At 39.9% G+C, this 72089-nt stretch overlaps 1 protein-coding gene across 1 annotated transcript; it reads right to left on the bottom strand.

Annotated features, from left to right (window-relative positions):
* Positions 1 to 27540: 27540 nt before the first annotated feature.
* Positions 27541 to 65408, bottom strand: slco4a1 (solute carrier organic anion transporter family, member 4A1). Its single transcript, XM_073823730.1, is given in 13 exon segments — positions 27541 to 28508; positions 34404 to 34617; positions 35395 to 35570; positions 37152 to 37314; positions 39550 to 39802; positions 40795 to 40920; positions 40923 to 40948; positions 41820 to 41931; positions 42032 to 42153; positions 43536 to 43626; positions 44049 to 44421; positions 45485 to 46056; positions 65261 to 65408. Coding segments are annotated over 12 exon segments (2232 nt in total). The 5' UTR covers positions 45893 to 46056; positions 65261 to 65408; the 3' UTR covers positions 27541 to 28340.
* Positions 65409 to 72089: the final 6681 nt, after the last annotated feature.

Genomic DNA, 72089 nt, shown 5'->3' with positions numbered 1-72089 from the left:
TCATGCTCATAGTCACATATTCGAATTTGCATTTGCGTTTTTAAAATAATTTAACATCAAATATTATTTGTACTTCAGGACTGAACTGTCACCTTGCAGAGCCCTTAACCAGTTTCCCTCTCTCTTTCTCTGCTTTCTTTCTGATAGCTTTTGCTCTCTTTCATCTGGATTCCATTTGATTGATTTAAACATGGTGTGACTGAGCAAGAGTCCATTCTCTAAGAGTCAAAAGACTATTATTGGATTTTCCACATGGCTTGCCTTTAGATCCAGTGATCTCCTAAGAAGCTGTCCTCTTATGGCACAGAGTCAGTGATAATGAAGGATTTCATTTACAGAGACATTTACCGCAATCAAACTGTCAAGCAAGAACACATCTCGAAGATTCCCATAGGAATCTATTGGAGCGACAACTTGAGGCTTGTACCTATTAAAATGCTTTTGTTTGTGTGTGCTTCTGTTAGCAGACCTGACACAGAAGTAATTGATCCGACCACTTGATCTGATTACGTGACTCTCTGCTCTTTAGCCACAGCAAAACACTGTGACACAGGGGGTCCAGAAACAGTAATCTGTGATGCTCAGAGCGGTCAGTGAAAACATGACGTACCTCCAGCCGCATGACTCATGATGCTTTTCTGTCTCTTGACAGGTTATTCATCCATGGCCCAAAGGGTTGCAAAGGCCAGAATCTGATATGTTGTTTTCTTTGGCTTGATTATTGGTCTGGGGCCATAAATCATGCTTTGCATGAGAAAGATCTTCATTTCATATCCTGAGATACAAACTCATGTTGCAGGGTCTTTTGCGGATGCTGTTGTAAACACAGGACTTAAGGGATAGTCCACCCAAAAAAAAAAACTTCTGCCATTAATTACTCACCCTCATGTTGTTCCAAACCCGTAAGACCTTCGTTCATCTTCAGAACACAAATTCAGATATTTTTGATGAAATCCGAGAGCTTTCTGACCCGTCTGACCTTTCTGAAGGTCATTTTAGCTCTCATCCCTCTGTAAGCTTTCAAACTGTTAAACTCTTCTGCAGTTTTTCAGAGTGAGAGGATCCATTAGAGGAATGCAGTCTCCATTTGAGTCCGTGCCATCCTGGTGTTGGTCAGATACTCCAACTCATTTGGCAGAAGCTACATGAAATCCTCATCTGTGACTCACAGGTACAAACCCCAAATGAGTCTGGCAATAGAGTTTGGCAAGAAAAGAAAATTGAACACTATTGTCCTGCATTGCAATTGTGAGGAAATAAATGGAGCTCATCAATCAAACAACTTTGGTCGTCCAAGTGGCAATACCCACATGAATGAGAGAAGAAAGGTGCGAGGAAGACAGAAATACAAATCACCAACAATAGCAATAAACAAAAATGTATGTGTAATAATTATTTATGAGTTTTTGTTTGTTTATGCTAAATGTAAATCAGTTTGGGGGTTTTTTCCAGTGACATCTGCTAGCAATGAGATAATGAAATGGATTGTGGTGCATGAAATCGGAGGAACTTAGTGGGCCGTGGCTTACTGTACCGTGACGAGCGCTCAGATGTCAGCTACAGAGAGAGGAGATGAAGCAAAGGTGATTATAAACTGCTTTAGAGGGTATATTAATTGTCTGACATTTTCTCCTCATCACTTTCTTGCACACAAGTGATGTTTTTTCTTGCCTCCTGTCACAGTAGACTATATTTATGAAGCCTTTTTGTGCAATACTCAGAATTTAAATGAGAATTAAGTTTCAGTTCAATTCCTGAATTGAATTTGAATTGAGGAAGCAAAGCAAATAATAACAAAATAATAAGTGTAATTTTAAGAAAGATTAATAGAAATCAATTTATTATAATACTCTGTGTATACATAACAGTACATGTTTCATTATATATTATTAATTAAATGATATTTAATGCATTCACTTTGCAACTAACTTCATATCATATTCAAATCATATAAATATAAAATATAATAATATAAAATAATTTAATTTACTAAATATATCAATAAATTCAGTGTAAATATTTAGGTAATAAAGCTATCTAAAAACAATGTGAACATTTTGTGGTGCTGTATAGCAAAATTAAAATATATTTTGATGCCTTGTATGTAGTTCCCTCTCGAGGGAACTCAAACCGCATCCTCTAGGGGTCGCTATGGGGAACGCTGTCAGCGTGACTTGTGTCTGAAGAATACATATTTTTAGCTCCCGCGGGAGCTGAGTACATGCTGCGCGTTGCAGTTATGGAGTTAATTATCTGCCAAAAGGGGACATCCTTAATATGGGATAAGCCTCGTGGATTATGGCATGCTCCCCTTTCTGTGGAAGGGTCCCCTTAGAGTGCCACCCCCTGGCAGGTCAGGTTTCCTCTCTGTCTCTCAGGTTAGGAGCCTGTCTGTTCTGATGTCCAGGTTGATTCCCACTTCTCAGGATAATGTCATGCTCCCTTTCTGCGGAAAGGTCACTTATAGAGCGCCACCTCTTGGCGGGTCAGGTGTTCCTCCCTGTCTCTCAGGGTTAAGGGCCTGTCCTCCTATATCCACTATTGGAAAGATGGTCAAGTCTAGCTCCATGGCAATACAGTCAGTCGATTAGCAGTCTGCAAACTGCCTATCCTTATTGGGTGCAGCATTGCTCTCCTCACAGTGAGGGTTGACCCCTAGTATTGCCCGTCATGTGACAAACATCTGGAGCCCTGTCGAGTGTGACCTCTCTGGCACACCTTTCTCAAATCCATGTTATGGTAAGTGCACACGCTAGTCTCTGGGCACTTTCTAAAATCCACAAGAGTGGTAAGTACGCACCAAGTCTTTGTGCACTTTTCTAAAATCCTGTATGGTATGGGTTACGCGCTAGACTTCGTTCCCATTTTTGAGTTGGTTTAAAACCCTGGTCTCCTTGGGCCCAACTCCACTTAGGTATCATTGCAGATACCTCTTGACCATCTGCTACCTAGGGCGTGTCACTCCTAGGTTATCCTCATTAGAACGGAAAAGAAGTCCACAGGAACTACTTCCCTTGTTCTGTGAGTCGGTTCCTGAGGCAACAGACCCATTCAGAGCTAGTGGTAGCTACGTGACAGGCAGGTCTAGGTTATCCTAGGTACTTAGCCATATCCCCCTGAAGGAGTTTCCTTGATTCCAAGCCTTGAGCTCTACCCTGGGTCCAGCCTTCTGACCCCATGCAGGTAAGTGGATAACAGCTCTGGCCTTTGACTGAGGGGGATAACATCACTGACAGCCATCACTAACATCCCAGGGGCAATTTCCTTAACTTAAGGAAGTTGGTACTTAGTGCTCACTCTAATAACATGCACTCCCCTTAGCATGGCAGCGTTGGTATATCCATTCCCCATAGCAACCCCCTAGAGGACGCGGTTCGAGTTCCCTCGAGAGGGAACGTCTCAGGTTACGTACGTAACCATGGTTCCCCGAGAAAGGGAACGAGACACCGCGTCCTCTAGTCTCTTAGCCATGCTTCGGACGTAAGCTTCAGACGAAGAAGTGAATGTTGTGTTCTATCGGCGCCCCTTTGTACTGTGGTCGCGCCGGTAGTGATGTCATAAGCTGTCATCAGCCAATTTCATTGTCGTTTTTATATGTATTCTTCAGACACAAGTCACGTTGACGGCGTTCCCAATAGCAACCCCTAGAAGACGCGGCGTCTCGTTCCCTATCTCAGGGAACCATGGTTAACCTGAGACGTTTTGACAGTATTAGGGCCCCATGATTTCCTTGATGCAGAAAGCGTGGAAAATTTTGGATGAACAAATCAAAAATAAGCAGTACACCTAAATCAAAACAAATGTGAATATTAAGCTAAAAAATACAATCTAAATATGAATCTTTATGGAAGGCCAATTGGTTTAAAAACATGTGAATTGTAACACGTTTAGCGCATATTATATGCATATTTCACGTGTTAAATACATGTTGTTTACGAGTTAAAATTCAGCTCGTTAACTATGCGCAAATAACACGCATTTAATGCTTGAAATACGCATATTTTACGTGTTGTTGATGTGTTAAAATTCACATGTTTTTAAACCATTTGGCCTTCCAAATTCTGTCTCATTTTATAGGGCCTTAAAAATGTAGTTTTGTGTAAGTTTTCATGTGTACGTTTGTGTAGATGTCATGATTTCAAATAATTAGACATGCTTTTTTTATTACAATTAAAAAAAATTTATAAACATAATTTTTTAATTTAACAAAAAAAAAAACAAAAAAAAAAACGGAATTATAAAACGGATTTTTAAACTATACTGTAATGTATTAATAATTGTTAGTTTTATCCAATTCTTGTGTGGCTACACTCTTTAACCCATACATCTCACACAGACATGAGATTCTGTGATTCTGCAATGCCAGCGATGTGGTGTTTTTCACTATATAATATGTTCCACAAAATTTGATGTCTCTAAAATAGCCCAAAATACCCACTACAGCCCTGTCGTTCGCATGATGATTTCATGAGGTAAAATTTAGAAGGAAATGTGACCTGTTGAATCTTGAAATGGACATAAATTTCTGTCCATTTTACCATTTAAAATAATCTTTTAGATCTCACGTTGAGTAGGCTTGTGGTCAGTCTCTGGAATTTGAGCAGTCTTACCGGTGATTCATTGTTCACTATTCCTAGTTCTGGCCTGAATTAAATTTCATTACCAGCAATTCATTACCTGAGATCTTTAAAACATCCCACATATAAACGCATTGAAAACTCATTAGCACCCAAACAAACACTCATTTCATCACATTCCCTTCTCTCTCTGTCTTTCTAAGTCTTCCAGGAAACTAGTTATAATTGTTTTGGACCCTGTTGACCTTCATCTGCACGCCTGTCACAGTTTGCATCTCTGTTGTGATTGGAAGTGAAAAATATCTATAGGCTAATGCTTTGCTCAAGTTAATTAACTCGTGAAACAGACCGAGCTGCTTTTGTCTGTTTGGAGTTCAGCTCACAGTGCAAATAAAGAGCTCTTCAAAGGAAACTTATTGACAGTTTTTCCTCTCCCTCTCTTGGTGTCTGGTTTACTTTAAAGAGTTCTAATAAAATGTAATCTCTTTTGGAAGCATTTGTAGCTTAATGTGAATACAACAGAAATAAATTAGAAGCAGAATAGCCTATTTAAGGCTGAGCAATGGCAGGTGTCATAGTGATAACTTACCCCAGTGTGACAAGCTACTGTAGCATCTTGTCACAAAAGGTCAATGTGGTTTCAATTAACTAAATCTTTTAGAATAACAGTGGACATTTTTTATGTGCAATATAATGTCATGACCTCAAAACTCATTTGCCATAGTGTAAGATTTGGGGATCAAATAGCATGAATGTTTTAGAAAATGTATTTTTCTCTCTTTTTTTTTATTCTTTGTTTGCTTTTGTTAACACTTTTGATTAGGCGTTTAGGTGGTATGTTACTTTCAAACATGATAGAGTATTTAACATTTAGCACGACTTACCAGAGTCATCATTTCCTAACTGTCATTGTATGTTCAACAACCAGATATAATATAACATTGCTAAATTCACATTCTTCTGTTTTGGATAAAACTGAAAACACTTAGCATCACTCACTGGACATTTCAATTTGCAGAAATGTCACTACAGGCATGTTTTTATTTTAAGCCTAGGTTGGTTTATACAGAAATTGACATTTAAAAATAAACCATAAGAAATATTACACCAGAGTTAACATTGACAACTGGCTCATATACATTGTTTTAAAAGCATAGCCACAAGACTTAAACATTATCCATATTAACATGAGATTAGTATGATAGAAAAGCCCGCTTACTTTGTATGTGTAACTCCTGTCATGACAGTAAAAGGTAAACCCAGTCTTTCACAGGATACAGAAGAAGGATTGTTTAAGAAAAAATCCAAACACATTAACTAAGTGATAATTAACTAAAACTTTACATGCCTAGTCACATCACAAAAAAGACAATTTAGCCAACTTTACAAGCCAGCTAAGTCATTTAGAGACAGACTTTTTGAATTTGAGATATACTTGTGAAGAATAGCAGTATCCTATATATGGGCCATTCTACAGAAATGGTCCAAACTGCTGTCCCACAACCATAAAAAACACATTTAAAAAACATTTAAGTTTTCAAATCTTAGAAGTTTACTAAGATCCTTCTATTATCTACTGAATCCCACAATCATATTTAGAATATTAGTAAACTTAATATAATTATATAAATATTAATATAAGATCATCTTTTATTTGGAACTTTCAATTGGCAGGTGGCTGTCCTGAACCCTAACCCTTAAATTTCAACTTGTGAAAATTATATTAAATTTTTTTTTTCCATTGTTGTTTTTAAAAGAATCTTTTTTAAAAGTATCTTGAGGTGAGCCCCTCAGCTCACCCTCAGCCCACCATCTGTGGTGGGATCGCCACGGGTCTGCCAGTCTCCATCGCGTTGTGGCGGGGCTCTTCAACCCAGTGGCTCCACCTCGGCTTCTAGCTCCCTTGTCTCCACTGTCCCCTGTTGGCTCACCAGCTCCACTGGGCTCCCTCATCCATCCGACTCTGCCTTGGTCGTTTAGCGACCCGTCACCGCCTCAGGACTCCGCTCATCTGGCTGTGCCTCGTCACTCTATCCCACCGGCTCTGTTGGGCTCCTCCATCCCCCTAGCTCCACTTTGGTCCTCAGTCATTACGGATCTTCCGTCTTGGTCACCTGAGCCTTTGGCTCTACCCTGGCGCTCCGGATCCTCGGCGTCACCCTGGCTCGTCGCCTCTCCGTTGCCACCTCGGCCTCCACCACCTGCTCCGCCGCCGTCGTCGGTCAGCCCCCTGGAGTCGTCAGCTCTTCCTCCAGCATGGCTTCTTCCTCTGTCGGCTCCACTGTGGGTCGCCATCATGGCTGTGGCCTGGGTCCTGCCTGGCTCCTCCTGCTCCAAGTCCCTTCTGTCGTCTTCCTGGCTTCTTCCTCTGTCTAGTCTGCCTTGGTTCCTCCTGTTGTCTCCTTCTGTTTCCCTCCTTGGCTCCTCCCTCCGCCATCTCCACCTTGGACTCTGTTCGTCGTCCTCCGGTCAAACCTCAACCCGTACGTTTTTTTTTTCTGCCAGCCCTTCGCCATCCCTATTACCATCCCACATCCATTCCTGTCCTCCTCCTAAGTCCCCCTCCGTACCTCCCTTTGTCTCTTTAGCGCGAGGTTGCGCCTTCAGGGAGGGGGTGAACTGTCACACCCCAGGACTGTTGGCTGTGGTTGCTCCCTCTTGTTCCCATATTTGGTTATGTTCATGTTCCTGTTCTCAGTATGTCATTATTAGTTGATCCTCCTCACCTGTCTGACCCTCATTAGCAACCCTACTTTAGTTTGGGTCTGTTTAGTTTCCCTTTGTCCGGTATTGAGTGTACATCCCTGTGTGTCTCCTGCCTGTTTGTAAAAATTACCCTTGCTCTTGTGGGATTATTGAAGATTAGTGAACCTCCTTCGTCTTCGCGTTGTTCAGACCACAAGTATTACAGTATGTTTTAGTCCATTGGCTGAGACTGATTTTAACTACACCCCTACATTTTTAATCAGGGATTATTTATGTGTCACTCTCTCTTATATCTACATGGTGAGTAGATACACTGTAAAAATTTTCACCAGATTCAACTTAAAAATCTAAGTTCAGCAGCTGCCTTAAGTTTTTAAGTTAAATCAGCTTAAAACTACAAGTCATTTTAAGTTATTACAATAAAAATTTGTTGATTTAACTTGTGAGTTTAAATGACTTAAGTTGATTTAACTTAGGATTTTAAGGCAGCTGATAAACTTAAGTTTTTAAGTTGAAACTGGTGAAAACTTTTTACAGTGTAGGCCCCATCATTTTGAGGTAAATGTGTTTAATAGTCTTTCACGAGTTCCCACTTACATATAATTAGCTGGAGTATGTAAGCATGTTTGGCGTGCTGTCCGGGGAAGGGCTCCGAGCTCGGGAATGGCCCGAACCTAGAGTACCCCCCCCCCTATGTATATGTGTAGAAGGAACTCGGAGTGAGGAGATGGGGTGGTGGAGGGATGCTGATAATCCGTCAAATGGGTAGAGGTGAGTCGGCTGTATTTATGCATGATGTAGATTGGCTTGAGTGAGTTCCAGCTGTGTTAATTAGGCTAAGTATCTGACGTGCTCCTCCCGAACTTTGCTTTAAGAAGCATCATTTCACGAGTTCCCACTTACATATAATTAGCTGGAGTATGTAAGCATGTTTGGCGTGCTGTCCGGGGAAGGGCTCCGAGCTCGGGAATGGCCCGAACCTAGAGTACCCCCCAATAAGCAATGTAGGACAGCCGCCAGCAGAGGACCCCCCAAAGCGCTGAGATCTGGCGGGGGCCGTTGTTTGGGAGAAGATGTTTGGTTAGCTGGCCGGGGGAGCCTTTCGTACTCTGATGGGAGAGGTTTTTGTATCAGGTCGAAAGGCTCTACCGGCTGCTTGTATGGATTACGGGATTTAGGGCGTCCGGTCGGGAGAGCTCAACCGATACTCAACGGGATGTGCACAGCGTTGGAACGGGTGAGCCCTACCGGCCGAAGGAGGAGCAGCGTGGTTGGGGCCCGATCAGGAGAACCCGGGTTGCCTTGGCCGGAGCAGCTTACGATGTTGGCATTAGGGCTCTACTGGTCGATCGGCCCCTATTGGTGCTGACCGAGAGGACCCATGAAGCCTCCGACGGGAGATCAAGACTCAGAACGTCAGACAAGTGGGTCTTCTTGGTTTGGCAGGTAAAAAGGTTTTGGGACGCCTGGTGCGGGCGACTCTCGCGACATACGATGGGAGACCAATGCAAACGGCATCGCATGGATAAGTCTCGCTTGCAGGCGCCAAGTAAGTAACCCGACCGGGAGAACTCTGCCGACGTCCGACGGGAGACCAAGGCTCGCGACATCGGACGGGTATGCCTCGCCGGCCGGGAGGGCAGAAAGGAAAACCCGACTGGGAGGGCTCTCGCCAAGCATACGAGGGGAGATCAGGACTCAGAACCTCGAATGGGTAAGCCTCGCCAGGTGGGGGGAAAAGATGTGAAGTTGGCCTGAAGGGGCTCAGATAGTGTCCGGCGGGAGGCGGAGACTTGTGGAGTCGGACGGATGAGTCTCGCCGACCGTCGGACGGAACGGAAAAATTGCAAGGTCGGTTTGGCTCTCGCAGCGTCCGATAGGAGACCAATGCTCACGGCATCGGACGGGTAGGCCCCGCCGACTGTAGGGAAGAAAAGTGCAGTTGACCGGGCGGGGGCCCCTTGCAGCGTCCGACGGGAGACCAATGCTCACGGCATCGGACGGGTAGGCCCCGCCGACTGTGGTGTCGAAAAGGTTAGGTGTCCGACCTGGGGGCCCCTGCGCATCCGACGGGAGACCAATGCTCACGGCATCGGACGGGTGGGCCCCGCAGGACGTGGGACGGAAAGGTAAGTTGTGGTCGGGGGCTCCTTGGGTGTCTGACGGGAGGCCAATGCTCACGGCATCAGACGGGAATACCTCGGCGACCGTAGTGAGGAAAAGGTCAGGGATGGAAAGTTTTTTTTTTTTTTTTTTTTTTTTTTTTTTTTTTTTGGTAGTTGAAGGAAAACATTTACGAGCGGAAAGGCTCTCGCAGGGTCTGACGCGAGTTTAATACTCGCGGCTTCAGACAGGTACGTTTCGCCGGTAGTTGAGAGTCGAAAGAGAAACATTTGCACCACCGGGACGCTCTAGCAGCATCTGACAGGGAGTTCGATACTCAATTTGAGTTGTCTAAAAAGGGGTAGATGCTTTGAGGATGACTTTACGTAAAATGTTTGCCAAATCCAAAAGCCGCTTCTGATAACGTCAGAAAATCTTGGTGCTGCTTGCATCTGAAAGTTAGGTATATGACATAGGCTTCTTGTGTTAACGTACCCTAAATAAGTGCCATGGTTCTGGATGGATGGCATAGCTTTAAAAGCTGAGGTGATGTCGACTTTTGCCAGTGTGAAGACCCATGATTTAACGAATTTTTTTTTTTTTTTTTTTTTTGGCGACAATCCTTGGAAACAGGGAGTTATGCGGAGCTGACAGATAGACTAGAGGGCATTTCGTACCCAAGAACTAGTAGCCACTTCGATTGGCTAATGTGAAACCCTCATTTAATTCATGCCACCTACGGGGGAAATGCTGGTTATTTGTGAAATGACTGAATGTAATGATAAATTCGGAAGAGTGCCAGCTTTGATGTCCGCATCCAAGGATTTGCAATTCCAACATGTCTGTTGTAAAGAAATGGCCAAATATTAAAGATTAAGTGGTAATTTCAATTGAATGTGATTTAGTCAAACGAAAATGAAATTGCACGGTGACATGTAAAAACAATCGTCAGCTCATTGGTGCTCTACGGTCTGCTACAGGAGGCCACTGAAAAGAAAAAACGGTTATTAGTAGTTGCAGGAAAAAGGCTGAGATTTGTGGGCCTGTGTTGCAAGCAGAGGCAGCCTCACGCTGGCTTGATCTGTGGGCCACGGGATGGGAGTCTGGAAGAACCCGTGTAGCCTGCATTGCTAGCAGAGGCAGCATCACGGTAGTGTTTGCTACAGGAGCTGGAGGCCGCGTCATTCCATAGACTTACATTCATATGTGAATGGATAAGACTGGAAGCACGATCTTGCACGAGAAATTGCTGCATTCTTAAGTTCAAGCTTTGTGAACTTAGAATAAAAACACATTTAAAACCGCGTGCTGTGGGAAGGTGGGGCGGGTAGATTGTATGTTGCAGTATGGTAGTGTTACCAATTGGACAAATTGTTACCAGATTTTGCAACTTCTCAGATTACCTTAGCGACGTCTTTTCCAAAGCACATAGCAACATATTTAGTAGGGCTGGGTAAAAATATTGATTCTCCGATTTTAATCGATCTTCAGTTGAATGCAACTATATCCATTCGGGAAATCCCCGAATCTATTCTTAATGCACGTGCTTCACGTAAGAGGATATGAATATTCACCTCTCGTCCTGAAGGTGTCACTAGTGTTCCTGCTGAGAGAGTTTTCTCAACCGCTGGTGATCTAATCACAGCGCAAAGGAGCTGCCTTAGATCAGATCAGAACATGTTGATCAGCTGCTTCTTTTGCAGAAAAATGATTAGGCTGTAATTAAGAACTGTTAGTTTTATGGACAGTTAGAATGTTTTGTATAAGCAGACAAAGGCTTTATGATGGGCCTGTTTTGAGTGTTTTGAATTTAGAAAAAGTTTTATTTCTTAAACATGTTTGAAGTTCTTAATAGATTTCACTGTTGCACATTTACAGTCTTTTTTATTTTTTTTTAGTAATGTGCATTTTGCAGTTTGTTTACATGGTGTACAATGGATGCACATATTTATGACTTCTTGTTACAGTGTTCATTTAAAATAAAAGTCGTTTAAAATAACAACTGTGTGCACCCTATTATTAATGTAGATGTGTATTTCAGTAATAAACTTAAGTAGGAGAGTTTCAGTTACCAACATTTATATCAAAATATGGATCACATGTCTGCAAAACTAACATTTTAAATGAAATAGATATCAAAACGAATCGAAACCATAAAAATAAGAATCGAATCGCCAAATTGGTGACAATACCCAGCCCTAATATTTAGTGAAATATCCTATAATTGTAAAAAATTTAGCAACTTCAGGCATGCTTTGAAAATAAGATGCTAAAAAGACATTTTCCTCTTAACCATGCAAAGTAATAAGTGTTGAAAAGCTAGCCTAGTGGCACATCCGCTAGAGACTTGGAGAGAGGTGCTTGCAATATGCACATCACGAGTGCTTAGTTGCACTTGCTCTGTTTATTTATTTATTTATTTTTATTTTAATATTTATTTATAGTCATTTAGGCAAACACTTATTTCTCGAAAATCGATCTTTTGTCAGATTATGAGTGGAATGTGTAATTTAAAATTAAAAAAAATAATAATATTAATTCAGAAACTGAGTAATTTGTTGTGTTTTACGGAGTTTCTTCAATCCTAGGTACAAAAATTACATTGACATCATTTTATGTCACAACATCGTTTAAAAGCCTTTAGCAAAAAATGACCTACCTTTGCAACTGTTTCTAAAATTTATTTGCAACATGACCTGTGTCTCTAGCGGAGACGTCTTCAGGCTATAGTGTCTGCTACGAGAGCTGCATTCGATGCTGTGGCCGGGAGAGCCACGTTAAATGGTTGAGCCAAAGCGGGCAGTGAGTGGCTTTGGTGCGATGAGCTCTGGGGCGCGGCCCAGGCTCGTTGAAGGCCTGCCGGTGAGACCCAGTGCACGAGCCGGGTCTAATGCGGGGCGGTGGTGGTATCGAACAAGGGGAGTACGGGGCTTTGCGAGTTTGCTGGAAATATTGGCTGCCCTGCTGGAGTGGATTTAAGAGTGAGGTTGGCTGATTGAAGGGAAACGAATAACTAAGATCGTACGGATTCACTTTGTTTATCCTCCGCGAGGACGGTGCGTCGGAATTGATCAGCGTTTGCCTCAGGCATTAAAAACGATCCACTTTCCGATCGGAGGAATTGTTGGCCCGGCCGGATGACAAGAGGATGCCGGGGAAGAAGTTTGGAAGTGACGCCGGTGGGGGCGAGATTACATTTTAAGGGCTTTGGTGAGAGCGTGCGTGGCTGGTCAAGCAGAGACCGCGATGAATCCTGTAAATCCTGGGAAAGATCTGTGATGTCATGGCAAAAGGTGCAAACCGAATGCTGATAATCCGTCAAATGGGTAGAGGTGAGTCGGCTGTATTTATGCATGATGTAGATTGGCTTGAGTGAGTTCCAGCTGTGTTAATTAGGCTAAGTATCTGACGTGCTCCTCCCGAACTTTGCTTTAAGAAGCATCATTTAAAGAAAGTCACTACAGAACACCTTTTTCTACATTTAAGCACACTTATTTGGGAGTTATTCCATTACATTTAGTTTTTATACATGTACCACTGTTCAGAGCTGTGCTAGCTAACTATGTGCTGATTAGCATCTTTGATCTAAAATTGTCAGTACTGAAACAGGCACGACCGAAACATGTTATCATTGTTTCTGTAGTGACAAAAAGAATTGCATAATCTTCATACCTGGGGGAAATAAACAAAATTTTACTACAGTTATGCAGTTTTATTTTTGCATTTTAGTATGTTTTTGTAGTGTTTTAGTGTTTAAACTCTGTAATATGATGTGATTGCTACCAAAACATTACTGTCACTACCAAAAATGTGCTGTCACAACTGAAACATGGGATTTTTTTGTCAAAAATAAAGTAAACTGAATTTACAACTAAGATGTTATGATAGTGTTTGGTTCAATGTATATTCAAACTAATGAATACTTAGGTTTGAAATCAGTATGATCAACTTTTTGCCTTTTAAAAAAAAAAAAAAATTGGATTTAAAATATGACAAATCTCATAAATCAGATTTAAAATATTGTTAAAAATGTAACTGTTATTGATTTACCTCTGACAAATATATTTACAATAAAGTTGTAAGCAAAAAATTCTGTAGAATAGCCCATATATATTAAATTAAAAAATAAATTTGTTGATGAATCGTTCACTATAATATTAATATTTATAAAATAGATAGGGTGAATTTCCATTCCATGCATAATTATTCTGTAAACTTTTCGAAGCAACAGCACACCTGGTGCCTAAACAGCTCACGAGGTTTGGAAACAAAATGAACAGTGTTGCATCACATGAGTGTTTCTACCTCACAAGCTCATTTTGTGCCTTTCAACAAGTACAAACTGTTTTGTTCGCCTTTGTTTAAAAGCGAAATTAACAAAAGAGGTCCACAGACATCCATCTGCAGCCTGCTGTAATTAGATTCCTCTATCTCCCCTCTATCACTCCCTTTTATCCCCTCTTTATGACAGACTACCTGTGTCCTGTCGGTCAGAATGAAAGATAATTTATTCTGTTGAGCACCACAAAGCTCTAGATGCTTTGTGAACAAGACAGAGAAATTTAAAGAGAAAACAGCTTTATGAGGTATAATAATAGAGACAAGATGATGGCGCTTATCTTAAACTTGTTTTGCAATAACCATTATTAGAATATTTCATTGATTTGGTTTCAAATAAAAGATGAATCTCCAGCTTACAGAATACCAGGAGTCACTCCTGAAACTGCAGTCATTGACAACTACAGCATTTTGGCATTAATAAAAAACACAAGCGGCAATATTTGAATTACTTGTTTGCTATTGTCAATGACAGAACAGTGTGTTTATATAACCCTTAAGTAGTCAGGAATAAGCCTTAACTAATACATAAGAGATATCTGTGTTGATCAGTCTTTTCGCAATGTCAGGTTACAAACTACGAAATCCTTTGGATTCTGCTTTACATCTTTATGAATCAATACAACATTACAAAACACAGACAGCTGCATGGTTTTAGACTGAGAATATAAGTGTTTTTCCTTTCTAGTAAGACTTCATTTCATGATTTTATCGGAAAACATCAAGCTATGCGACAAATCAATACCACAGTGTCACTGACTTCACAAAAGAGCTGAGATATCTGCTTTAATATTTAGTCAAAATTATCCATCCTTCACCATTTTTACTATTCAAACATTTTTCAGCTGAGCTTTTAATGAGTCCTTTGACATTCACTGCTTTGTGAGTAATCGGCATCCTTTTCTGATCCCTATTTTTCCTGTTATTAAGTTGTTTTGCCTCCTGTGGTAGTGGTTGCCAGCCTCGGTGAGATGGAAGTGAGTTCACACTCTTTTCCATGAAATGAAAGAGCGATTTTAGTCACACAGATTAGATGAAGCCTCACGGCTTTTCCCTGTCTCTCTTTCTCTCCCCCTCATGCTGAGATCACATCTTGCCTGTATGGCAGATATTGGCATGTTATTCCCCCCATCATTGTGTTGTGCTGCTGTTATAGACTTCCTGTTTTGATGAACAATTTCTCAGAAGCTCCATAATGACTATTCTTCAGGAGAAGACGGTACATGAATAACTTGTAATTTTGTTCTGTGGTACAGCTGTTACATCTCCTTCCTGTGTCCTCAGAAGTTGCTTCTGAGTAATGCACTCATTTTCTTTAATTTGCAAGTGATTCACAAAAGCAATAAAAGGGTTAATTATGAAAGGAAGATTTTGAATAAACCAATGAAGAGCTTTAACATTGTCACTTTGCATCCTGGTGATCATTTAAATTAGATTATTTGATGTTATCCATTATTAAAATCTCTGCATTTTTATTATTGTTTGTATAATTTGGTCGAATGTAATTTTAAAATTTAAAAAAAAAAGTTGGTTGTGTAAAGTTCTTTTTAGTATCTTTTTTCTGTAGTTACTCAATTTCAGTACAGTCCTTTGGTTCATTTCTTTTCATTGTTGAACATTATCGCCCCCAGGAAACTTATCATGTTTCAAAAATAGTTTTTTGTCTCACTTGATGTGAGGAGAGGGACATTTTTTAAACATACAGAGTGTTTTCATGATGCATCATCAGTCGGCCCTATTGACGGCACTAAATGTAAACAATGCCACTGAACCAAACGAAACTTGCATATTATTTTGCTGATTATTGCTGCTGAAAATGGTCAATTATTGTCATGTTTTGGGCTGTACTAATTGGTCGGACTGGGAAAAAACATTTGGAGTACTATAGACTGCCAAATTAAGAAGAAGTGTGCAAAAAACTGTCTGAGGAACAAAAGGTGTTTGTGGTTGGCCAAACTGAACCAGGATTTCCTGTCATGATCTGGGCTGTGGGGCTCCCCTCAGCCACCTGAGGTCGCTGTTTTCCCTTCCCTGCACACACATCCCTAATTGTACACTCCTGTCTAGTCGTTATCACTGATTACACGCACACCTGTTCACAATCACATCTGGTTTATAAGAACACTCATTTCCAACTACTCCTTCTGGCTGCATTGTCTTTTGTCTTGTATGTACTGTTCTATTCTTGATCCTGGCCTTAGACTTTGTTCCCTGTTTTGTTCAGTTTATGCTTAAGTTTATGTTCAGTTGTGCCGTGTTGGCCTTTGTTTGTTTGTTTATTGTTTAATTTATTAAAACACCTTTCTCCCTGCATTTGGACCCAGACCTTTATTCCTTATCAAACGTGACAGAATGCAGCCAGCACTAATGGGTCCAGCAGGGAGGAATATTTTTTTTGAGGGGGCAGCAACCACCCGCTCGGTTCCGGACACGGAGGGGATGTCCTTTGAGGCGGCGTCGGCAGCTCGGTTCGAGTTCATCTACGCCTGCCTGGCGGCGATGGACACCCGCAGTGCCGAGACGGCGCGGAAGCGCCCCTGCTTTGCGGAGGAGGTGGTGACAACCGCCATCACTGTTCCTCACTGTTCCGGACGCGGCGGTGACCGCTCTCTCTGCTCCGGACGCGGCGGTGACCGCTCTCACTGTTCCTGACGCGGCGGTGACCGCTCTCACTGTTCCTGACGCGCCGGTGACCGCTCTCACTGTTCCTGACGCGGCGGTGACCGCTCTCACTGTTCCTGACGCGGCGGTGACCGCTCTCACTGTTCCTGACGTGGCGGTGACCGCTCTCACTGTTCCGGACGCGGCGGTGACCGCACTCTCTGTTCCGGACGCGGCGGTGACCGCTCTCTCTGCTCCTGATGCGGCGGTGACCGCTCTCTCTGCTCCGGACGCGGCGGTGACCGCACTCTCTGTTCCGGACGCGGCGGTGACCGCACTCTCTGTTCCGGACGCGGCGGTGACCGCACTCTCTGTTCCGGACGCGGCGGTGACCGCACTCTCTGTTCCGGACGCGGCGGTGACCGCACTCACTGTTCCGGACGCGGCGGTGACCGCACTCTCTGTTCCGGACGCGGCGGTGACCGCACTCTCTGTTCCTGACGTGGCGGTGACCGCTCTCACTGTTCCGGACGCGGCGGTGACCGCACTCTCTGTTCCGGACGCGGCGGTGACCGCACTCTCTGTTCCGGACGCGGCGGTGACCGCACTCTCTGTTCCGGACGCGGCGGTGACCGCACTCACTGTTCCGGACGCGGCGGTGACCGCACTCTCTGTTCCGGACGCGGCGGTGACCGCACTCTCTGTTCCTGACGTGGCGGTGACCGCTCTCACTGTTCCGGACGCGGCGGTGACCGCACTCTCTGTTCCGGACGCGGCGGTGACCGCACTCTCTGTTCCGGACGCGGCGGTGACCGCACTCACTGTTCCGGACGCGGCGGTGACCGCACTCTCTGTTCCGGACGCGGCGGTGACCGCACTCTCTGTTCCTGACGTGGCGGTGACCGCACTCTCTGTTCCGGACGCGGCGGTGACCGCACTCTCTGTTCCGGACGCGGCGGTGACCGCACTCTCTGTTCCGGACGCGGCGGTGACCGCACTCACTGTTCCGGACGCGGCGGTGACCGCACTCTCTGTTCCGGACGCGGCGGTGACCGCACTCTCTGTTCCTGACGTGGCGGTGACCGCTCTCACTGTTCCGGACGCGGCGGTGACCGCACTCTCTGTTCCGGACGCGGCGGTGACCGCTCTCTCTGCTCCTGATGCGGCGGTGACCGCTCTCTCTGCTCCGGACGCGGCGGTGACCGCACTCTCTGTTCCGGACGCGGCGGTGACCGCACTCTCTGTTCCGGACGCGGCGGTGACCGCACTCTCTGTTCCGGACGCGGCGGTGACCGCACTCTCTGTTCCGGACGCGGCGGTGACCGCACTCTCTGTTCCTGACGCGGCGGTGACCGCTCTCACTGTTCCTGACGCGGCGGTGACCGCTCTCACTGTTCCTGACGTGGCGGTGACCGCTCTCACTGTTCCGGACGCGGCGGTGACCGCACTCTCTGTTCCGGACGCGGCGGTGACCGCTCTCTCTGCTCCTGATGCGGCGGTGACCGCTCTCTCTGCTCCGGACGCGGCGGTGACCGCACTCTCTGTTCCGGACGCGGCGGTGACCGCACTCTCTGTTCCGGACGCGGCGGTGACCGCACTCTCTGTTCCGGACGCGGCGGTGACCGCACTCTCTGTTCCGGACGCGGCGGTGACCGCACTCTCTGTTCCGGACGCGGCGGTGACCGCACTCTCTGTTCCGGACGCGGCGGTGACCGCTCTCTCTGCTCCGGACGCGGCGGTGACCGCACTCTCTGTTCCGGACGCGGCGGTGACCGCTCTCTCTGCTCCGGACGCGGCGGTGACCGCTCTCACTGTTCCTGACGCGGCGGTGACCGCTCTCACTGTTCCTGACGCGGCGGTGACCGCTCTCTCTGCTCCGGACGCGGCGGTGACCGCTCTCACTGTTCCGGACGCGGCGGTGACCGCTCTCTCGGCTCCGGACGCGGCGGTGACCGCTCTCACTGTTCCTGACGCGGCGGTGACCGCTCTCACTGTTCCTGACGCGCCGGTGACCGCTCTCACTGTTCCTGACGCGGCGGTGACCGCTCTCACTGTTCCTGACGCGGCGGTGACCGCTCTCACTGTTCCTGACGTGGCGGTGACCGCTCTCACTGTTCCGGACGCGGCGGTGACCGCACTCTCTGTTCCGGACGCGGCGGTGACCGCTCTCTCTGCTCCTGACGCGGCGGTGACCGCTCTCTCTGCTCCGGACGCGGCGGTGACCGCACTCTCTGTTCCGGACGCGGCGGTGACCGCACTCTCTGTTCCGGACGCGGCGGTGACCGCACTCTCTGTTCCGGACGCGGCGGTGACCGCTCTCTCTGCTCCGGACGCGGCGGTGACCGCACTCTCTGTTCCGGACGCGGCGGTGACCGCACTCTCTGTTCCGGACGCGGCGGTGACCGCTCTCTCTGTTCCGGACGCGGCGGTGACCGCACTCTCTGTTCCGGACGCGGCGGTGACCGCACTCTCTGTTCCGGACGCGGCGGTGACCGCTCTCTCTGCTCCGGACGCGGCGGTGACCGCTCTCTCTGCTCCGGACGCGGCGGTGACCGCTCTCTCTGCTCCGGACGCGGCGGCGTCCGCTATCTCCCTGCCCGACGCAGCGACGCCCGCTATCTCCGTGCCTGACGCGGCGGTGTCCGCTATTGGGCCTGACGCGCCGTTACACGGGCCTGGCCCGCCATCCCTCCCCCTGACTTGCCTTCCTCCGTGCCTCCTCCCTCCAGACTTAGGGAACGTCTGGGAGCCGTTCCGTGGGGAGGGGGTACTGTCATGATCTGGGCTGTGGGGCTCCCCTCAGCCACCTGAGGTCGCTGTTTTCCCTTCCCTGCACACACATCCCTAATTGTACACTCCTGTCTAGTCGTTATCACTGATTACACGCACACCTGTTCACAATCACATCTGGTTTATAAGAACACTCATTTCCAACTACTCCTTCTGGCTGCATTGTCTTTTGTCTTGTATGTACTGTTCTATTCTTGATCCTGGCCTTAGACTTTGTTCCCTGTTTTGTTCAGTTTATGCTTAAGTTTATGTTCAGTTGTGCCGTGTTGGCCTTTGTTTGTTTGTTTATTGTTTAATTTATTAAAACACCTTTCTCCCTGCATTTGGACCCAGACCTTTATTCCAACCGTGACATTTCCAAGGCAAGAATCTTGACAACATTTATGTTTGTTCATTTCCGGTCAGGTAGTTGAAATATTAGGCTAATATCTTAACCACCTATTAACTTCAAAATATGGTGCCCTTTCCTGCTTACTAAGTCCTTCTCTATATGGTTTAGCAACTTCGACACATTTTTTGAAAGTTCACTTCATTTACTCACCGTCATGTTGTTTTAAACCCCTTTTTGGTGAACTGTTGATGCACAAACCTTAATGGTACCTCATATTTTAAACTCGAAAAGAACAACAACAGATATATTTGGTTATTTTACAATACTTACATTATTTTAGAATAAATTATCATATGCTAAACTTGAAAAGATATATCTGGTTATTTTACAAGAAAGGAATGATAGGGACAAGGAAGAACAAGGAAGACCTTTACCTTTTGATTGCAATATTAGTGAGGAGTGCTTGGATGAGAAAAAAATGTGTAGTACAAAATAAAACAACGCTATTACAAAATATAACATTAAAAAGTGTATTACCTGTTTTTCTGAAGAAACACTGTCCAACAGCCACAGCAGCAGGTAAAGTACAGCGGGAGTCTGCGTCTGATTGGATTAAGTTCGGCTGTGATTGGTTCATGCGATAAATCCCGCCTCTTGTATTTGTGCATGGTGGTTCATGTTCACAAAGTCTGAATGAACAATATAATAATGTTAAAGGAGAAGTTCACTTGCAGAACAAAAATTTTCAGATAATTTACTCACGATCTTGTTATTCAAGATGTCTTATTTTCTTTAGTCATAATGAAATTATGTTTTTTCTCTCCATATAGTGGACTTTAATCGGTGCCCACGATTTTGAACTTCCAAATTGCAGTTTAAATGCAGCTTCACAGGGTTCTAAACAATCCCAGCCGAGGAAGAAGGGTCTTATCTAGCGAAGACAGTTAGGGTAGGTCGAAAAACTCCCATCTTATTATCTTCTCCAACTTGAAAATCATCCTACATCGCTGTTTTACCTTTTTTTGGAAAGGGCGTCTTCTTTGCACGTTCACTTTGTAAACACTGGGTTGGTACTTCTGCAGTAATGCAGGATGATTTTGAAGTTGGAGGAGAAAATGAGATGGGAGTTTGTCGACTTACCCTAACTGTTTTGAAATGGAATACACAGAGTTCATGCAGAGCTAGACAAGACAAGCATTTGAGGTTAAAAAGTATATAAATTGTCAAATTTTCTAGAAAAAAACTAAACAAAATACGATCGTATCACTAGATGAGACCGTTCTTCCTCAGCTGGGATTTTGAGCCCTTTGAAGCTGCATTTAAACTGCATTTTGAAAGTTCAAACTCTGGGGCACCATTGAAGTCCACTATATGAACATAAGTCTGTTGGTTCACTTTGCTTGCTTATGCTGATATAGGTGTGAAAGATGTAGGAGTGTGTGTGTGTGTGTGTGTGTGTGTGCGTGCGTGCGTGCGTGCGAGCGAATTGAGATCTGGTGTCAGAGGGGAACTGACTGTCTTCTTGATGCTCTCTAATCTTGATCACTCAGTGACATATGGAGAGGCTGTTCTGTGTGAGATTGACATGAAAGACCTGACCTTCACAGCCAGCTTCACAGCCACCAGAGACATCTAATGCCACTAACAAAAGCTGCTTTGGCGGTGACCATATGAAATAGGTGTTTATATGTGTGTCTTCAGCTGTATTGAATTTCATCATCTCATCATTCTCTGTATGAGGAGTGACATTTATCTGTATTCTTGAAATGGATTACAGAAATAGTAGTGTTAGCAGAGTTTGCGCTTAACTAGAACATTTTGTCATAATTACTGATGATTGTTCTAAGAATTTGACAATATTTTTCAACCGGATCATTTCACATCTCGTTTCAGTTTTCAAGGGAGCCTTGACTATGGTTGACAGATTTAAACAATTCTGCTAGGAAAATGGAAAATCCTCCTGCCTGTATAAAGGAAATAGACTGCTGCCTCTCTGTTTGATATTTACTCTATGTTCCATTCTATAAGTGCTGGCTAAAAAGCCTCATCGTGTTGAGGGAGAGGGGCTGATCTCTGTTCAATCACCCCTGCTCTGCGCTCCTCCGGCAACAGCAGGGATAGTTTACACAGTGGGTAAAACAGATGGCTGAGTGAATTATCTAAAAAAAAAATGACTCCATTTTGTGAGGTGGTCAAGGGGTTAGGAAACTTAGATGTCAGTCCAACTATATTGCCTCAATCCCCTAACACACACAGAAGGATCTTATCTGATTGTGTGCGAGTGTGCGTTTGTGTATGTGACTCTCTACCTTCAGGCTAATGTTTCAGCGCTATCATGACACCCAGTGAGGAATGCTTCAGTTCCTCCCATAAACTACTGTTCATTTATATTCCCATTTCATCTGCATCTACTTTTAGGTACTCTTGTCTTGAGTCAGTGGTTCAACCGTCATGGTAGTTCAAACATTCTAAAAGTCATCAAATTCACTGTCAGTGATTAAGTAAAACAGACTGTACTCATTTAATGCATGCGAAGATCAAATATTGCTTGCATATACACGCATATAACAGAATTGCAGACTAAGACTGCAAAGTAATTCCCCAGGGGAAGATTAATTAGCAAATACTGAGTAGTCTGCATCATTAATAGTGAGCGCTACACTGACTGTGTGCATTAAGATAACGGATTGGTCTTCATTAAATGTCTGCCTTGAGCAGCGATGCTGAGCGATGAAATAGATGTAATAGAGCTGGCCAGTGCCTATGCCTTTCAGGTAAGCCTCTTATTTAGAGCTGATTACAACAATATTTCGTGAAATTGTGAGGATATTGTGGTTGTGGAGTCACTCAGAGGGAAATTGAAATCCACCTGGATTTAATCTTTTGCTGAGCTGTAATGACAAACCGTCATTTATTATTTAGCTGCACTAAGATTCTTTCATGCAAACATATTCTCATGGTAAACTAATCTTATTTTACAGTAGGATGATTCATGACAAACAGCCGTGTCGTGTATTCCCTGTCTTCTGACTCATTTCCACTGTATCATGACCTCACATAATGCCATGCGTTCATTATGTAAATCTCAATTCAAGCCCTGCCTTTTCCTTCAGTTTTCATCCATTTATCTTTTCTCCATTCCTTTTGACATCACCTCAAAAAGTCACCGCCGTCTTACATATTAATACAGGCTGTGTTCCACTCTGAATTCTTATCTTTAGTGTTAACATTTTGATATGAAGTGTAGCCCACATCACAGCTAATTCCATAATTTCACTGACATTTTCCAGTCCTTATGTTTTGAACATATTCTCAGAGCATGATGTTAAATCATCTTTATCTGTGTGTTCACACAAGTAACATATGGAACAAACTTTATATCATATTATTTATCTCGTTTTATCTATTATCTTTTTCTAAGAATGACCTCTTGTCATTTCATCTGGCGGGACAAATGTACAACACTGTATCGCTAGTGACATCTAGTGGCACCAACAAACAATAGGCTACAATGACTAGACACGTGTGAGTACCTTACCTTTTGCGGTTTGTTCTATTTACTTGATGAGCGGAAGCAACACAATTCTTAACCATTTCGCATCAGAAACGTTCTTTATGTAACTTAATTAACTTCATTCGTGTTGGGACTGTGAATCATTTTTGATGACATTAGCCTGCACAGCTAACTTACTGGCCTCCATTGCAATGCTTTTCATTGGATTGGATAGGGAGAACGCTAATTTAAGTGTAATTTTTTTATGTTTTTGAGTAAAGGGACTTGTTAGTGTTATGTTGTTTTGGACAGTTATACAAGAGTTTCTGTTATTATGAATTAATGTGGTTACCATTGTGCTTAAAGGTCCACTGAAGTACCTTGAAACACACAGCGTTATTCTATGTGGTGACATACTTTTAACTGAAACAAAAACATATCGCCCAGCCCCGCCCACTTATTTTGAATAGCCAATAGCGTTCCATTAAAGTGCCCCTATTATGCCTTTTCAAATATGATATTTCATGTAGTGTGTCATGTAGCTGTATGTGAACATAAACTATCTGCAAAGTTGTGACGCCGACAGTGCACTATAAATAAAGTTTTTGTCTATCAAAAAAAAGAGTCGGCTCACATTCGCCTAAACGAGTCGTCAGCAATTCGAATCTTTTTTCTGTAACGGCCACACGTCACGAGCTACACATTTGCGTAATGTCCGCCCACGTTCAATTTCGCAAACAACTTGCCCGCCCACAAACAGCAGGCCTACCATTTTCACGTGGATTACATCATGTCAAGAAGACGCCCTGCGCTGTGACAGCCTGTGAGAGAGAATTTGTTTTATATGCCCTTCCAGAAGATGAAACTATCAGTGGTTAACATTAATTTTTTCAACACCTCAGCAGTCCAATGCCAATCTTGTGTTGTGTTCGCGTCATTTTACTGATGACTGCTTTTCTAATCTTGGGGAGTAACGTTACAACGCGAGATTCACCAAACGCTTGGTTTTAAAAAAATGGATAAGTGCCCAGTTTATTTGGACCGGCTTGCTCCTCTGAACTTCTACCTGTAAGTATGATTAATAATTGTATTTTCTAGCGATCGTTCAAAATACGTCTTTGTGTACGTTATGGTGTGTAACAACCCCGCACATGTCTTAACCGGCTAACCTGCGTTTCTGTAGTTCTGTTGTTCAGCTGTGAGTGCAATGTAGTCTAAAAAGTCTTGTGATTGATGCAGCTTGACTGTCTGTCTGCCTTATTAGTTTAAGTAATGATAATGATAAACGATGGCTTAACGCAGTGTTATGGATTGTACAGTGTTGAAGTTCACAACGTAGAGGTGTGCCCGGTTCGCTTACAAAAGCAAATTGCAAACACTGTCCACAGTTAACATATGACACCCACTGAGAAACGTCCTGCTCCAGTCGTGCTTGCAAAACAGTTTCTTGTCGATGTGACACTTCAACCGTTTCATCGTCAGACTCCGGCTCGAATTGATAGGGTAAAATCGAGGCTATCTTTTCTATGCATTAACAGGTCTCCGCAGCTGTCATTCAGTTATGCCAATGGGCGTTTCGTTTTGCGCTGTAGCGGTAGACCAATCCAAAAGGACTGCACCATCTGACCAATCACAGCAGTGAGGGCTCACTGAAAGGAGGGGTTTAGAGAGACTGATTCTTCGAACTGCTTCACACGAGTCGTTTACGAATCATTTAGAAACGGGGTAAAAATAAATCTAATTTTGGAGAAAACTAAAGTGTTTTTTGAACTTGCATACATGTAAACCTGTTTTAAGAGACTATTACAACAATATTAACTACCTTTAAAATGGCATAATAGGGGCACTTTAATATCTGCTGGGGCCAGAGCCGTTGAGCTCGGTAAAGCCGCATTTGTAAGCTTATGACAGCCACAGACTAATAAATTGCCCCACAGATTCAATATGAAACTCTTGCTAAAACAAAATAGTGATCATAATCATGCTGAGGCTGTGTAGTTTAATACATGCCGATCGCACATATGAGGGGGCGGGACAATACGGACTCTAGAGAGCATTTGATTGGACAGAACGTTTGATGAGAAGCTGAAGTGCACGGTGATGTCATCAAAATCGTTGATTCATATTGGCGGAAGTGACGAGACTGTAAGTTTTGAATGCCATATCTTGTAAACACGAATTTTGTCGTTGTTTTAAAGCACACTAGTTTATAGAAAATCTTAAGGCTAATATATTCATACTAAAAGCCCAAAAACTTTAATTTTGATTTCAGGGGGACTTTAAAAGGGGAGCTTGTGCTTTCTAAACTCTGCTACAATGCTGTATATTGAGGCAGAGGGTTTTCGCGGCACTGAATGTAAACAATGCCACTGAATCGAACGAAAACTCGCATATTTTGCTGATTATTGCTGCTGAAAATGGCCATTTATTCTCATGTTTTGTCATGTACTAATCGATCGGACTGGGAAAAACATTTACCCCCAGTTTCACAGACAAGCCTAGTGCTAGACTAAAATGTAAGTCTGAGCTGTTTCAACTGGAATACAATTGCACTGACTGATCTTAAAATATATCGGTGTCTTTGTTTTGTCTCAAGATGCACACCGGTAATATTTTTTTCTAAGCATGTTTATAAAAATTACTTAAATGTCCTAACTGAACTATGGCCTAATCCTGGCTTAGTCTAAACCCTGTTTGTAAAACCGGGCCTTGGAGTTCTATATACTGCCAAAAGTTATAACAAATCAAAGAGAACAGTGCAAAAAATTGTCTGAGGAACAAAAGGCGTTTGTGGTTGGCAAACTGAACCAGGATTTCCAGGTCAAGAATCTTAACATTTCTGTTTGTTCTTATCATTTCCATATTAAGTTTAGTTTGTCAAAATATGGTGCCCTTTCCTTTTTTTCCATGGTTTAGAGTAGACAGCATAAAGTCAGTAGTACATTAACAGTGCAATCCATGCTGTTGTTTACATCCGAGTATCTCCAATATGGCCGCACATCCGGGTAATTGACCAAACCTGATGTAAGTGTAAACCCTTTATTGTTTCACTCACTGAGCACTAATTGTGCTAATTATTTAGATATTATACAATACATTTTAATAGGACAAATTATGTTGGCTCAAATGAGTGGATTTATTCTAAATAAAAACCATGAAACTATGTGTAAAATATATATTTTATATTCTAATTAAGTTGTGTAATGTCTAAAGGACAGTGGTGCTTTAAAACATACACTGGGGCCCAAATGTCAGATGCCGTATTAAAAATATAGGATTCACATTTACTATAAAACTCAAAATAACAACATTTTAGGATTTTAAAAACAGAGAAAAGTTATGGCAAAATGAAAAATAAACTGTACAAGATTTCTTAGTCACTAATCAAATTTGTTCATGTGTCTCTTTGTAATTGTTAATTTAAAAATATATTTTATTTCAGAGATTCAAGTAACTGTGCATGACTATTAATAATCAATTTTTAAAAATGTGAAAATTACCTTTATTATTAAAATGACCTGCATTACCTTTCCTTATGGCATTGAAGTTTTCAGACTCTTGCAGTAATGAGATTTTCAAGGACTTGTTTTGGAGAATCAATGTCAGTAAAACTTTTTTAATGTATGCTCACCATCACTTCAGACCTGGCTCCTAATGCTTAAAAAGGAAATTTGTTTATACAAACATTTCTTTTTTTTAAATTGAAGCTAAGATTTCATGAGAATTACCCAGACACTGTCTAGATATTTAAATAAATATATTAGGAATAAAAATATGACAGTTTGCTTTGTTTGTTTGTATTTGGGTTGTTGCTTAAAACTTTTATCGAAACGTCTGCATAAAAAATTACTTGACAAAGGAAGTACCAAAACTAAGTACATTGCAAGTGATTAGAAGCACAGTGGTAAAAAATAAAATAAAAATCGCACAAACAAATATCAATAAAGACAAAAACTCCACTCACAAACTCCTTTTGTGATGCAAGACACATTTCTTTCAGTCATTGGAGTAAAAAATACACATGAACCAACAGAGTCAAATACAAACATGTTACTTTTGTTGTTGCATGTTCAATTTCATTGTGCAAATCTTCAATTTCCGAGTGCATCGTTGTCATTCCATCAAAATCCATCACATCAGGGAAAGAAAAAAAAACAATAGTTCTGATACAACATTAGAAAATGAATCCTAACAAATGCATTTAATAATAAATAAAATCCTCTACATAGAGTATCATTGGTGAGATTTTTTAGTAGCACTTAATATAAGCAAATTAGGTTTATGTGGCAGATATTTGTCATTCTTCTTATATTTGGATTTAAGCAGCTTGGGGTACTTTTGCAATATGCCACCTTAAATATAGTTGAAAATCAGTGCAAGAATAATTTTCAGTGTAATCTGAAAGTGAAGTGCTTTTAAGGAATATCCCATCTTGGATGGCATTTTTCAACCTAGTATACAGTTGCGAAAAGTTTATTTTGTAAACCTGCTCCCTCTTCATCTCTCACTTGCATCTCTATGTGACCTCAAACCTTGAAGCCTTTCTGTCCTGCTCAGTCCTGAGCTACAGTATTTTGGCACATTTTAAAATGTTAAAAATATTATGAAAATCAAATAAGAATCACAAGTCATACTGTACATGCTTAGATGGTATTAGAATGTGGGCTAGGACTGTGTAATGTTGCGTTGCAGGACCAAACAGTCAAATGGCACATAGTTCACTACTGTACATGGTTCAGATGTATATTTCCATCAGTGAAGTGAGTTTAAAGTGCAATTTAGAGAGATTTAAGGGTCTGTGAGTTGAATATTTCTGTTTTTTTTTTCCTGTGATACATCTTTCTAACTGTGCTGTCTAATGAAAAACTCCTCAAAGGCACAGTTTGTAATTAATTGTCTGTTTTTTTTAAATGTATGACTGAGCAGCATTTGAATTCACTATCTTTAATATTCTATAACAGCTTAACACTTTATAACATCTGCACAGTTATATTACTCTCTTTCCGTTACATTTATATTAAGTGCTCTTTGTCTATAATCTATGGCTTTTTCCTTACAAAAATGCTGTAATTTTCCATTTAAATGATAGAAATAATACCAGTTTATACGCATAAATAATCTATTGTCAAATTAAGATAATGTTGGCTTTTGGTAGGTTCTGTTTATGTAACTCATATGCTGATATCTGATTTCACCTCTGACCTTTGGTCGTTCATTGTGATAGAGTTTCAGACTGGTGGGCCAATGAGAATATATAAGAATATATCGCAAATGCATGTTGGGAACGATGTACAGTCAGCGGGACAGGGCACAGTGAACAGTGTTGACCTTATACACACTCGCACACAGACATGTACATGCACACTTTGAGGTGAGGTGTCGGCGTATTTGTAGACGGAGGTCATAATTTGGCGTGCGGGTTCGAGATGATTTCACCGGGGAGGTCTTTGATTGGTAGGTCTCTGGCTTCCCCCCCTCCCACATCTGTGCTCTCACAGCTGCTCTGAGGAGACTCAGGGGGTGGCTTGTAGAGCATGGACGCCAGCAAAAAGAAAGCAGTGCCTAAAACCTGAGAAAAAAAGGAGAAATTAAAGTTGGTATGATTTTTTGCTTCTTCATGAAATGTCTGAAAAATGGTTAACATTCCTCAACAGTTGAGTCATTCCACGAGTCCCTATCTATTGGGTCACCAAAATCATTTATTAATTGGAATGTCTCCTTTAATAAGGTTTAAAAACATGACACACATCAGGGTTCCTCAAATCTTACCCTGGAGAGCCAATGCGCTGCAGAGTTTAGATCCAACCCTGATCAAACTCACCTACCTGTGATTCTCTACTGATCCTGAAGACCTTGATTAGAATGCTCAGGTGTGTTTGATTACGGTTAGAGCTAAACTCTGCAGGAAAATGGATCTCGTGGGCCAGATTTGAGGATTCCTGACATACATTTTATTTTTATATTAGAAATTATCTTGTTTTTTTAGTTGACACCACCTATTTTGTCATGTCCCTCATGGTATTCTATGAAAGTGTACTTGGGATAAAATACAGGGTTTCTGCAGGTTTAATGAGGGTAAATTTAAGACTTTTCAAGACCTTTTTAAAGGAACACTCCACTTTTTTTGGAAATAGGCTCATTCTCCAACTCCCCCAGAGTTAATAATTTGAGTTTTACCGTTTTGAAATCCATTCAGCCGTTCTCCTGTTCTGGCGACTTCACTTTTAGCATAGCTTAGCATAGATCATTGAATCCTATGAGACCAGTAGCATCGTGTTCAAAAATGACCAACGAGTTTCGATATTTGTCCTATTTAAAACTTGACTCCTCTGTAGTTATATCGTGTACTAAGACCGTCAGAAAATGTAAAGCTGCGATTTTCTAGGTCGATAAGATTAGAAACTACACTCCCATTCCGGCGTAATAGTTAAGGAAGTTTGCTGCCCTAATATGGACACAGCAGGCGCAGTAATACCATGTAGCGCCATGAAACTAGTTCCCAGCTGGGTAACTTCCAATGAGGAAAGCTCCCTGTGCATGCAGTTGGTCACGTTGTGCTGCGATGTGCTGCGTGATATTACTGCGCCTGCTTCGGCCATATTACGACAGCAAACTTCCTTGACTATTACGCTGGAATGGGAGTGTAGTTCCTAATCTTATCGGCCTAGAAAATCGTAGCTTTACATTTTCTGCAGGTCTTAGTACACGATATAACTACAGAAGATTCAAGTTTTAAATAGGACAAATATCGAAACTCGTTGGTTTTTGAACGCGATGCTATTGGTCTAATAGGATTCAATGATCTACGCTAAGCTATGCTAAAAGTGATATCGCCAGAACAGGAGAACGGCTGAATGGATTTCAAAACGGTAAAAGTCAACTTATTAACTCAGGGGGGAGTTGGAGAATGAGCCTATTTCCAAAAAAAGTGTAGTGTTCCTTTAAGACCAACTAAAGAAACTTTAAGGAAAAAACAATCGAAGGGAAAACAATACAGCAATATGTCACGGAAGAACATGAAGAGTTGTATTTAAACATTTTAGAGTAAAAATACAAACTGATATAACTTACTTTTAAATTAATTTTTACATAAAGTATGTTAAGGCTCCAATACCTCTGATTTAACCACTCAAATGTGGAAATAACTTTTACTCTCTGATCAGACCCGGTGTATATCTACAGTCGTAAGTTTTGAGAATTACATAAATATTGGAAATTGGAAAAGTTTTATAATAGCAATCTGCATATACTCCAGAATGTTATGAAGAGTGATCAGATGAATTGCATAGTCCTTCTTTGCCATGAAAATTAACTTAATCCCGAAAAAAACTTTCCACTGCATTTCATTGCTGTCATTAAAGGACCTGCTGAGATCATTTCAGTAATCGTCTTGTTAACTCAGGTGAGAATGTTGACCAGCACAAGGCTGGAGATCATTATGTCAGGCTGATTGGGTTAGAATGGCAGACTTGACATGTTAAAAGGAGGGTGATGCTTGAAATCATTGTTCTTCCATTGTTAACCATGGTGACCTTTTATTGCGTTGCATAAAAATGGCTTCACAGGCAAGGATATAGTGGCTACTAAGATTGCACCTAAATCAACAACTTATAGGATCATCAAGAACTTCAAGGAAAGAGGTTCAATTCTTGTTAAGAAGGCTTCAGGGCGTCCAAGAAAGTCCAGCAAGCGCCAGGATGGTCTCCTAAAGAGGATTCAGCTGCGGGATCGGAGTGCCACCAGTGCAGAGCTTGCTCAGGAATGGCAGCAGGCAGGTGTGAGCGCATCTGAACACACAGTGAGGACAAGACTTTTGGAAGATGGCCTGGTGTCAAGAAGGGCAGCAAAAAAGCCACTTCTCTACACAAAAAAAAAACATCAGGGACAGATTGATCTTCTGCAAAAAGTATGGCGAATGGACTGCTGAGGACTGGGGCAAAGTCATATTCTCAGATGAAGCCTCTTTCCGATTGTTTGGGGCATCTGGAAAAAGGCTTGTCCGGAGAAGAAAAGGTGAGCGCTACCATCAGTCCTGTGTCATGCCAACAGTAAAGCATCCTGAGACCATTCATGTGTGGGGTTGCTTCTCATCCAAGGGAGTGGGCTCACTCACAATTTTGCCCAAAAACACAGCCATGAATAAAGAATGGTACCAAAACACCCTCCAACAGCAACTTCTTCCAACAATCCAACAACAGTTTGGTGAAGAACAATGCATTTTCCAGCACGATGGAGCACCGTGCCATAAGGCAAAAGTGATAACTAAGTGGCTCGGGGAGCAAAACGTTGACATTTGCCTGGAAACTCCCCAGATCTTAATTCCATTGAGAACTTGTGGTCAATCCTCAAGAGGCGGGTGGACAAACAAAAACCCACTAATTCTGACAAACTCCAAGAAGTGATTATGAAAGAATGGGTTGCTATCAGTCAGGATTTGGCCCAGAAGTTGATTGAGAGCATGCCCAGTCCAATTGCAGAGGTCCTGAAAAAGAAGGGCCAACACTGCAAATACTGACTCTTTGCATAAATGTCATGTAATTGTTGATAAAAGCCTTTGAAACGTATGAAGTGCTTGTAATTATATTTCAGTACATCACAGAAACAACTGAAACAAAGATCTAAAAGCAGTTTAGCAGCAAACTTTGTGAAAACTAATATTTGTGTCATTCTCAAAACTTTTGGCCACGACTATATATACCTCTTCACTGCTGTTTCTCCTCAATAGTGTTTAAACAACACTCTAAAATCTATGTTAGTCCTGAAATAAAATACAAGCCATCTAGTTTTTTTAATTAGGAGCACTTAAAAATTATCCTTTCCATTAAGCGGTGACTCCTTAAAGTGATTTACAGGGAAATTTAGTTTTTACCTTTGTAATGCCAAATGACTAATCTAATTAAAACAGAATCAGAATAAAAACAAGTAGAATAAAAATAAGTTACCAATCAAATGAAATCTGTATTAACAAAATGCATTTGTACAACAGAGGTGGCACAGAAGAACAAAGTGCTTTGTAGGTGTATTTTCATTTTTAATGAGGCTCAGAGGTTGCATGAGTGCAATCAAATTCATAAATTCATGTTGAGATTAATGTTTTTCAAATATAACATTTTGAATTCAGAAATATTAAATAATTTAAATAACTGAAAAGATACTTTAAAATGAAACTAAATCTGCCAGTAGGTGGTGGCAAGTCACTGATTTAATTACTGAATCATATCATTCATTTGATTCATTCAGGAATAAAGCAAGTGACTGTCTTTATGAATGGGGAATTGAATCATTTCACTAGATTAGTTTAAAAACGCACGTTCATTCATAAACGAAACACCACTGTGTTTGGACGGTGATGTGCAGTGGCTCAGTTGTGACTTGTTTCAGACCATTTGTGACGACGAAATAGAAAAAAATCAGGCACTAGTGTTATAGTCAAACACAAGTCACTTAATATTAACTTCTTGTTTATTTAACAGTTGTATTAAATCAATATCACATTTACAAACTCCAAGTAAATTTATGATTATTCATTAAATTCAAATAATTTAGTTCCGTATCCACAGTAACCCTTCAACCCTGTTACACAAGTCATTCTTTTCCCATAAAATAATGAACTGATCCTTACGTGACATCATTAACAGGAAGTGACATCATATAAGTCATCTGAAAACATTGTGAGCAGACACAGGCAAGTTACCACCATCTTTTATAACTATAACTTATTAATATTGTGATATTGTGGTTGTCAAGCTTAACAACTCCACCCTGTTACATCAAATAAAGATAGAAAACTTTTACTTGATCTTTGATATTTTAACAATGTTCATGATTTCTTAATATCATGCATACCATGTGCTCTCCTGTTATTCCCTACATTTAGAGCAAAAAATCACAACCCCGTTACTTATTTGATCATAACATGGTTGTGAGATGAAGTTATCCAGTAATTTAAATGAATTATTATACCACATGCATATGTTGAATGTAGTAATGTCCAGGTAAAAGCTGTGTGTGTGCGCACATGTGTGTTCTGCCTAGATCTTTACATCTCAGTTCAATTGCAATTTATATCTGTTGTCTTTCTTGGCTACATTATGAAATACAGTGTTTATAGAAAATCTTAGAGTGAACTTGAGTAAAAAACAACTATTTATATGGTAAGATGTATTTGTCTCTTGTCTTACACCTACATTATTATTAATTATTTAAGTTTATGAAAATGTAATGTTTGTTGAACTCAGTTTGAAATGTTCAGAGCCATCATAAGAATACTGAATTTTAGTTTAAATTCTTAAGTTAAGCCACTTCTTAGATCAGAAATGATGAGGTTGCTGTCACTAAAAGTTAAATTTCAGGCTTTAGCATAGCAAAAGTGTAAGATTTTATGTAACTTTTATATTTACAAATACATTGTATAATCATATTCAGAGAACTCACATAGTGTCCATAACAGGGCTGAAGACTAATAGTGGCCATATTAAAATAATGTCGAATAATAATAGGGATTTGATGCCTGAGGTGGGAAAATATGTTTTTTTTTTTTTTTTTTTTTTTCTGGAAGTTAAATATGTCATAAATGTTGAGGGGTGTTCAGAAAAGTAATACATTTTGATAAAAATTTAAAAATGTATAAGTCCAAATCGTACCCGTTTCGTAGAATGACTCAGTTGTGTAAAACAACACCCTTTTTATATCATCAAAAACAACTCTGTTCATAGTGACCCGTTTCGGTGCATGTCTCTTTAAATGTTAATGAGCTAATGTTCACTTCGCCTCTCTCTCTCTCTCTCACTCTCTCTCTCTTTTTAACATTATTAAAACTACATACTGAGTGACTGATACCATCTTTAATGTATTTTCGAGATCTGCGGTAAGCTATCTGTTGTTGCTTTCAGTATGATTATAAATGTCACCCAATATGATATTCAAACTCTCATTAGACACTTTTAACACTAAATAAAGCACCTGAGATTATCATTGTCATAGGTTGTATGTTGTTGTTCCAGCCACGACGCAGCGGAAATAGAAACGTTTTCTAAAATAGAAATTTCGCCATCATGTCTAGTTGGGACAAAAACTCACGGGGTCACGTCGCGTGCAGTTAGGACACATACATGTTACGTTTTCAGATTACCTTTTATTGAGATTGTTATGCTGATAATATTTGGTAACGGAAACCTTTGCATTAAAATAGCAAAATGGAAGCATTTCCACTAATAGTTTCAGACTTTTGATTCCCACTTGATTATACTTAAGCTTTTATGAAACTCTTGAAATTGACATGTCAACATACTGCTGGAGGCCATTTAGTGCTTGAAAATAAAGGGCCACCTGTGGCAAATTGAGAAGTTAGTTTCAAAAGTTTCATACAAGTTAAAGTGTATTAAATGTGGTATGAGTCAGCATTGGTTTCTCAGGGAACAGATTTGCTTAATTGTCAGATATTTTCAAGTCTGTTTTTCTCTACCTTGTAGATGATGCCTGCGATGAGCGAATACTGGCTCATGGCTGAGTTGTGGTACAGGTAACAGGAGCCGTATTCCCCACACTGCTCCTCCCACAGTAGACATGAGATGTCAATCACAGAGCCGAAAGCTATAGGGCCTGGGATCCCACCGAGAGTCCTTACTACAATCCACTGGATTCCAAGTCCAAACGATCTCTGTCTGTCAGGAACACACCTGCAGGAGAAGCCAGACAATTACATTAGGCTATATTGACAAACACCTGTATTATAAGGTAAGCCTTAAGAGATCCTACGGTCTGTGTTTGGAATGAAATAATGTCTTACATATACACTAAACATTTTTTTAAGAAATAGTGAAAGAGCTGGCATTATTCCACAATACAATTCTGATTTGAAACAGTAGTATGCTATATTGTCGCATGACTTTTTAAGTCTTTTATGCTCACCAAGACAGGATTAATTCAAACCAAAATACAGTAAAAACAGTAATATTATAAAATATGATTAATGTTTAATGTGATTTATTCCTGTGATGTCAAAGCTGAATTTTCAGCCATTGGCCTCAGTGTCACATGACCCTTCAGAAATCATTGTAATATGCTGAATTGGTGCTCAAAATATATAATAAATTGTAGCAGATCTATACAGGGGGAGCTGGGGAGGTGGAGGGTTTCAAAAGAACTGTGAAAGTGTGCTGCATGCAAACTGCTCTAGTGAATGCTAACCACCCATTTAAATGCAAAGCAGAAAGCTCATTGGCTGAGTATGCAACATGAACCAGTCAGCTGGTGCCAAGGAGTTTAACGCTGTGAATATCATCAGTTTGCGGTAAGGACCCATCAGCCAGCACCATCTAGAGTTTCATGACAGAACTTGGCCATAAAAACATTTCGATCAATTTACTGTATAAAAGTACTAATTTCTTTCAAAAGAAAAAAATACTGATCCCAAACTTTTGAACCGCAGTGTACAGTATAAGCAGTGGTCATACCTGAGTGTGGCAGTAAGTGCAGGGATGCTGCAGAGGAAAGTGAAGAAGATGATGACGAAGAGGAAGGTGAGGAAGGCTGGCATGTGATTGCAGGACGACACACACCTCCCTTCTTCAGCAAAACCGTGTTCTCCCCATGATATATTTCCTACCACACAGCTGCAGCTAGAGAACACCTGTGAACGCATAAACACACACACACACACACACACACACACCAATAGGGACAAATGCATAACCAAGAATAAGACATAAGCTATGTTTCCATCCAAAGATGCAAAATTAACAGCTATAGATTCACATTCACAAACTTAGAAACTTTTTCTTGCACCAAAACAACGCATAATCAAAAACATTTAAGCAGCTTGGTTTTAATACTTCTGTAAGTTTAGTTTAGTTTAGTCACTTTATTGTCGACAAATTTATCTTTGGCTTCACCACAAAAATACATTTAACATCATCACACAGGTTGCATAAAAGGCAACAAGTGACACAATCAGCCCTACTCACACTCAGATCCCAGTATTTAAAATTTTATTTTTATTTTAATTCAAGGCAGTTGGCACAAATTCCACATTCCTTGGAAGAGGTTGCCTAAAACGTCTTTTTGATGGTAAAAGCTGAAATTTAATATTTAAAGGATGAATATTAAAGCAGTCTTCAATAATAGCCTGTGCTTCTGTTTGAATCTTGTTTGATAGATTTCAATCAATTGTCTTTGTGGCTGTCCTACAATTGCACTAGCAATTTTACCTACTCGTCCCAGTTTTTGCATTTCTTTAACTGGCAGTAGCCCATACCACACAGTCATATTAAAACGTATAACACGCTCAACAAGATTTGTATAAACCATCTCTAAAATATGTTGACTCACACCAAAATGTTGTAACCTCATAATAAGATGTAATCTCTGCATTGCTTCTGAACAACATTTTTAACATTTCCAGCAAATGTCAATTTACTATCAATAAATGTTCCTAAATACTTCTGACCGCTTCTATTTGATGTCCATCAAGTACCAAGGGTTCTAACCCTTCAATAAAATGTAATTTATTCCTACTAATGACCAGTTCCTTGGTTTTGTTCACATTTATCCCCAGTGAACTCAATTTTCAGCAAATTTATGAAATTATAATACAAGCTGTCTCTTTCTGTTCCAACTTTACTCGACCGGCCAACAAGACGTCCACATATTTAAATAAGCTAAAGTATGAATCCTGGATCTTAAAAGTTTTGAAACTTGTCTTGTCCACCATGTCTTCATAGTGCAAACTCATAAATATTGATACCAAAAGATAGAAGAAAATCGATTCCTCATGATATGACCTCTCAAATGCTATTACCTGAAAAAAAAGTGTGCAGATACGCCAGAGTTGAAGGGATAGTTAACCAAATAAATATCAATTCTGACATTAATTACCCTCATGTCATTCAAACCTGAGGAACTTTGTTCATCTTCGGAACACAAATTAAGATAATTTTAATGAAATCCGAGAGCTTTTTGACCCTGCATAGACAGCAACCTGTCAGTTGCACTGCTGTCTATGCAGGGTCAGAAAGCTCTCGGATTGCACCAAATATATCTTAATTTGTGTCCCAAAGATGAATGAAGGTCTTACAGGTTTGGAACGACGTGAGGGAGAGTAATTAATAAAAGAATTTTCATTTTTGGGTGAACTATCCCTTTAATTGACTGATCGTGTTGTTAAAAGAGTGTATGCAACACTGAGAAAGTGTAGACTGTGGGGTCTGTGTACCTGTCTGCCTCTGGGGCTGTGTGTGTGGTTGAGCGAGCTACAGCCGGCATGGCAGGGAGAGAAATACATCACTCCATTCGCACCACACACAGGGTTAAACAACTCCTTTACACAGTGACAGCCGGTGTTACAGCTTGCAGTCAGGTTGCCCATATCTGAAAAGCTGAAAGAAGAATTTCAGTTTTAAATTTCATTTCACCTCAACTAATCAATAACACATTGTCAGTCAATCCCCTTGTTCCTGCTCTGGGTATTAATTCAAACCATTAGCTGTGCAATAAAACAAGCTTTCAGAATGTCAGACATGATTTTGAAAAACCAATAGCTAAAGGTGACTAAAAAGTAATTAATTTGACTTCATTGTTTAGGTTGTGATTAATATCAAATAGCCTGGATTCTTCCATAAGCTTTTTATTTCTTCAAAGGAACGAAAACATAATTCAGTTGTTTATTTGCATCAGTAAATTAATATATTTGTCCTCACTTTAAAAATAGGACAGTAGACCACAGAGAGGAAAGCAAGAGTAAGGGGACAGGACGGGGCACATTTTTTTCATTAAATAACAAATGTGCTAAACTAGCAATAACCTCAAACTGATTTATGCAGATGTTGACCTCTTGCTGTAATAATACACTTAATGGCCATCTATATGTGTAAATATTGCAGTTGAACATAACAGGAGTAAAGGATCTGAACTAGGGGTGTGCAAAGCAGCCGGTACTGGTATCTGTATTTGTATTTGTTGAGGGGGGAAAGTATTTGTATTTGTATTTGTATTTGAGTAAGATTCAAAATAGGTGTAAAAATCCTGTATTTTGTGCATTACACTTCTAATTTAAGTTATAGTGTAAGTATTCTTTAATTATGTCCATTATAATAATTATGGATATGCAATATTGGTTGATGTTTTTGAACATGTAACAAGGAACGTCATTAAAAGAAAATAACACAACAGCCATTACCTCATCCATGGTTAAACCAACAACTAATAAAATACCATTGTGAACTTTATGAACCCCACCACCACCCGTCCTTGTTGGAGGACGCTGAACAGACAGAATAAAAACAAAAAATACTTCAAAGAACTGTTCTTCTTCTGAATGAACTTCTTTCCCGTGGCGTCTGCCGTTGCTCAGCAACCATGACCTGATCTCTCAATGAAGACTCGGAAGTTTCAGCAAAGCATAAATGGATTTCCAGCATTAAAAATCGCTTGCAGTAGCTCTGCTATTAAATTTATTTAAAAATGGTTATTCCTGTACAGATATGATAAGCTGGTCCTCCAACTTGGCTGTTTTTCAATGTTATTAAGGGAAAGGGTGAAGCTGATTGGTTGGTTCTTGTCACATGACCTGCGTGCGCTTGTGGCATTCTGAAAAGTTGAGATGTATTTATCTCGAAGTGCATAGCACCGTGTGCGCCTCGTTCCATTATGAGTGCGCATACCGGGCGTCTACATGTGAAATAACGAACTTGAGCACGCATGTGAACGCCCCTTAATGGAATAATCTCCCGATCAAACTCTGCTTCCCAAAAGCTATAAACTGCCTCCAGAACCCAGTTAAGGTACAAAAATCTATTCAACAACAATAGTGATGCAGTGAAGTCTTTTTTCGCTCAGCCGAGCCTTCTCTGTTGTCGACTCCTGAATGTCACTCACTCACTCACTCACTCACTCACTCACTCACTCACTCACTCACTCACTCACTCACTCACTCACTCACTCACTCATGCGGGCATACACTGACTGCGGTCTCATGAGGAAACACTGCTTTTTGATATAAAGTTTTTCTTGTTCCCGAATACAAATATTTTTTAAAGTATTTGTTTGAAATAAGTATTCGTAAAAAACACACTATTTGTGCCTTTCCGAATACTGTACCCCTAATCTGAACACACAGTGTTAGCTCTGTGTGGGAACTCATCAGCTATTCTGGGCCAACACACCAACACCATTGAGGAAAACTGAGGAAAGGCACAAACAGCCTCAGCAAATCTTCAGAGTGAAGCTCTGAATCATAAAAGATTCAAAGTGGCCATTGTTAATATTATTTCAAGGCTTCACTCTTTGTCCTTTTATGTTTCAAATAGATGTACTTCCTCTTTTACACATACACACTGTGCTTCTTGTGTTTCAAGTCAGGAAAACCATCCCTAGACAGCTAGACAAATAAATAAGCACATCTTCATTACACCTTATTATAAATAATTATAGTTCTTTCCTATTCATATAAGGTAATGTAGAACTCCTGAATAATTTGATTGGTTGTCAGAGACTTCTGGGCTAATGTTGTTTGTATAAATATGACATTCCTGAATAAAGATAGGGATAAGTAACAGATAAGATAAACGTCCAAAGACCTAATCTAATCATAATGCATTCAGAGGGTTTCGTACCTGTTGTTGAGGATGTCTGTCTGCAGGTAGGAGGCGCTGTAGTGGTTGTGTGTAAAGTTGTTGAAGTATGGGGCGGTTACTCCTGCCATAGGCACATTAGGACAGTGCACCAAAAAGATGAAGATAGCCGACAGACTGACCACTGCGCACAGCATGCAGAAACGGATGATCCCGCGGCAGCGAAGGTTCAGCTTTTTTACAATGAAGCCACCCAGGAAGGTGCCTCCTCCACCAGCTGGTACCACCATATACCCTGGTATGAGAAGACGGAGTTAAAAACAACTCAGTGAAGTTGTTTCTTACACTACCAGTCAAAGATTTTTTTATGTTTTTTTTTAAAGAAGCTTTGATCACAGGAATACATTACATTTTAAAACATGTTCAAGTAGAAAGCAGTTATTTTAAATAGTGAAACTACTTCACAATATTAGTGCTTTTGCTGTTATTCGGATCGAATAAATGCAGGCTTGGTGAGAAGAAAACAATTCTTTAAAAAACATTAAAAATCTTACTGTTCAAAAACTTTCGACTGGTAGTGTATATACTACTTTGTTCATAATTTGAGTTCAACTTAGGGCTGGGCAATTTGGCTTAGAATCAAAATCTCGATTAATTGAACATTTTAACCCGATTACGATTAATGAACGATTATTTTATTTATTAATAAAATTATATTTAATTATATTTATATAATATTTATTTTTTTGCCCTCATAGTTCACTGACAAGTTTTGTACAGTAAATATGTTCACATATTACAAGCGAGAGATTTTTGGATGAAGGGTGCATTACTTGATTTTAAAATAATTGAAGGAAACACACACTATCTACGATCTATGATTATTAATTGAACATCAGTGTTGAACAACTGAAATTAAAGCAAGCATTGCTTAAAACGAAAAGTCACATTTTTCTTAAATTAGTGAAAATAAATAACTTGCACTATTGGAAACAAAATAAATAATTTTCAATGTTTTTCATATTAAAAGTAGAAAATAAGCAGTATCTCCTCTAAATAAAATTACCCTTGTATATCCTGTAAATACTTTTTACTGTATAAATACTGTTTAAGCTCTCCATCGACATGTCGGCGGAATAACGGAACGGAGCGCTTGTGTTTTTTAAAGGGAAAGTAATTGAAATAATCTTCCTGGAAAAATTTGAACGATTATAGGTTCTGAATGTCGATTTCGATTATTTTTCGATTAATCGCCCAGCCCTAGTTCAATTGACATGTGAGTCTTACCGAACCAGGTTGCTGCCTCTGAAGCACTCAGACTAAACTGAGACTCTAGAAATTTGGGGCCAAACGTGGACATCCCGGCTATAAGCGTGGCCTCCGTGGCACCAGCGAGACACAGAAAGATAAAGTAGGGTTCTTCAAAAGAAGCAGCATTGATCTATACAGAAAAAGAAAGAAAATAGCTCATTCGGTCATTTAAATTATTTTTTGCATCTTGCAATTGAGCACCGAAAAACTCACAACTTTCCCAATTTTATTAATGTAATCCCTTGTTGTGAAAAGGAAATACAGTCATTAAATGTACTTGCAGAAAATATATTAATGAAAGACTGCTTCTTATTACTAAAGTAGACGTGTTGATTTTTAACAGTTCTAAACATGAATTGCTTCACATAGGGCCTACATCCTTTTTTAAACCATGTAGAACACATTTATAAATGATTTTATCCAGCATTTTAAGTTTAAATGTCACATGATGTTCAGTTGACATTACTCTGCCAACTATTCCAACATTTCAATTATAGAGATAACTTTATGGATAACATTCAACAGCTTCAACTGACAGCACTGCGTTCTGCTTTTTTCTTGTTTTGTTCGAAAGACCATTAGTGAAAGGCAGCAATTGTCTTTCAAAGGCCTTTGAAAACTGAACAGAGGGGAAAAAACTGGAGGTTTTAATGATATCTAGCGGAAACTTGCGGCAAGATGAAAACTAGCAAACCAAATGAAAAACGACAACCCAATAACTGGTACGTGGCAGTTGTAAAAGTAAAGTGTCAGTGAAAAGTGCTAATTTCCTGGATCTTTAAAAAGCATCTAGGGACCCATCACCCAGCTGAATTCGCTGAACTTGCCAGACTAGAAAACGACAACCTCAGCTACTTCCAGTCAACCAAGTGTCTAAATATAAACACAGTGGCACAGCACATGATAACAGACTGTGAAGTGCAGTATATAGTCAAACAAGTATGACTTTTAATACATAGCAAAGGAAACAAACCTTCCTCTCTCTGGTCATGTGTTCATACCTGGGCAAGTCTTTTACTGTTTTGCCAAACTGAGGATCAGACGCAGTGACCTGACTGCCATCCTTCAGCTGGTGGGCCTCTGAAACCCGCATAGCCACATACCGCTGAGAGCCTACAAGATTTAGAAAGTGAGAGTGTTATTCACACTAATACTACTGTAAAACTGTATTGCAGTCACTTGACTTCTTTTAAATCACGCTTGTGGTTAGCACCTGGTAGCTGCCTTGGGTAACCCAATATAGGCAGAGCGATAACCAGAGCTGCTGCTCCTCCTGCCAGGAAACCAATCCACCAAGCTCCCACCCACAGTGGGTTTTCAGGAGTCAGCTCTGTCCTAAAAGAGACAAAGAGAGGGAGAAAGAGAAATTTTAGTTTTAGAAAGTATTGGAGTGACTAAAGAAAATGTGCAAAGTTTAGTATTTAAAATAAATTGTCATGTTTGTATTAATTTTATGTGTTTATGTCAGATTTCGGAGTCATAAGGTCCAAATTGATCCTAGTTTGTTACAGAATTTTAAATGTACGGCCCTATGATTCTGCGATGCAAAAACATGGACGGAATCGTGGATTCCAGTCATAACAATGTAATTTACTCGTGGAACGTCACAGAATTTTGGATGAATTAATCAAAAGTAGGTCAGTACACTTAAATCAAAATGCAATATGTACTAGTGTTTGTAAATACTAAGCCACAAAATACTATTTAAAAATGATTCCAGCATGTTTTGCATGTCTATGTGTGAATGAATGGCGTGGTTTCGTTTACTACACACATACTGAAGCGTGCAGGACGCTTGCGGTGTTTTCAGCCTCTGCCGCGTCAATTTAGGAGTGCGTAAACACATAAACATAATCTCTAGAACTGCTTTGAGAGTCACTTCATGAGCATTTTACCATTTCTTGTGAGAAAAACCAAACAGCAAACCATCAAAATTAAAGTTTGGTTTAACTTGAGGAAACTGTGACAGAAATATATTACAAAATGTAACGATAGTACTACTACTAATAATAAAATTAAATATTAATGTTATTTTTAAGGAATATTAACCAGAAAACATATTTAATTAATTAAACATGCTTTTTGATGAATGCCATTTAATTTAACTATTAAACCAGAAAAATAATGGAATCCAGAAAAATAAAACTCTCAAAATAATTCTGCATTTCTGCAACCTAGCCAATATTTGTATTTTGCAACATTTATATTTATATTTTAGATAAATACAGGACATTTGTATGTGGTCAGTGACACTTATTATATTTATATAATTGTAATATTTATATAATTTGTGTATTTGTTTTTTTAAGGAATATTATGCATGCTTATTCATTTTAAATAATAGATTACTCAGCTGTAGATACAATTCTAGCAAATTTTTAAAAAAATTATCCATTTCTTCCTATGTCCATAAACTATGTTAATATTGGTGCATCCCTACATTAAATTGAAGATAAATATGTATCAGGGTTCTAAAAAATATCAGTGACGGTTAGTGTTCAGGAAAATGTAACTGCACAATTAATCACTAGTAGTCTGACACTTGTGACAACCTAGGAATAATTGATCCAAAAATGCAAATTCTGTCACTGCTTATGTAATACTGTATATTACATCTGTAATTTATACATAAATATGGCCTAAAAAAATTACTTGTTTTAGTAAGGTGAGTACTACTTTGTTAAAAACGTTTATTTTTGTACTCATTAGCCACTTACGTTTGGTCGATTTCTGTGTAAATGTTGAGAAAAAATCCACCCAGCAAGTATCCAGCCGCAGGTCCTACAATGGCCGCTGTGTAGAAGATCCCTGAGAAAACAGAAGCAAGCATATCAATATTAAGACCCCTGAGTCATATGAAAGCTCATCTGGGTTTTCTGTTTTCGAAACCAAAAGACACAGTAAGATGCAGTTTGTATTTCCAGTGCCTATGTCTGGAAAGGGGGCAAACAGGGTAGCGATTGTCCTCAGTGGCCTTTGAAAACTGGACGTTGGGGAGAAAGACAATGGAAGGAGTTTTATTGATGTCTGAGGTGGAAACTAGTGGCTCTCACTGATAACACTGAAAATGACTAGGTGTGTCAAAGCCTGAATGGGATAAAGTGACAGGGTTCAGTGAGGGCAAATATCAATTTGTGAGAGTTTTCCATGTAACGCACAAGACATATCACACATAAGTTTTTATATTCAGTACATATTTTCAAGTTTTTTTATGGCGTCATCATACTCACCTATGTATACAGGTGCGTAGTTTGACTTGACGTTTTCATCTAGGTAGGTGACCCCGAGGGTGTACAGTGGGGTTGCTCCGACTCCATGCAGAAACTGGCCCAGCATAAAGACGTAGCGGTATGCCGAGAGGCCACCTTCCTCGCCGACACAAGTCTCGGTGTGATTGGCCGAACACAGTCCCATGCGCTCTGGTACTCTCACCTGATAGGGCGGTGTGGTGAAGTGGGGCAGGGCAAAGACCAGAGAGCCCAATGCCATGATGAGCACACCCCAGCCCAGCCATCGAGGTTTATGACCAGTACCACCATAGTAGCTCACAAATGTCAGGCACACACAAGCAGCAATGTCGTAGGAGCTTGCGATGAGTCCCGCCTGCAATGGCAACACACATAACCCATTGTGTTAAAAACCCAGGTGTACTCAAATCCCAATGTGAATACTGTCCATCCTATAATGTGTGAGAGTAGTATTACCCAAAACCACTGTGATATGCAAGATGGTTGGGTTGTGATGCTTCTCTGATTTAAAGAGTTAGTTCACCCAAAAATGAAAATTAGCCTATTATTAGGGATAGTTAAATAAAAAAATGTAAATAATGTCATCATTTATTCACCCTCCACTCTCACCTGAACAAGTTTTTTTTTCTCCATCTGCTGAGCACAAAAGAAGGCATGTTGGTTACCAAACATTTGGCGGTAGTCGTCGACTTCCATAGTATTTTTTTCCATACTATGGAAGTCAATGGTTACCGCCAACTGTTCGGTTACCCAAAATATCTTCTTTTGTGTTCAGTAGAAGAAAGAACCTCATGCAGGTTTGGGACAACTCAAGGGTGAGTAAATGATGACAGAATGTTTATTTTGGGTGAACTATCTATTTAAGATTACATGTAAGAGTATTGTTTATTACTAGTAGCTTTAAAGATTATCTTTAAGTGAATGTTACGTATTGTCAAAGGAAATCTCAAGCGAGAGGTATGGTACTGATATATGTGACCCTGAACCACAAAACCAGTCATAAGGGTTTTCAAAATTGAGATTTATATAAACTGAATAAATAAGCTTTCTATTGATTTTATGGTTTGTTAGGATTGGACAATATTTGGCCGAGATGCAACTCTTTGAAAATCTGGAATCTGAAGGGGGCAAAAAAAAAAAAAAAAAAAAACTAATTTAAGAAAATCACCTTTAAAGTTGTCCAAATGAAGTTCTTAGCAATGCATATTATTTATTTACGGTAGGAAGTTTACAAAATATCTTCATGGAACATGATCTTTACTTAACATCCTAATGATTTTTGGCATAAAAAATACTGATACCGTGTATTTTTGGCGATTGCTACAAATATACCCATGCTACTTATGACTGGTTTTGTGGTCCAGGGTCACATATCATGCCCTACTAACTATACAAAAGACAGGTTAAAACAAATTGACCTGGTAGCTGCGCAGGTCAAAACGTCTCTCGATGGAGGTGATGACGGTGTTGATGAAGCCGTTGATGATCATGCCCTGGAGGAAGGAGGCCACACAGAGAAAGAAGAGAACCCAGCGTGGGGTGTTGAAGGTCTGGATACACCGTGGGGTCAGTGCTCCCCATCCACAAAGATTCTCTGAGTCCGTCGGGACGAACTTTACCCCAGTGGGCGGCTCTTTGCGGTCAAGCCCCGGTATGGCTGTCTTGTGGAGCACAATACGGGCATCTCCAGATGGGCTGCCTGGACCAGAGCCGTGGGACTCCACTGGGCTAGGAGTGTCCAGGCTGGGTCCCAGTGGACTGTCATGTAGGACCAAAAGCTCTTGCTTGGAGCTGAAGGAAGTGTCATTGTTCAGCAGGTGGGGCATGGCCCCAGCAGGGGGCGCTGTGACAGACTTTGTGAAGGGTAAGAAAACAAAACTTTCCCACAGGAAAAGTTTCCACAGAAAAATGTCAGTCTTTGGAAAAGGATCCCTTCACAGAGTTTCTTACGGTTTAAACTGAAGTCATACGGATTTTGGAAAACAAAATTCTGCAAAGAAGAGTGAGAAAGAGACAATAAGTTTGTTACCAACCTAAGTAAATTCACAGTTATTAAACTCCACAGCCCAAATCTATTTTCACCACTTCAAGAGCAAAATTTGAATTGTGAGATATGAACTCAAACTAGCAACATAAACTAGCAATTTTGACTTTTTTCCTCAAAAGCATGAGACTTTTTTTCTTAGAATTCTGTTAACATCATACATTTATGTTTTTTTATTGTTTCTAACACAGTATAAAAAATTTAAAGAAGGTAATTGCGACTTTTTGTCTCACAGTTCTGGAAAAAATGTAACTTTATATATATATATATATTAGTGGTGGGCCGTTATCGGCGTTAACGTGAGACTCTTATTGGGCGATAAAAAAAATATCGCCGTTAATCTATTCTCAAAGTTGGGTTGGGAGCTGGGTCTAAACTACGCAAGATATGATGACTTTCACCTTGATAGTTTAGCGCGGATGACGTATACCTAGTCGAATTGCACTGTAGGGGGCGAGAACGAGTCTTCAACTTCTGTGAAATTACCACATCAAATGAGACGTGCAAACATGAATGCAGTTATTAAGCCGCTTCAGGGCAGGTGCGTTGCTAGACCCTTTTTACTGGGTAGCACACATATTCTGAATGCCTTCAGCAGAATTCAAATTAGCCATTTTAATCTAGATTAATCTAGATTAATTCCAAGATTTAATCTAGATTAAAAAAAATTATCTATGCCCACCCCTAATATATATATATATATATATATATATATATATATATATATATATATATATATTATTTTATTTATATATATTATTTTATTTATATATATTATTTTATTTATTTATTTTTTAAACCTATTAGGGAAACGTCTATTCTTATCTCATGACCAATTCGTATGTATTTTCTGGGGTGTCTAATTCATACAACCTCACCTGTACAATTTTGTGTGATTTTTCTGTGAGGGGTTGGTTTAGGGGGGGGGTTATGGGTGGTCCATACGACACATACGAATTCCTACAAATTTGCCACCTCATAAAATACATACTTTTTTTTTTACGAATTGTATGAATTTGTACTAATTAGCCCCCTTGTAAAATGTATAAATTGCAGTGAAATTGAGTTGTCAATGTGCAAAAATGTGCCAAATGGCGTACAATCAATTTTTTCCCCACAAGGGGTCTATACACCCCTGGATATTGCGTGAAATCCACGCTGCGAAACTCCTTCAGTGGCTGCGGTATCATGACAAGCATCGCATGTTTACATCCTGCAAGGATGGCATCTAGCGTTTCTTGTCTCTAAGCTCTTTTAGTAGCTGGGATTGACTAAAAGCCTCAAAGGCATCAGGGCTAAAGTGGAAAGAACAATGTTTTATTCATCCACAGGCATTTTCCCCTTCTTGTCTCCTCTTATTGTTAGGAAAGCAGTGAAAACTTACATCGCTTCTCTTGTTGCCCTTCAATTGAAAATTACAACTAAAAGCTGCACAATGTGGCATTGTACTCTTTTTTGGACTGTTAGGAGGTTTTGAATATTCAAAAACCACACACAGGTTCTGCACATGCAGGGGTTAAAGCAAGGCTGCGTTCATTCAGTACACGTGTGTTATGCCGAAAGATCTGTATTGAAAATGTGGCTATGAATATGTGTAGTTACAGTGTTAGTTGAGACAAGCGGGCGTTTTTAATTCACTCTCCACTGTAGCTGGATGGACACATGAACATTTCGAAGAACAGCAGCCAATGGCTAGCAAAGTACAAAAACAAACAAATAGTACAAGACCTTTAAGTATGTGGAAGTATGTAGAAGAAGACCACAAGCTCAAATTTGACCTTCTTGTCTTTGAAGGGATAGTTTAATCAAAAATGAAAATTCTGTCAATAATTACTCACCCTCATGTCGTTCCAAACCTGTAAGACCTTTGTTCATCTTCAGAACACAATTTAAGATATTTTTGATGAAATCCAAGAGCTTTCTGACCCTGCATAGACAGCAACGCAAATCTTAATTTGTGTTCCAAAGATGAATGAAGGTCTTACAGGTTTGGAGTGACATGAGGGTGAGTAATTCTTATAAAAATTTTCATTTTTTGACGAACTATCACTTTAAAAGCCACACTTATTAGTACAAATGGAAGAATTAGGAAGAGAAAAATCTTAACCAATTCAGTATCACTGTAGGAAATTTATCCTTGGCTCAAGTGCTCACTTAATTTAAAAGAAGCAACGCAACAGTGCCATTAAAAGCGTAGGAGTACAAACGTAAGGTGTACTATTTTAGGCAAGTTCTACCTGCGTAAGGCCATTAAGAGATTTTCGAAGTTGTATGTCTTTAACTGTAAGCTCAGCTTAAGTTAATAAGCTGCTTTCTAAAAGACTTTTACTTCATGCAAACATACATACTACCAAATTATATGAAATGAAACAATGCATTTACATGCACCTGCTCCAAACTAGTCCGTTTTAGACCTACTAGTGTGTAGGTTATAGCATTTATAGTTTTGCATTAATCCTATATTTGCATTGCATTATAACAGGAATCTATCAAATATCATATTGTATTATAACATTTAAATTTTGCCTACAGTAGATCTTGTGAACACCACAATAACTAAAGTTTTTCTAAGTCTAAGTGTAACCTGCTTATCTCTGCTCAGATTCAGATTTCGTTTTTGACACATAATAACCAGCAGCTTTGTGATTCTTGCACTGGCACTGTGTAATTTGTGACCATTATTTGAACAAAGTCCACTGTCTAGAATTGCACCCACATGTAAAACATACAAGACAAATGCAAATGCTTTGCTATTATTGCACTTGGCAGACGCTTTAATCCAAAACAAGTTCCAGTGCAATAAAGGTATACTGTACATTTTATGAGTACATGCTTTTCCTAGAAATGAAACTCATGACCTAAATGTTAGAAAATATAAAAAAAAAACATGAAATATTACATCCAAGAACTGCATTACATTTGTCACACTGAATGAATAGCAGAAGTCACATTGCCTACCTTGGTTCCTCAGATACTTCATTGGTCTAAATGGGTCTGAGAGTTTGATTGTGCAAGAAATCAGAGAGAGAACAAGCAGCATAAGACACTAGAAGCAAGCAAGACAGCCCCAAAATGGGGCGTTACTCAAGCCTCTCACTGCTTCACATCTATCACTGAAGCAGTATTGACACAGTCCTGCCCACTGTGTCTACCTGACATATGCCGATCAGCACCTTAGATGTCTTTTCTTAACTCGTCACACTGCATTCACACCACAAGAATGTGTTTATCTAGAAAACCAAGGAGAAAAAAGTTCAGTTTCTGCCGTCCCAGTTCAGATTTTCACTTGCTAACACTAACATATGGAAGCCCGTTTCCGTCACTGAATGAAACAATAAATAAAGGTTATTGCGACTTTTTATCTCACGATTCTGACTTTTTCTCAGAATTGCCTGATATAAACTCGCAATTGCAAGTTATAAAGTCAAAATTGCAAGATATAAACTCACAATTCTGTCTTTTTTTCTCAGAATTGTGTGATAAAGTCAGAATTGATATAGAAACTCGCAATTTCTGAGAAAAAAAATCAGAAATGTGAGTTTATATCTTGCAATTTTGACTTTATAACTTTAAATTGGGAGAGTGTATCTTTTTGCAATAAAGACTCTATAACTCACAGTTGTGAGGTTATATCTTACAATTCTGAGAAACAATGGTCAGAATTGCAAGTTTGTATCAGACAATTCTGAGAAAAAATTTGAATCAGAATTTCAAGATGTAAACTCGCACTTGCGAGAAAAAAGTCAAAAAGATTTTTTTTTTAATTCAGTGGCAGAAACAGGCTTTCTTCCACACTAACGTGCCCTACCTAAAAAATTATAATAAAATGTTAAATTATTTATTTAATAAAATATTTTTCATTTAACTTAAAGTTTTATTTTAACACTACAAATAATTGTAGTTTTTAATTTTTAATATTATCTAAAAAATGATAAAACAGAGCATTACACATTGGTGGATATACACCGCGTTCCAAATTATTATGCAAATTGTATGTAAGTGTCATAAACACACAGTTTTTTGTTTTTCAATTAGACTCATGGATGGTATTGTGTCTCATGGCTCTTTGGATCACTGAAATGAATCTCAGACACCTGTGATAAATAGTTTGCCAAATGAGCCCAATTAAAGGAAAAGTACTTAAGAAGGATGTTCCACATTATTAAGCAGGCCACAGGTTTCAAGCAATTATGGGAAAGAAAAAGGTCTCTCTGCTGCCGAAAAGCGTCAAATAGTGCAATGCTTTGGACAAGGTATGAAAACATTAGATATTTCACGAAAACGTAAGCGTGATCATTGTACTGTGAAGAGATTTGAGGCTGATTCAGAGCACAGACAGGTTCTTGCAGGTAAAGGCAGAATGAGGAAGGTTTCTGCCAGACAAATTCATCAGATTAAGAGAGCAGCTACTAAAATGCCATTACAAAGTAGCAAACAGGTTTTTGAAGCTGCTGGTGCCTCTTGAGTCCCGCGAACATCAAGGTGTAGGATCCTCCAGAGGCTTGCAGTTGTGCATAAACCTACTATTCGGCCACTCCTAACTATTGCTCACAAGCAGAAACGGTTGCAGTGGGCCCAGACATACATGAAGACTCATTTTCAAACAGTCTTGTTTACTGTTGAGTGTTGTGCATCTTTGGATGGTCCAGATGGATGGAGTAGTGGATGGAACATGTCCCAACAAGGCTGCGACCACAAGAAGGAGGTGGCGTTTTTGGCCGGAATCATAGGGAGAGAGCTGGTTGGCCCCTTTAGGGTCCCTAAAGGTATTAAAATGACCTCGGCAAAGTATGTCGAGTTTTTGACTGACCACTTTCTTTCATGGTACAAAAAGAAGAACTGTGCCTTCCGTAGCAAAATCATCTTCATGCATGACAATGCACCATCTCATGCTGCAAATAATACCTCTGTGTCATTGGCTGCTATCTGCATAAAAGATGAGAAACTCATGGTGTGGCCACCATCCTCCCCTGACCTCAACCAGATTGAGAACCTTTGGAGCATCCTCAAGCAAAAGATCTATGAAGGTGGGAGGCAGTTCACATCAAAACAGCAGCTCTGGGAGGCTATTCTGGCATCCTGCAAACAAATTCAATCAGAAACTCTCCAAAAACTCACAAATTCAATGGATGCAAGAATTGTGATAGCGATATCAAAGAAGGGGTCCTATGGTAAGATGTTGCCCAGTTAGGATGTTTTTGATTGAAATAGATTTAGATTTCAGTAAATATGACCACCTAATGCTGCAAATTCAGCAAATGCCCATTTTCAGTTCTTTACAACCTATACAATGTTTTAACTCTGTTGTGCATAATAATGTGGAACAGTGCATTTTCAGTTTTTTATTTTTGAAATAAATACTGTTATCATTAGGAGGTTTGTTCAATAAAATTCGAATTATACCCTAATGGTTGATGACTTAAAAATTATACTGACTGTCATTTACATTGACTAATTATGAAAACCAGAGAAAGATATCATTTGCATAATAATTTGGAACGCGGTGTATGAGATGCAAACAGAGTTTGTTAACTGCACAAGCTCTTTATACAAATCATGCAGTTAAACCAAACACAGGGTTCCCACACCTTGGTTAACTTCAAATTCAAGGAACTTTTAAGGACTTTTAAGTCCAATACCCTCAAATTCAAGGATTTAATGTGGGGACACATTTCAAGTGAGAGCAAGGTTACATCGTGTTACCTTGTAAGATACATTGTTACAGTTTTCATGTGTCAAACAACTATTTAAAAAAAGTATTTTTTGCATTTATTTTTGGTCATATGACAGAGACCTGATATTCTATTTGTTGTATTTATGTACATCCTGTACTGTATTCTAAAATGATCTGATATTAACTTCTGCATGGATTTTATTGAAAAGTGCTTAGGCTCATGCAACCAGAAGATTTATATATGAATTTGTTTTTAAGTTTTCTTCTTTGGTGAGCCAACTTTTTTGAAACTTCCATTTTCATTTCAGTGGTTTCAGACTATTTTTGCAATGTTTCACAATGTGTCTGTAAAAGGTTGAGGTACCATCATAGTAGTTTTGTGCGTACGTGAACGTCATGGCAATGTACAACACAAAATACCTCACGCAGGAAACATTTAACATAACGTGTAAATGCACGTAACTATGTAAATCAAGCAAGCTAGTATGCATAGGCCACAAAGTGTTGGCGAAATAACACATTAACGGACTGGAGGAAATAACACGGAATTTTTTTCAAAAAATATATCTCACAAAATAAATTCAAGCACTTTCAAGGACCTGTATCTATGCACGTTTATTTTAAAAAACTTTCATTTTTTTTCAGACTCAAAAACTGTTAAGGATTTCAAGGACCCGTGGGAACCCTGCAAACATCAGAATGGTTGTGATCACAGTTTTCTTTCAGTCAGTTTAGATATCTTACGTTTAAAGACAACAGGACAATGAACAAACAACAAAACCAAAATGAAAATTCCCAAACCAGTATTATCATAAAAACTGAGGAACTAGATAAACGCTGTTGCAATCCCTGGTTTTTATTTCTGACTCATTTGCATGCATCTATGAATAATGAACACATGGTTGAAAAGCTGTGGAGTTACTATAGTGTCAAGAGTATTGGTGGTACAGCTAAGGCTGTGTGAGTGAATCATTTCTCAGGTCATTTCTCAGTCTTCAAAAGAGTTCTGGTTCATGCTTTGTTACAATGAGATTAATAAAAAAGCCTAATTATTTGTTCTTGTGTTCTACAAACTCTTTCATTTCTAATTTTAAACGTGCGATCAAAAGGAGGGAAGGATAACATCAGCGAGAGCTTAGAGTCTCAGGGTGGGAACATGTGTTTGTTGTGGAGTGCAGGTTCCTTCCCTTTTCTTTGAACTGCGCTGGATAGTCATATGGTGCGATATGAATTACACAGAAAAAAAAAACAAGGAAACAAAGCAAGAACACGCGGGAACACCACTTTCACTCTTTTTTAGGATTTCTGGGAAGGAAGCGTTATCTAAAAAGCATTCACACAAACATCTATTTTTAAAAATTGTGTAATGCTGATTCAGGTGCTGGTGCATGATTAATCTCAGATGTGTTCATTACAAAATGTAACCAAAATAAATAAATAACACAGCTGCAAGCAGCGATTACCGGGGATCAAGCATGTTAAAACATTTAAGCGCATATTTATTTAGCAAACCTGTTACTACCTAAATCAATGATTAAAAAAGAATTTTGGCAAATCTAGGTAATTTACCACAGAGATATGTTTTCTTAACGTTTATGACTGCTATAGCACCAGTTGTGGTCCGATCTCCCTAGAACTTTGCATGTTTTTTGGAATCACCTTTCACATGTGCCCGCCAGTTTTGTGAAGTTTTGAGTTTTCGTTTAGGCTTTATAGGCTTTTGGGTATATTTGGACACACCCCTTTTCAAAACGACCCCGTTATAGCTTCCCAAAGGGTACATTTCGATTTTTTTTTTTATTATTATTGATTTAGAGAGTCCAGAGAATTGAACTGCAGTGTTTTTTTCCAGACTGAGCGAACAAGCTATAGGTCTAGTCCGCACAAGTACTATACAATCGTTTATGATCTTGAAAAATGTGATATTGTCCTGCCCCAAACAAGTGGCTGATTTCTTTTTTTTTATTTTTTAAAGATTTATTTTTAGGCATTTTTGCCTTCATTATGATAGGACAGATCAAGTATGACAGGAAGCGAAGTGGGAGAGAGATAGGGGGCGGGATCGGGAAAGGTCCTCGAGTCTGGATAATAGGTGCTAAAAGTTCATCGGCCTATGACGGCCATGTTTTTGAGATACGCAAATGTTATAGTAAAAAAATCACATACCGATTATTATGTTGATGTTCATGTGACTTTTTTTTTTTTTTACATGACCTCTGATTCAGCTCTTACATACACATTATGCGTTTGGCAAAAATATCTCATTCTGTTCAAAGGTTTTATCCATTTTAGTAAAGGCGGTCCTGCCCCCTTCAAACATTTTGCCATTCCTTTGCAATGGAGAGTCAAAAGTTAAACTTTTTTGATAATTATTGATATTCACTCTCCAGAGAACCTTCCTGCATTGATTTGGCTCCGATCGGGCAATAAACCTAGGACTAGTTCGCAAAAGTAGTTTTTCCAAAAAGGCTTCACGCCTGTGATGAACGTTTAGTGCTGCCCAATCATTTTTACATAGAGATCGCTAATCCTTGGCCATTCTAACAATTACAATAGGCCTTTATGCATTTGAAAGAAACTTTTATCCAAAAACACTGCATTCAAAGTACACATTTTATCAGTTAATACATGTATTCCCTAGGAATCAAGCCCATGACTAGCACATCCTGTGTGAGCTAAAGGAGCAAGCTGGAGCACAGTCGTATCAAATTTGTTGTAAATATTTTAAGTACACTAAAAAACGGTGTAGGATTTACTTTGAAACAACTGCTAGCAACTTTCACCAACAAATAAACAAAAGAAATGAAAAGCAAGTGAAATATTTAGGTAGAAAGACTGAAATTTAATTTCCCTGTCAAATTTACTCCAGCAATCTTTGTTTTATTTACAACTTTAAAAAATATTTGGTAACACTTTAGATTAGGAAACACATTCACTATTTACTTTTTTAAGTTCCCCTCAATAAACTTTAAAATTGCTGCTTAATTAAATAAGGTAGATGTTGTAGTCAGGGTTGCCAGGTTTTCACAACAAAACCTGCCCAATTGCTACTCAAAACTAGACCAATTGTGTGTTTGAGGGGGGTCCCGCGCATTCTGGAGGGTAAAATACACGTGTTTGGCGGGGCTCTCCTGGTAAAATGTACATTCCAAGGGCTAAATATCACATTCTTGGGGTTGCTTCAACCCACAGTCATGAAATCAACCCACGGTAACAGTGTGAAAGTAGCCCAATTCCACAGGAAAACCAGACTTGGCAACACTGGTTTTATTTTTAGGTATAACTGGAATTTAAAATATATGTGCTTTATTAATAATAAACAGCCAATATGCTAGTAATCTGCATACTAAAAAGCAACTACTAATGGTAAATAGTGTTCCCTAATCTAAAGTGTTACCAATATTTTTTTACAGTTTATATTAGGGTTGTACATTAAATGTGCTAATTCAGTGTGATTAATTATTAAAAAAATAAAAATAAATGCAATTTGTAGGTCAGTCAGTGATATGTTTAGTAATATGGAATTACAATAAAAACCAATATAATATAACTTTTTTTTCTTCTATGCTTTTATCTGTAACAGCAATGTACTGTCTACTCTATAGGTCTATTCTTAGCAAAAATTGGTGTATGCTATTAACTGTGAATAATGCAACTAATATTTTTTTTTTATAAATTGAAAATTATGTATATTTTATTATTCATTATTTAATTACATGTATTGATTTGGTCAGTTTTGCCTCACAAGCAGAACATAAGCAGTAGACTAGACACAGGACAACACATTATAACTTCATCTATGGCATTATATGTCACCTAACACCACTGTGCTATCAGTGAAGCTTCTGATTGCCTTATAACTAAAAAACTGGACAAAAGCTGACAGAGGAAAAACTCCAGACAGTACAGCAAGAAAACACTGCTTTAAATCTGATCATCTCAGACAACATTTGAAACAAAATAAATAAAGATATGATAATCACAAACCTGAAAACTGAAAGTGCAAGCATGTTTCCACTGGCGAATAAAGCTTCATACAACATGTTCACCTCTCTCAAATTATGGCAAAGCAGGTCAACCAATCAAAGCCATGCTTTTCTGTTATCCTGCACTATCACTGGCTGGAAAGCTATAAAAAAACAGCTCAATATCAGTTGGGAGATAACAGCTAAAGCGAACTGGCTTTGTGAGGTCATTTTCTAATAACCAGCCACTACAACAATATGTCCTGTTTTCTCTAGAGCTTTTCCAGGGAACAAGGAAGTAATCTACATAACATATGCATTCAAGCCTCACTATAAAAGAGAATCTTTCACTGAGACTTGCATTACCAGCATTTCACAGCATGCCCTTGTGGGATATACTCCAGACCTACTGATGTGATGGAAGCAGACAAGGGAAGTCTCTGACCCAGTAGTGACAGCTGATCTTTCTACATACTGGATAGATAAGAAAACAGCTTTAACCACAGAGGAAGACACATGCAAACAGACAGGGATGCAAATATAAAGTCATGCAAAGCAGGTAACCATGCCAAACTATCAGCTACAAAACTATGCCAAGTCTTTACACAATATGGTACTGTATCTCCTGACCTGAACCTGTTTGGTTGGTTGGCTGGATGAATGGATAGATGATTTTCAGCCAGATCATTTACTACACGTGTGTCGTGTATGTTGTGCTCTTAGAAGCATGCGTGCAGACAAAGTGTCATATCTCCAGGGGCTTGTCTCATCATTTAGCTGTAAACTTGTCTGTACATAGGTGTAACCAAGTGGAATGAATGACCTACAGAAGCAGCCAATCAGCTTCTGTACACTCCAGGTTTCGCCACAGGCACAGGAAAATGTAGGTTAACACACTGTCATAACAAGGGAGTAACAACTAGATCACATTCAGTTGCAGCCTTTGACCTAAAGTGTAACATAAAAGTTCAAAATGCATTTATGTATTTGCTTTATTTCTGTTTATAGAGTGTACTTTTAAAGACCATTTTAAAGTTCAAGACAAAGGTCCCAGCGTAGCATGTTTTTAAGACAGATTTGTTCAGATTTTTTAATATAAATGTTCTGCAATTACATAATTAAGTTTTTGGACAATAAGATTTTCAATGTTTCCAAAGAAGTATCTTCTGATCACCAAGCTTGCATTTTTTTTTTTTTATCCAAAGTACAGCAAAAAAAAAAAAAAAAAAAGTACAATTTGGATTTTTTTTTTACTATTTAAAACAACTGTTTACTTTTTGAATATATTTTAAAATGTAATTTATTCCTGTGATTTCAAAGCTGAATTTATAGCATCATTACTCCAGTCTCATGATTCTTCAGAAATCATTCTAATATTCTGTTAAAAAACATTTATTAATATTATTATTATGTTGAAAACAGCTGAAGTAGAATTTTTTTTAGGTTTCTTTGATGAATAGAAAATGAAAAGAACAGAATTTATCTGAAATAGAAATATTATACATGTCTTTATTATCACTTTTGATCAATTTATAGCATCCTTGCTAAATAATAAAAAAATAAAAAAGTATACTGACTCCAAGCTTTTGAATGGTCACAGTGTTTAATGTTACAAAAGGTTTTTATTTCAGATAAATTTTGATCTGTGGATCTTTCTATTCATCAAAGAATCTTGAAACTACTCAACTGTTATATTTATAATTATGATAGTTAAAAAATAGTTTCTTAAACAGCAAATCAGCATATTAGAATGATTTCTGAAGGATCATGTGACACTGAAGACTGGAGTAATGATGTTAAAAATTTAGCTTTGATCACAGAAATAAATTACATTTTAAAATATTTATAGAAAGCAGTTATTTTAAATAGTAAAAATATTTCACAATATTACTGCTTTTGCTGTATTTTGGATCAAATAATGCAGGCTTGGTGAGCAGAAGAGACTTCTTTAAAAAACATTAAAAACCTTACTGTCCAAAAACTTTTGACTGGTAGTGTACACAGTAGTTTTTAGTAATATTCAGATGCTATTATGGTTTTAATTCATATTTTGAATTTAATATATATATATATATATATATATATATATATATATATATATTTTAATGTTGTATATTATTTCAGTTACTTTTTATTTTATTTAAAGTAACATTTTTTTTTAAATTATTTTAGTTAGTAAGTCTGATTTAAATTACAATAATTGTTGGCCTACTTGTGATTTGTTATTTTACATATTTGCAGTTTCATTGACTGTTTTGTTTTCATACATTGTTTTATGTTGTAAATTTTGCTGAAAAGTGTAACGGAGGGAGTCTGAGAAGTGGATCCAGATGCAAGCTTTATTTGAAGACGTGGTCAAAACAGGCAGAGTACAACACCGGCAAACAGGAATAGACAAGATAATCCAAAGAGTAGTCCGAAAGGCAGGCAAAAGGTCAGGGGCAAGCATCAAGGTTCAAATACGTGAAAACAGTCCAAAGATCAAACACGGGGAAACTAGAAAACACGACAACTCAGGAACAAGGAAAGCTAAACAACGATCAGCAAACACATAGGGGGAAAGGAAAGGCTTTATACGCTGTGTGTAAATGAGGTGCAGGTGTGTGTGTGAGTGAATGAGGTGCAGGTGTGTGTGTGGGTGTGTCAGTCCTGGTTATGAAGGATTGTGGAGAATGTAGTAGTCCATGAAGTGGGAGTGTGACACCTGGTGGTGAATGGACAGAAAGGCTACAGACCCCCCCCCAAAGAGCGGCTTCCAGACGCTCCAACCACATAATGATACCGGAGGGTGGTGGAGCGGAGGCGGAACAGGGGGAGGGATGGAGGGCCAGGTCCATGTGGGGGTGAAGCAACTATGGACTGAGGCGGGACTGGAAAATCTGAGAGCACGACAGAAGCCCTCCAAGGTGGTGCAGACAGATCAGGGGCCCACCAGGGCAGAGCAGATGGAGTAGAAGTATGCCAGGGAGGTGTAGATGGATCAGGAGCCCACCAGGGCGGAGCAGACGGAGCAAAAGCCCACCAGGGCAGCGTAGATGGACCAGGAGCCCGCCAGGGCGGAGCAGGCAGCCGCATCATGTACTGAAACCTGGGGAGAGCAGAGACAGATGAGGCAGACAGAGCAAGGAGAGAAGTAGAGAGTTTGTAGGGGATTGCCACCCCCATAGGAGGTTCTACAGCAAGTGCTGACACCTCTGGAGGCAGCTCTGGAAGGCTGGGCGGAACCAGCGGAGACTCTGGAAGGCTGGGCGGAACCAGCGGAGACTCTGGAAGGCTGGGCGGAACCAGCGGAAACTTTGGAAGGCTGGGCGGAACCAGCGGAGTCTCTGGAAGGCTGGGCGGAACCAGCGGAGACTCTGGAAGGCTGGGCGGAACCAGCGGAGACTCTGGAAGGCTGGGCGGAACCAGCGGAAACTTTGGAAGGCTGGGCGGAACCAGCGGAGACTCTGGAAGGCTGGGCGGAACCAGCGGAAACTTTGGAAGGCTGGGCGGAACCAGCGGAGACTCTGGAAGGCTGGGCGGAACCAGCGGAGACTCTGGAAGGCTGGGCGGAACCAGCGGAAACTTTGGAAGGCTGGGCGGAACCAGCGGAGACTCTGGAAGGCTGGGCGGAACCAGCGGAAACTCTGGAAGGCTGGGCGGAACCAGCGGAAACTTTGGAAGGCTGGGCGGAACCAGCGGAGACTCTGGAAGGCTGGGCGGAACCAGCGGAGACTCTGGAAGGCTGGGCGGAACCAGCGGAAACTTTGGAAGGCTGGGCGGAACCAGCGGAGACTCTGGAAGGCTGGGCGGAACCAGCGGAAACTTTGGAAGGCTGGGCGGAACCAGCGGAGACTCTGGAAGGCTGGGCGGAACCAGCGGAGACTCTGGAAGGCTGGGCGGAACCAGCGGAAACTTTGGAAGGCTGGGCGGAACCAGCGGAGACTCTGGAAGGCTGGGCGGAACCAGCGGAAACTTTGGAAGGCTGGGCGGAACCAGCGGAGACTCTGGAAGGCTGGGCGGAACCAGCGGAGACTCTGGAAGGCTGGGCGGAACCAGCGGAGACTCTGGAAGGCTGGGCGGAACCAGCGGAGACTCTGGACGCTCGGATGAGACGTGACTGGGCTCAGAGGGAACGGCCGTGACTTGACTCGGCTCTGAGGAAACGGCCGTGACTTGACCTGGCTCTGAGGAAACGGCCGTGACTTGGCCTGACCTTGTTGGAACAGTTACGACTTGAATCGAACTTGCTGGAGCAGCTGCAATTTGACGTGATTCAAGAAGTACTGTAGCGTCTTGATGTGACTTGGGGTGTGAATCTGGGTGATGTCTTGACCTAGGATGTGGAGATGTGTCTTTGCTTGACTCAGGATGTGGAACTATGTCTTTGCTTGATTCAGGATGTGAAGCTGTTTTCTTGCTTGACTCAGGTGAAGCTGTGTCTTGACTTGACTCGGAAAGTGAGGTAGTGTCTTGACTTGGTTCAGGAAGTGAAGTAGTGTCCTGACTTGGCTCAGGAAGTGAAGTTGCTTGACTTGGTCCAGGAAGTGAAGTAGTGTCTTGACTTGGTTCAGGACGTGAGGTCGTGTCTTGGCTTGACTCAGGACGTGAGGTCGTGTCTAGGCTTGATGCAGGAAGCGCTGCTTGACCTGACTCAGGAAGTGCAGTTGCTTGACATGGTTCAGGAAGTGCAGTTACTTGACATGGTTCAGGAAGTGCAGTTGCTTGACATGGTTCAGGAAGTGCAGTTGCTTGACATGGTTCAGGAAGTGCAGTTACTTGACATGGTTCAAGTAGTGCGGTCGCTTGACTTGACTCAGGAAGTGTTGATGTGTCTTGACTGAGTGTAATTGTAGTCGCCACTTTGTGAATGAGTTCAGGAGCGGCAGCCATCTTGTGAAGTAACACTGGTGTGGAGTCCGTCTTGTGAACTGGTACTGGGCTGGCGGCCATGACAGATGCGTACTTTGAAAGTTCCGCTGCAGCTTGACTTGGCTCTGGAAGTTCAGCTGTAGCTTGACTCTTACTTAACTCAGGAACCGCAGGAAAGAGGAGACTTGACCCAGGAACTGCAGCAAAGATGGGACTTGACCTTGCATGAGCAGCAGCTGGAAGGGCAGCCCTGACAGATGCAGACTCAGGATCAGCAGACAAAATGTGAGCAGGCTGTGGCTTGGCTGACGTGTGTTTAGGGAGACCAGCTGCACGTGCAGACATCAGCGGTGTATCTCTCATGCTAGATACCAGGCGGGGATGGTTGGATGTGATGTTAGTGAGCATTGTTCTGGTAGCTGGGAAGTTAGCGGGCGCTGGCTTAGCAGACATGGTATGATCTGGTCCTGGAGCAGCAGAACTGATATAAAATGACTCTGTCATGGCGGCCATCTTGTGAGCTGAGTCTGGAAGGGTGGCCATCTTGTGCTGTGGCTCAGGGCTAGCAGACATCTTGTGCTGTGGCTCAGGGCTAGCAGACATGACATGGGACTTATGACAGTTGGCAGTGACAGGAATTTTTTCAACTGACTCCTCAACAGTGCCCACAGTGAATGAGGAGCCAGTGAGCAACAAAGCAAAGTCCAAAAATTCCATGAGGGACCCTCGAGGACCACTAACTATCAGCATGGTGCGTATGGGTTCATTTAGTCCATGTGAAAATAAGTCCATGAGTGCACAGTCCGGGAAATCAGAATATGGAATAATGTCCAGGAAATCTTTGATGTGGTCCTCGAGGGACCGGTTACCTTGAGTGGTGTGGGTGAATCTGATGACTGGGTCCATGTTTGCGCTGGTGGTGGGATAAAGCTGCTGGATCCTGGTGTGGCTGATCGTTCTGTAACGGAGGGAGTCTGAGAAGTGGATCCAGATGCAAGCTTTATTTGAAGACATGGTCAAAACAGGCAGAGTACAACACCGGCAAACAGGAATAAACAGGAAGGGGCAAGCAGCAAGGTTCAAATACGTGAAAACAGTCCAAAGATCAAACACGGGGAAACTAGAAAACACGACAACTCAGGAACAAGGAAAGCTAAACAACGATCAGCAAACACATAGGGGGAAAGGAAAGGCTTTATATGCTGTGTGTAAATGAGGTGCAGGTGTGTGTGTGAGTGAATGAACTGCAGGTGTGTGTGTGGGTGTGTCAGTCCCGGTTATGAAGGATTGTGGGGAATGTAGTAGTCCATGAAGTGGGAGTGTGACACCTGGTGGTGAATGGACAGAAAGGCTACAGACCCGTTTTGTAACAGAAAGACTGTTTAATGATATTCATTAAGATATGCGCCTATACAGAAACAGATGCTTCTTATTCAACAGCCAATTTGTTGTCATTAAAAAAAGCCTGAATATTCTTAAATACCGTATTCACTTTACAGCCCTTAATCCCGTGTTTGTGGACAAATGTGGGCACAGAGGTCTCAGGTGTGATCAAAAAATTTGTGTTCAATAAATGTTATATTACTATCTTCGATAAAATAAAATCTATCAATTTATGGTGTTTTTTTTTATTTTGGGGGTATTTTTGAATTTATTTACCTCTAAAAGTACCATATTTTTTTATGTAAATAATGCTTATTTTTATGTTATATTTAATATTTAATTATCTTAATTAAAAAAATCATTCCAGTAAGTTCAGAGAGTTAAAACCTAAAGATGAAGTGACTTTGGTGGCATCTGGTGTCTTATGTTAGTATAAAATTAACAAAAAAACAATAATATCAATAACCACTAGATGGCTGCAGTACTGAATTGCTGCATATAGGTTGAACTCTATGAACCACTGTTACGATGAATTTGACCTCTTAATTTTTTTTACTTTATCACAACTTAAAATTGTAATTTTAATAAATATATATCTGTGTTAGGTGAGACTATACAAAGATGCCAAAATATGCTTAGATATATATGACCATGCTATAAGGAAAAGACAAAGTAGTAAATCATTATTTATTTATTTGAAACAAAGAACATCAAATTTCAATAACTCAAACTAATTGGTGCCAATTCCTGGGTCTTTATGTTTGTATGTGTGAGTGAGTTTTTATAAAAAATAAAAAATAAAAAAAAATTTCCAGCTCTGTTATAGGCTCATTGAATGCATTGTTTGTTTGTGTTTGTGTGTGTGTGTGTGTGTGTGTGAGTGTGAGTTGTTGCCATGTTGAGAAGGTTGTACAGGATCACCCCTTCATTTTTGTGTATGTAATATATGCGTTGTATTGGATCTACTGATTTTTATTTGACAAAAAAAAAAAAAAAATCTCTGAATTACAGTTTTTCCCATTCATTCCTATGGGTGCCCATTTTTGTCCACGAATACGGGATTAAGGAGTTTTTTTTTTTCACCCACTTAACATTGTAGAATCGAGTCTTTTTTTTTTTTTGCGTGTTCAGGTGGCAAACTTAGGAAAAGTAACCAAGTCTTGTACCACTCAGATCAAGGGAAGTATTTTTAAAAAATTAATCAAAATTATTTTGCCCACATTTGTCCAGCTTACGGTATGAGGGTTAAATGAATTGTATGTGTTTTAAAATAACTTTCTGTTTAATGGCCACAATATATCCTTCAAATATGCAATGTATTAGATGTATTAAAGTCAATATCAGAGGACTTGTCAGTAGAGAGAACTGAGCATGAGGAAGGAAGTGGGTTTCCAATTTAAGAAAAACTGAAGTGTCTTTACGGTAAAATCACCACCGATATGCAAACCCTCTCCATCATTCAGATATTATAAACACACAGACATTACACCAGTGCCTCACAAGCAGAACTAGAACAGCAGACTAGAAACAGGACTACACATCTTGACCTTATCTATGAAATGAATGTTATTATATTGATAGGGAGATATTGATTCCAGGAAGAACACCTATAAATTCTCATTTAATACCACTGTGTATCAGTGAAGCTTCTGATATAATAACTAAAAGGTTACACATTAGTGGAGGGTGTGGTATAGTGGGAGAGAGGTGGAGCAGAAAGAGTCAACAGGGATTTCTAATAAATGTAATCTTATCCATCATGTTTGCAATATGTCAGGCAATTTATAATACACTTAATCATTACTGTTGAATGGTTTCTGGAGGAGTAGAGTGCATTCAAGGCTTAGTCATAACTTAAGGAGTGACGAATGGTTGTGATAACAAGTCATTGTATGAACTATTAACATTACGTTAACCTTCTGTGTTTATTGTGTAGATAAAAAGACATATGCTCCTTCAGCACCTTCACTGATGCGTAATTTAAACGTGGATTTGAGGTTACTTAGTATAATCATAATTACCAGTTATATTACATGACGCCTAAGTGTGTATTATGTTGGTTAATTGTAATATGTGACCCTGGACCACAAAACCAGTCATAAGGTTAAATTTTTACAAAACTAGATGTATACATCATATGAAAGCTCAATAAATAAGCTTTCTATTGATATATGGTTTGTTAGGAAAGGACAATATTTGGCCGAGATACATCTATTTGAAAATCTGGAATCTGAGGATGCAAAAAAATGAAAATACTGAGAAAATCACCTTTAAAGTTGTCCAAATTAAATTCTTAACAATGCATATTACTAATCAAAAATTACATTTTGATATATTTATAGTAGGAATTTTACAAAAAATCTTCATGGAACATAATCTTTACTTAATTTCCTAATGATTTTTGGCATAAAAGAAAAATCAATAATTTTGACCCATACAATGTATTTTTGGCTATTGCTACAAATATACCCCAGCGACTTAAGACTGGTTTTGTGGTCCAGGGTCACATATAACAAATAATATAATAAGAAAATGAACAAATATAGCTCATAACACGGAGTTGTTGACGTTACAAAGTGGCAAGAGAACAGCTAAAAAGGCAGAATTATATTAGCGATGGGAATTCAGCCGACTGAATCGATTCTTTTGAACAGTTCATTTCAAAAAAACGATTCGGCGGTTCTATACGTCACCACGTGAACAAGACTGTTCTTCTCAAAAGAACGTTTCGAATATCGACAAATTCTGTTCCAAAATATCTGAGCATGTTGGAAACGGCAATGACGGTATTCAGAGAAATGAACGGTTAAAATGAACTGAAGCATTTTGAGGATTAACGTTAAACATCACGCTATTAATCATTGGACAATTTGCTGTAGGGTTCGTGACATAACACGTTAAAGTCAACGCTGTACAAAATGTACTGTAAAAAGCTATAATAATAACAGCTATATTTTAGGATGTGTCATGTTGGACCTGTGGTTTGTATTTATATGTTTATATGAGCATGTGTCTGTATTGGCATCCTGGAAACAGGTGGATGAAATACGCAGTCCAGACTCATTTATGAGTCTTTGTCGTCTGCACTGCACTTCATGTCTGAGCATTTACAGTACAATAACCAGACCTACAGAGACAGACATCAGTGTGCGTCTCATCAGCCATATGGCTCGCCGTACTGCCTTACTGTATCCTTTCATACCCAGTTATCATACTCTCACATGGTCTTGTTCATTCATCACTGTCTCAACATGGAAATGTCATGAAAGCTACTCACGATCTCACGCTACTGAGGATTTAGACGACTCCTCCATTTTCCACAGATCTTGTCATTTCGTTTCAGGTTCGCGTTTATTGTCTCTCCCAGCGTAAATCCATGATTAAACGCTCGAACTGTAGATGTTATAAAATGTCGAGCTCTCGGATTAAGCAGCTGTCACCCAATGAGAATCCGCCCCCCATGGCGTTATGCTGCTGGACCAATAGTGTCATCCGTACTAACGGCTGCGTGTGCCTATGCTGTATGTGACAACTGTCTTTACCGCGCTGATAAGCAGCATCCTTAGTAACCAGGAGATTTACTACACGTAGCTCGAGTTCCATGTTTCATTTATATTTTTAAAACTGAAAAATAAAGTATTTTTAGAAGAAATATGAATTACTTCATAGTGTTGGCTATAATTTCATTTATCATTTATTATGTTCATTTACTATTTACTGTATAATAATAATAATAATAACAATAACAATAAAAACAACTTTTTATGTAACACGCTTTTAAAACTACTTATTCTACACAAAAAAGCAATTAACACAGCAATCTAAATAAACTCTTACTTAAGCCAAACAGTTCGACTTTACTGCAGAATGAAGCCCCGCATTTTTTTTCTAATGCATTTATTAAGTAAATACACTCTTAACAAATGGTGCCAAATAACACTAAAATTTGTTCATTTGCTTGTAATCATAGGGGAACCACTTTCAGTGCTATATTGCACCTATTTTTAAAGGTGCTATACAGTACCTTTGTCAAACGGTGCTATGTAGAACCATAAGAGGAACCCCATTCTCTTAGATTTTAGATATGTTTCTCCACTCTCATATATTTGCTATAAATGGGAATTTACTCCAATGGCAAAAGCTGTTTTGAATCACTTTTCAAAGTCTTGGGTGGGGGTCCTGGAATATTTCCTTGTAGGTAGGCCTTGGGGGCAAAAAGGTTGAGAACCACGTTATCTTCAGGAAATAGACTGCATTTATGTTGGTTCTTTTTGTCCTTTCCCCCAAATAAACTAAGGTACTAAGAGAGAGTTAGAGAACCTTTAAAGAATTATACAGGGGCTTAACAGGTTCTTTGTATGGCAGTGGTGCTATATGGCACCTTAACTACTTCAAAGAACTGCTGAAGAACATAGGCTTAACAGGTTCTTTAAAAAATAGCGGTGCTATATGTCACCTCAAGCACTCCTAAGAAATGCTGAAGAACCATACTGGTCTTAACAGGTTCTTTATAAGTAGCGGTGCTATATACCACCTCAAGCACTCCAAAGAACCGCTAAAGAACCATAGTGGTCCTAACAGGTTCTTTGTAAGTAGCGGTGCTATATAGTACCTCAAGCACTCCAAAGAACCGCTGAAGAACCATAGTGGTCTTAACAGGTTCTTTGTAAGTAGCGGTGCTATGTACCACCTCAAGCACTCCAAAGAACCGCTAAAGAACCATAGTGGTCCTAACAGGTTCTTTGTAAGTAGCGGTGCTATATACCACCTCAAGCACTCCAAAGAACAGCTAAAGAACCATAGTGGTCTTAACAGGTTCTTTGTAAGTAGCGGTGCTATATACCACCTCAAGCACTCCAAAGAACCGCTGAAGAACCATAGTGGTTTTAACAGGTTCTTTATAAGTAGCGGTGCTATATAGCACTTCAAGCACTCCAAAGAACCGCTGAAGAACCATACTGGTCTTAACAGGTTCTTTATAAGTAGCGGTGCTATATACCACCTCAAGCACTCCAAAGAACCGCTAAAGAACCATAGTGGTCCTAACAGGTTCTTTGTAAGTAGCGGTGCTATATACCACCTCAAGCACTCCAAAGAACAGCTAAAGAACCATAGTGGTCTTAACAGGTTCTTTGTAAGTAGCGGTGCTATATACCACCTCAAGCACTCCAAAGAACCGCTGAAGAACCATAGTGGTTTTAACAGGTTCTTTATAAGTAGCGGTGCTATATAGCACTTCAAGCACTCCAAAGAACCGCTGAAGAACCATACTGGTCTTAACAGGTTCTTTGTAAATAGCGGTGCTATATACCACCTCAAGCACTCCAAAGAACCGCTAAAGAACCATAGTGGTCTTAACAGGTTCTTTGTAAGTAGCGGTGCTATATACCACCTCAAGCACTTCAAAGAACCGCTGAAGAACCATACTGGTCCTAACAGGTTCTTTGTAAGTAACGGTGCTATATAGCACCTCAAGCACTCCAAAGAACCGCTGAAGAACCTACACTTAACATGTTCTTTGTAAGTAGCGGTGCTATATACCACCTCAAGCACTCCAAAGAACCGCTGAAGAACCATACTGGTCCTAACAGGTTCTTTGTAAGTAACGGTGCTATATAGCACCTCAAGCACTCCAAAGAACCGCTGAAGAACCTACACTTAACATGTTCTTTGTAAGTAGCGGTGCTATATAGCACTTCAAGCACTCCAAAGAACCGCTGAAGAACCATAGTGGTCTTAACAGGTTCTTTGTAAGTAGCGGTGCTATATACCACCTCAAGCACTCCAAAGAACAGCTAAAGAACCATAGTGGTCTTAACAGGTTCTTTGTAAGTAGCGGTGCTATATACCACCTCAAGCACTCCAAAGAACCGCTGAAGAACCATAGTGGTTTTAACAGGTTCTTTATAAGTAGCGGTGCTATATAGCACTTCAAGCACTCCAAAGAACCGCTGAAGAACCATACTGGTCTTAACAGGTTCTTTGTAAATAGCGGTGCTATATACCACCTCAAGCACTCCAAAGAACCGCTAAAGAACCATAGTGGTCTTAACAGGTTCTTTGTAAGTAGCGGTGCTATATACCACCTCAAGCACTCCAAAGAACCGCTGAAGAACCATAGTGGTCTTAACAGGTTCTTTGTAAGTAGCGGTGCTATATACCACCTCAAGCACTCCAAAGAACAGCTAAAGAACCATAGTGGTCTTAACAGGTTCTTTGTAAGTAGCGGTGCTATATACCACCTCAAGCACTCCAAAGAACCGCTGAAGAACCATAGTGGTTTTAACAGGTTCTTTATAAGTAGCGGTGCTATATACCACCTCAAGCACTCCAAAGAACCGCTAAAGAACCATAGTGGTCTTAACAGGTTCTTTGTAAGTAGCGGTGCTATATACCACCTCAAGCACTCCAAAGAACCGCTAAAGAACCATAGTGGTCTTAACAGGTTCTTTGTAAGTAGCAGTGCTATATACCACCTCAAGCACTCCAAAGAACCGCTGAAGAACCATACTGGTCCTAACAGGTTCTTTGTAAGTAACGGTGCTATATAGCACCTCAAGCACTCCAAAGAACCGCTGAAGAACCTACACTTAACATGTTCTTTATAAGTAGCGGTGCTATATAGCACTTCAAGCACTCCAAAGAACCGCTAAAGAACCATAGTGGTCTTAACAGGTTCTTTGTAGGTAGCGGTGCTATATAGCACTTCAAGCACTCCAAAGAACCGCTAAAGAACCATAGTGGTCTTAACATGTTCTTTATAAGTAGCGGTGCTATATAGCAAATCAAGCACTCCGAAGAACCGCTAAAGAACCATAGTGGTCTTAACAGGTTCTTTGTAAGTAGCGGTGCTATATACCACCTCAAGCACTCCAAAGAACCGCTAAAGAACCATAGTGGTCTTAACAGGTTCTTTGTAAGTAGCGGTGCTATATACCACCTCAAGCACTCCAAAGAACCGCTGAAGAACCATAGTGGTTTTAACAGGTTCTTTATAAGTAGCGGTGCTATATAGCACCTCAAGCACTCCAAAGAACCGCTAAAGAACCATAGTGGTTTTAACAGGTTCTTTGTAAGTAGCGGTGCTATATAGCACCTCAAGCACTCCAAAGAACCGCTGAAGAACCATAGTGGTTTTAACAGGTTCTTTATAAGTAGCGGTGCTATATAGCACTTCAAGCACTCCAAAGAACCGCTGAAGAACCTACACTTAACAGGTTCTTTATAAGTAGCGGTGCTATATAGCACTTCAAGCACTCCAAAGAACCGCTAAAGAACCATAGTGGTCTTAACAGGTTCTTTATAAGTAGCGGTGCTATATAGCACCTCAAGCACTCCAAAGAACCGCTGAAGAACCTACACTTAACATGTTCTTTATAAGTAGCGGTGCTATATAGCACCTCAAGCACTCCAAAGAACCGCTGAAGAACCTACACTTAACAGGTTCTTTATAAGTAGCGGTGCTATATAGCACTTCAAGCACTCCAAATAACCGCTAAAGAACCATAGTGGTCTTAACAGGTTCTTTGTAAGTAGCGGTGCTATATACCACCTCAAGCACTCCAAAGAACCGCTGAAGAACCATACTGGTCCTAACAGGTTCTTTGTAAGTAACGGTGCTATATACCACCTCAAGCACTCCAAAGAACCGCTGAAGAACCTACACTTAACATGTTCTTTATAAGTAGCGGTTCTATATACCACCTCAACCACTCAAAAGAACCGTTGAAGAACCTACACTTAACAGGTTCTTTATATGGTAGCAGTGCTAGCAGCTCAACCACCCCAAAGAAACACTGAATAACTGCTAAAGAACCTGGTCTTAAAAGGTTCTTTATATGGCAGCGGTGCTATGTAGCATCTCAAGCACTCCAAAGAACCGCTGAAGAACTGCTGAAGAACTGCTGAAGAACCTATAGGCTTAACAGGTTCTTTATATAGAAGTGCTATATAGCACCTCAACCACTCCAAAGAACCACTAAAGAACCATCCTGGTCTTAACAGGTTCTTTTTATGGCAGCGGTGCTGCAGTATATAGCACCTCAACCACTTCAAAGAACCACTAAAGAACTGCTGAAAAACCACTGAAGAACCTAGGCTTAACAGGTTCTTTATATGGTAGAAGTGCTATATAGCACCTCAACCACTCCAAAAAATCACTAAAGAACCATCCTGGTCTTAACAAGTTCTTTTATTATGGTAGCGGTGCTATATAGCACCTCCACCACTCCAAAGTACTGCTGAAGAACCATACTGGACTTAACAGGCTCTTTATACGGTATAGACTCTTAAGTAAAATGCTTCCAAACAGTACCAGAAAAGCTTGTAACAATTTCAGAACCATTTTTGGTGCAAAATAGAACCCCTTTTTTAGGATTACATGAAGAATTATGCTTTGAAAATGCTATATAGGACCTTTATGGTGTTATAAATAACCATTTAGTGATGGTTTATTTTCATCAATATGAGTATGTCAATATCATTAGTATTATTCATATTATTTGTATATGTTTTTTTTATATTGTTTTACCCCTCTATCCACCTGGTTTTACAATATAGCGTATATTACTGTACGGTTACTTTAATTTTTAATGACGTGAAATTGTAGCAAAAATGACAGTGCTCTAACAGCAGTTATTAGAAGAATATATTAATAAATGACTATTCACATTGAACATAAAAGAAAACTCAAAAAAAAAAAAAAAACAGAAAAGAAACAGAAAATATTGATATATACCAGTGAAAAACTGTATTTTCATAATCCTCTATGATGCCTTAAAGTCCATCGTTATGTGTATTTTGGTGTGATTAAGGGGCAGGTTCTCTCTGCAAATTATAAAGTTTTAGGATGTGACAGCATCTACAATACACTTGCGTTTAGAGTTACAATGTCATACATAGGGTATATATTACATAGGGTAATTTTTTCTGCATCTTCTGCCTCTCCTCCCTCATCTTCCACCCTGCTGTAGACTCCAGTTTCTAATCTTGCTCTTTCCACTTCACCAATGCCCTCCACTCTACTTGTCTCTTCTCCCTCACCTTCTCCTCTACTCTTTTATAACATCCTCTTCTCTGTTCACTCTTCTTTCTCTCATATTACACATTTTTGTCTATCCACTCCACCACCTTTAGACTTTCACCTCATTATTTACCCCTTTTTTTAAAATGCATATTGATTGGTTAACGCCCATTTTAGTTCTGCACAGGCACTTCTTAGTCTAATTTAAGGTTCCTTAGAAAGGAAACACAGGTGCATCCTATACCGATCCATCTCCCATTCTAAGTTACATCCTTTGGCCCCCCACTTTGAGAACCACTGGTGTAATACATTTTATGTTGCCACAGAAGAACCTTTTTTGTCTAAATGGATCCATAAAGAACTTTTAACATCTGAAGAACCTTTCTTTTTTACAAAAGGTTCTTTCTGGCAAAAGAAGGTTCTTCAGATTATAAAAAGGTAAGAAAGAGATTGTTCTTTAAAGAACCTTTGACTGAAACAAAACAACTCACATAATTAGATATAACTACTTAAATAAAATATAAATCACTTATGTCAAAGTAAGATTTAAAATGGAACGAAAACATGATTTGTGAGAGTTTTTAGTGAGTAATCAGCTTGGTGAAATTTAAAGTAAATCTCTGTGACCCAATATTTACTGAGCTTTGATGACCTTTGATGATGATAATCTGAAATTCAAAAGGAGTTAATGATTAAAAGGAATAGTTGAAGTTCACAAATAAAATATGTTGTTTACATTTTCATTGTTTTTTTCTGACAGTGTAAGTAATGTTAATTTAACCACAAAAATGTGACATGACATGCACATTTGATTAAAAAAAAAAAAACTTTGAGGACTTTTTGCCTCCTCATTTCATAACACCACCACACACCACTGACATATCTATAAATATATCAGAGTTGAGCTTTAAAAATGTCATAGGTCAAAAGACTTCCAAGACGTTCAAAGAGTAGGAGCAGAAAAAGCCCTGTCACCCATATATTTTAGAAGGTTTTGCAATATGTTTTAAGATTTTTAAAATCAACACAGAACCTGACCAAGAGCCAGTGCGAAGACAAAAAACAAACAAACAAACAAACAAAC

This window comes from Garra rufa, chromosome 18, assembly GCF_049309525.1.
Source record: "Garra rufa chromosome 18, GarRuf1.0, whole genome shotgun sequence".
NCBI lineage: Eukaryota > Metazoa > Chordata > Actinopteri > Cypriniformes > Cyprinidae > Garra > Garra rufa.
This window is presented reverse-complemented; position numbering and strand designations above follow the sequence as displayed.